Below are 70117 nucleotides of genomic sequence, written 5' to 3'. Positions count from 1 at the left end.
TGTGTTTGAAGGATCTTCGTACCCACTGAACAATGCAGACACTCACTGTACTATACCTTTGCAAATGTGTATACTGGGCAAATGACTTGTTTCGACAATAATGGTTCTTTTGCAGAATGGAATGAATGGGCGGAACTTGTTGCACAGTATAAAACCATGGTGTTATAAAGGGTGACCAATGACTCATGATGGCTGAGGGGTCAAAGAGAGGCTGGCCCACCTCACCCACAGCTAAGTAGCAAGCAATGAGCCAATAGGAGGAACCTTCAAGGGCAGCCAAGGCAGTCCCTGTGTATTGAATGCCTACAAGGTCCCAAGCAGCTTTTAGACATTGCCCTTACTGTTCTGTCTGAGACAGGTGTAGAGCTTCCTTCTGTTTGTGAAGGTAGGACACTGGAAGCCCCTGAGCTAGGCACCTGCTCTGGGCTGTGCAGCCGGCAGTGGCTTACACTTAGGGCTGTAAGTCCCCATGTCAGAGCTCCTCTAGAAATTGCTTGTTCTTGTCTTGGCTGAGCTGTGTCAGAAGCATGGACTAGAAAAGTCTGGGGGCTTTCCAGACGCATTTCTGTTTATTGGTTGTCCTCACAAAAGAATCGCCTCATCTGACAACTGCATTTTCCCTCTATCTTGGGAATTAATTTCTGTGGAAAAATTATAGATCATAACTTGAATTAGAGATCATAACATCTCATTTAGTTTCACAATTACTATTATAACTTTTAAATTTTTTTCTCTCATATATTATATTCTAATTGTGGGTTCCCCCTCCCTTCTCTCCCCCACTTATAAAATACACACACATACACACACACACACACACATACATACAGATTTTTCTACAGGAGAGATTGAAGTAAGAGACTCACAAGTTCAAGGCCAGCCTAGGCAACTTAGACCCTGTCTCTAATTAAAATTTTTAAAAAGATGTAGGGTGTAGGTAGAAGGACTGAATGCCTGCCTACTGTGTGCAAAGTCCTGAGCTCAAGCCTTAGCACCACAGAATTAGTAATAACAATAGGAAACAGGATAAACTTGGATGAACTGAAGGGTGGATGAACTGAAGGCTAGCTCTTCAGTTTGGAAGCTGCTGGGTGGGATTCAGTCAGTTCTGAAAAGACCTGCCCCTAACTGATTACAGCCACAGACAGCACTGACGAGTGCTTACTACATGTCACAAGCTTTTGGTGTGATGTCGTTTAATCTTTACAATGGTGTGAGGTAGGCACTCCTAATCTCTTAATTATGAGCCCCATAGGAGAGAGGAGGAAAAGGAAGCTCTTTGCAGGAGCCTTTCAGCAATGTGTCTGCCTTCAGTAACCTCAGTTTGTACATTACAGTAATTAGCAACTAGCCACTTTGCTGATCTCTGACCCACAAGAACTATTTAGACCCAAAGGCATCAGTGGGGAGCCTACAGGCTGATGGTGCCCAGAGTGCCTTTGTGTGATGATGAGCTTTCAATTTTATTTCTTCTTTTAATCGGAGTAGCTATGGTTGAAAACCATGTGGTTTCCAGCATGGGCTAGCTCCCAATACCAATCTATCCTCACATGGGCTAGCCCCCATCACCAATCTGGCCTCAGAATCAGGAAAAACCAATTCCTCAGCACCATAGCCTCTGAACAGAAATCCTATGGTCTCTGAGTTGGTCCCTGGCGCTGCCGGTCCATTTCTTTACCTCGTTGTTTCGAAGGCTCTGGTCTTACTAATCTGGGCTTGGACTGAGCTCTAGTTTACAGGTTCTAAAGAGTCCCTCCGCCAACAGGGGACAAAGGGCAAAGGGAAAAAGCAGGGCTTGAGGCCATGCTCTTTACTCTGCACTGACCCTTATGTTCCTGGTTGACATCACTCCTTTGATACGGGCTCTGGGCTGCCAAGGACCCTGCCTCTCAATGTGATGAACAGCAGCAGCCCAGCACCATGCTGAACTCTTCCACAGAGAAGCCAAGGATGGGTAGGTATGCCGAGGTGAGCCCCTGGCACAAGCTGCATGCCTCGAGGTTCACAGGAGTCTGAGACGTTGGTTGTTGCCAGGAACAAAAGCCGTGTTTTAATTACACAGCCCAGACAGGTCCTTGCGGGCCAGTGGAGAAGGGTGCCTCCTGGGGCTGCCTGGCTGACACCTTGATTTCTACTTCTTCAAGTGGCCACTTAGCAAAGACAGGAATCAATGGATAATCAAGCTGAAGGATGGTGGCACTTTCCAGGTGAGGGCGGTCTGCCTAGAGGAGGAGGAATTGCAGAGTTGGAGACCAGTGGGGTGGGGGCACTGGGTAGACAGCAGGGTATGGGAGTTCTTAAACTCGTGGAGCAGAAGCTGGGCTCCAATGGGGACCAAAGGAGATGGAGCAGATAAGAGTTTTACGGCCTGGGGTTGGGTTTGGGACCTGCATGTTCTCCTGCCCTCTGACCATGCATGAAATGCTTAAACTTCAGTTTCACTAGCAGCAACATGGAGGGGACAGTTCCCCATCCCTGTTAAAAGTACGAGAGAGGTGTTATCTGTCCTCAGCACCAAAAAACGATTTCAAGTAAATCAGGGATGAACTCTTCTGGGACCTGTCCCATCCTAGGTCCGTGTGTCACCACTTACCATAACGCTGGTGACAGCTGGTGTTTTGCTGAAGAGAAATCACAGCTTGCCACGGCCGCTTGGCTCCAGTTCTTCAGTGCGCCATTCCCACGCTGCCTCGCTCTGCTTGCTCTGCTCGCTGACTCAAGGCTCCCACGTTTCCAAGTCTGAATGAGCAACTGGGGAATCCTCCTCCACACAGCACGTTCTGCCAACATTTGGAGTCACATGGAATGAGCACAGCACTGTGTTTGTAATGGGGATAATATTTTGAAAATAATAACTGCATATGTTTTTTTTTTTTTTAACTCCTCTCCAGGAAACAGCACACCTCGGTCTATTCACTGGATGGTGGGGGCAGGAGGAGGCCGGTCTGTGAAGCAAGTTCTAGTCAGATAGGATGAGAAAACAGTGCCCACCTCTTCTGGACCCTAGTAGAATGCTCGTCAAAAGAAGGAGAGAAGAAAATAGGGAGGGATGGGAGGCCAGGGGATGTATTTGTATCTTTCCTCAAGAAGTTACATAGTTGCAGAATGAGGCATGCCTCTGGGGAGTCCTGGAAGCATCTACATCCCTTCTTTAGCCCACGGGCCTGATCAGAGGCCAGAATCCCCAAGGGTCAGGGACTAAGAAAATAAGATAGATCAGGAGGACATTTCTAGCACAAGTGCCGGGCGGGCAGCTAGTGACTCCAGGAGCTAGAAGAGTCAGGTCAGCCCAAGGAAGCAGCCAAGCCAGTTCTTCTGCAGCAGAGACTGGAGACCCCTGGAAAAAAGTCATCGGGTCTAAGGCCAACTGCTACCTATCAGTGACTGCACTGCCTGCCGTTGTCAGTCCGCTAGCCCAGGTTGGTGCCTTCTGGAGGCAAGTGGCCCTTGAAATGACATCACAGTGTCTGGCCACAGGAAACCAAGCTGATTGAAAGACACTAGTGAAATAAAAAGGGTAAAATATCACCATGTGTATATTGAGGTTTGACAACACCCAACTGTGTGCTGAAGGCATTTATAGGAAATAAAATGGTTTCTTCTTTTTGCTCCTGGATACTGTGTTGAGTTTGTAAACCACTCAGAACCAGTTAATTCAACAAACATCTCTAACGTCAGGCACGTTAGGGTGTTAGGAAGGCTGGAGATTTGGTGAGGAGTAAGACCTGAACCCATACATCCTGTCTTCTAACAGGGATAGGGCAGGAAGCTTGTGCACAAACCAGCAATGATTCACCGGACAGCATTGCTATATTGCAATATTGCAGCTAGATGAAGGTGATAGACCAGAGAGAAACCAGGAGTACTCACAGGCAGGAGGGAAGGACAGGAGGGAGAACCTGCCAGGCCTTATTCTCCCCCACAGAGAGAAAGCTGAGGCTCTGAAACTACAGCGCCTGCCAGAGGTCACCTGTGGAGCAACTTTTGTTAGAGCTAGCTTCTAGAGGCTGGGGTGGCTTCAGGCCCTGCCCCTTTGCTGAGCTTTGGAGAAGTAACTCTTGATTGTTTGCACGTGGTGGGGGAGAGGGGAGGTATGAGTCATTTGAAATCTGTGAGCCCATCTGAGTCAGAAGAATTAGAACTTGTGGCCTTGCAGAATTGTATCTTAACGGCAGCTCTGCTCTCTGGAGCCCTGACAGCTTCTTAACATTTCCAAAACTTAGTTTACCCTCTATAAAAGAGGGGTGTCTCCTAGGCTTAAGGGGAGGGTTCAGGCCAAGGTAAGATGTTCTGGAAAGCTGATGGGGTGTCCCTTGTCTCTATATGCTCATGTGTTGCTACGTGCACGTTGCAGAACCGTTGCTACCACCAGCTTGCTCCTGAAGGATGGGAGCCTGCTGGGTCCCCAGGACACAGCATGGGGGTGGTGGTGGTCAAAATTCTCAAGGAGCTTACAGGATCACATGGCAGGGGATCATGGGAGGAATCACACCCATGGGGAAGGACAGAAAGGCAGAGCTACACTGGACTAAAGGGACTCTGTTCAGGGTGCATGGGTGCTCTGTGGTGCAGAGAGGAGGTAGCTTCCAGATGGGACTTGAATGGCAGATTAGATGGCAGAGAGAGGCAAGCCAAGTAAGAATCAAGGATGACAAGGGCCGGTCAGGGAGCGGGGGTGTTGCACATTAGAGACATGCAGTATATCCAGTTATGGGTGGGAGTGAGTGGGGGGGGGGTGTGGAGTAGGATAGCAGGACCCAGGGCAGCAAGACTGAAGACCAAGGCCAGGGAAGGAGGCACAGTAGCCAATGGATGGACTGGATGAAAAGCAGGTGGACAGACAGCAGATCAAGGAAAAATTACAGTCAGATAGAAAGAGGACCTGAAGTGGAATGGTTGGCTAAAAGAGAGGTGCCAGAAGGATAGATGTTGGTTTGTAGGGCAGCATGAAAGGCTGAGGCCTATTTCAGTAGCCAAGGACCTCTGAGGTGTCCAGCTGGGACCTCAGGAGGGGAAAGCTGGATCTGTGTTCAGCATGGCTCCTGGAGGTAGAGTTCTTTTTGGGGCGTGGGGGGCCATGAAGAAAGAAGGAACTGGATGATGTGTTCAGGAGATCCCAGAAGTGTTCAGAGGATGGGTCTTGGCCAGTACCCCACCTTAATATGAAAGAGAAGAAGTGGGGCCTGGCTGACTGTGATGGCATAGACCCAGGACTGCAGGTGACCAGGTAAGAGAATTGTCAGATGCCCTCCAAGCTGATATTTGGATGGGCATGTGGTGAGGCACTAGGTGGGTGGGTGGCCTATAGTAAGGCCATGACCAGCACGAACAGGACTGACTTCCAGGTGCCTCGTGGTATGTTTATGCCACACTTTATGGAAGGGTAGAGAAAGTGGTCTGCTTCCACCAACCTCAATGGGCCCAGAAATGGTTTTCTCCCTCTTCTCCAGCTGGCCAGATACCACAGTGGCAGGGTACCACTGTGTATCATGCCTGCTGGTGGCAGACATGTTGCTATCAGACTGGTCAGAGTGATGTGCCATGCTGGTCATTGGAGTTGAAACAAGCAACAGAGACCTCAGCAAGGAGCGCTGGTGGGGACATGACACCTATGAGGGGTCTGGTCCCACTGCTCTGCCCCATTGTGGGGCAAAGATGAACAAAGCCTTACACACAGGCTGGCTGCTCTCTGTCTTGTCCTTGTCTGGTCCCAGGCTTGCTGCTGTGGAACACTGGCTGGGGTGGACAGGAGTGTGTATGAGGCTCAAGGTATTCCATCCTCAACAGCATCAGGATAGAGGAGCCAGGTCAAAATCCTGAGTGGTATGGGTGCTTTTATTGACAGCTCTATTGACAGTAATTGTGATGATGGCTCTTCCACTCTGTGCCTGACTGAATGGGGAATTCCCATAGCTGGCAGCTCATCAGGTGCGTAGATACTGGGAAAGAGCTGAGAAAAACATTTCCGGCTCAGCAAGGATCTCCCCAATTCCTCCCATTTCCCTGGTGCCTACAATACAGATTCTCGCTCAAGTCCCTGTCTTGAGGAGACAACCTCCTCAGCAGGGGGTCAGCTGGGAGACTTGTACCCCTAGTTCAGGATATTGGGGGGAGGCTCTTTAGCCCCTCCCCCTCACTGATGTCACTGTCAGATTGGAGACCTAAAGGAAGTTGGGAAAAGCAGTTGTACCTCAATTATGGGGAAACAGTTGATGTTGGGGGGTCCCTTCAGTGCTTAGCAGAGGCCAGTGATGAAGGTTTAGGTTCAGGTTCCAGCTCTATCCTTGTTGGCTGGTCTCTTTGTGACCTTGGTCATCAGAGTCCCCTCTCTGATCCATCTTTTTACCCTAAAGATGAGGATGGCATTCTCTCTCCCAACCTCCCTTCCGGCACAAGTGCAGGGACCCCCACTGGCTCACAGAAAGATGGAAGCTTGGTGAAGTTTTCCTGGTGGGGTCTGGATCTTTGCACAGGCCTCAGTGGTTTCTGCCCTACTTCGTTCAGGCTCAGGACAGACTAGAGTGGACATGCTCTTCCTAAGGCCCCTCTGCTGGAGCACATTTCAGACCAAGGGAAGTGAGTATTGATGTCCAGGATGGACGGATGTTCTAGGATAGTGGCCACGGGCCCAACCCCACTCGTCCAGCATGACCAGAAAATGCCTGGATACACACAGAAAGGTCAGACCATTCTCCTGGAACCTTCTTAGTGAGGGCCATGGGAGTCCTGGGTCTGAACTAGTTCCACACAGGCAAAATAGAAAGGCTTGTGGTTCTAGCCTCAGTTTAGACAGAGGCAGTTGGTGAGAGGATGACAGACAAGATTGGGCTTAGAAAGATCAGCCCTCGGGCTGCAGAGATGGTATTTCACTAACAACACTTGCTGCTCTTAAAGAGGACACAGGTCTGGTCTCAGTACCCACACCAGGCAGCTTACAACTGTCTATAACCCCAGCTCCAGGGGATTTGATACCTGCTTCAGGCCCCCAAGGGCACCAGGCACACACATGGTGTACACACACACACACACACACACACACAGTCTTCATGTATATATACATATTGTATATATATTGTCTTCATGTATACACACACACACACACATATATATATATATGTACACACACATGAAGACAAAACATTCATGCACACAAAAATGAAAAAAAATCTTCAAAAAACAAAATGAATAAAAACACATCCCTGTAACTTTAGGATAAATCAAAAGACATAAAGCACCTTCAAAGTGCCCAGCCTGCCCTGGGCTCACAGCTGCTTGCCTGCTCTTTCTCATCCATGTGCAGGGTCAGTCACCCATTTCAGACAACAGTGACAGCCATCTTTATAAGTATATTTTTATTGACAGTAAAAAAAAAAATCTTGATGCTTCCTTCCTTGTAAGGAAGGTGCTGCTGAGTCTTGAAGCGTGTACCTGCCCACCAAGGACGAGTGCTGACGGGACGGTCGCCTCCCATACACACGCACTGCTAAGAAGGCAGAGTTCACAGTATTTACATTCATGCACTGCAGGTCACACACTGCCTGGACTGTTAAGTCATATTTGTACAGATCAGAATACAATTATTTATATATATATATATATTTGTATAGATAGATATCTCTTTAAATATATATAACTATATAGAATATGCCTGTTTTTACATCTACTCTTTTTTCATTCGAAATGTCCTCTAGAAGGCTTGTAGAAACACCTGGTAACCGGGAGGTCCTACACGCTGATGAGTTCTGAAACAACTTAACCCCAGTGAGAGACATTGGAGGAAACGCATGGATGGGGGCATTTCTTTTGACCCCTGCGCTCAGGCTGTACTGAGAACAGGTCTTAGTGGAGCTGGTGCAGGGCCCTTTGAAATGAAGGTCTAAGTTCACACTCTTGGCTGACAAGGGTTCATTTTATGTATGTTACAGCCATGTGGGCTTAAAAAAAAAAGTGCCTTCTATTGTGATGTGAGATGTGCCCTCTTAGTGGCCAGTCTTGGGCTTCGGAGGCTGTTCTCTGGGGAACCTTTCTAAAACCTAGGCCCTTCCCTTGGTTTCCTCTAATTGTGGGATGGGGTAACGCAAGCCCACTAAAAAGAATTTACATTCACACTAGCCAAGCACAGTGCAACCTCAGCCGTGGTCCCTGCTGGCTAATAGCACACACACATACACACACACACACACACTGTGTGCTTCCTGGGTTTAAGCCAAGGTCTGGACATAGATACACGGAGATCTTAGGCTCTGCCCAGCCCTCAGGCCCCCTAGTAGGGAGCTCCCCTCCAGCTAGGGGTGTCCCTTCCTCACTCCTGGGTCTTGATAACTGGAGGTGGGAGTGGGAGGGTGTTACTCTCTCCTGTGAGGCTCCACGGTGTGTATGTTTACAACTAGGACCAGGCCTCCTATGTTCTCAGTGTCTGCTGCCGGCACAGGCACCAGGAGACTGGCCCTTGTCTCACTTTAGAACAAGGTGGCAATGGTGTGAGAGACAAGGCACTAGGGTGGAGCCCGAAAGGCTTCTCACCCTTGTCTTGCCTGTCCCTGATCTACCTCCTCTGGCTTCTTCATCATTTGGAATCACATCCAAAGAGGACGGCCAGATGCTCCCCTGGGTGGAGGCAGGGGGGGGGGGCAGCCCTAGAGAAGGATTTTGGCAACCCTGTGCTAGAGCACAAGGCTATAAAGGGGAAATTCAAAACTAACCCCAAACCATGCCCTCAAGCAAAGGAGGGCAAATGTCACTTACAGGAGGTGTGTCGTGCCTCCGACCGCCCCTTAACCTGTACCTATTGACTCGGGAGCAGAGCGGTGGCAGCTTCAGGGTATCCAGCCTCATAGGACTGATTTTCCTGTCAGTTTTACCTGGCTTTGAAATTCTCCTGTAGCACAAACACCCACCAGACATCTCCGGTGGTTGAGGAGGAGGCTAGTGTATCCAGCTAAATCTCTACGCTGTAGGGGTGTTACACTCGCTCTAGTAGGCTTGCTTCCTTCTAGTCAAGTATGCGTGGCTGGTGAGGGGAGTGGGGGGGAGGGGACACAAAATCACAAGGGTCAAGGGATGCACCTCACTGTGTGGGTGGCCTCCAGGGAAACAAGCCTGTGGGTTGGTGGGGGGTGGTATCAAGGTTAGACAATTCTTCTCCACTTTCCCTTCTGCTCACACTGAGGAGGCTCTGGTACCTTAAGAGTTCAGGGCCACAGAGAAAGCCACAGGGACACACAGAAGGCCACCTTCTCCTGGGAGCTTCCTGGGTACCAAATTTAGGTTTCAGGGACCTTTGGGTGTATGTGGGTCACAGAGCACCAGACCAGCATCAGCCTGGCACAGAGTGCCCATATGGGTTTGGCACAAGTTGTGACCTCTGTCCAGTGAGGCAGGGTCTGGATCACACTGATGCTTCCTGAAGAGCCAGAGTGGGCAAAGGGAACCTCTGACTTTCTGGAGACACCCTCTGCCTGGGCATCTGGGAGACAGAGTTCACGCCCTGGGGATTATGTAGGCTGAGCGACTGCTTCCCGAGGCAGGCGTGCAGTAAGGAGTCACAGGCTAGGCTGTGGGTGGGCAGCGGAGGGTGACACAGGCTCTGGAGACGGAAGACCATGGCGGACACAGCGATGGACAGATGCATGGGAAGCACCTTTGGAAGGGGACATTTGTCTCATGGCTGTGTGATGGCTTTTGTAAGAATGTCCACAGAGGAGCATGTGGGTTTCCTGCAGGAGAGGAAGCTTCCAGAATGGGAGCAGTCCCTGGATCACCTTTCTTCTGGCTAAAGTGGGGCATCTCTCTGCCCCAGGCAGACAGACAGACCCTCTGCTTTCATTGGAATACATGCTTTCGGTAGCAACTGGGTGACAATCGGTGCGCCCAATATGAGACAAGGAGGAGAGTATGGAGATCCCTGGGCGGTGACGCTGCTCAGGGGCCACATGCAGGGGAGCCTGGCTCAAGCCTGGTGTCAGTGCTGCACCCCTTGGGAGTGACCAGGGCTAGCCTGGGAAGACCTCGGGGGTGACCAGGGCTAGCCTGGGAAGAGGATGCTTTCTCTTTCAGGAGGCTCGAGGCCTGCGAAGCGCGAAGTCCTGGACAGACCCAGGGTCAGCTCATGTCCACCTGTCCTCCATGTCCACCAGTGTCACCACGGTGCCCTTCTGGCCAGTGGGTCCCAGGGCCTGCAGGTTCATACTACCGCAGCGTTCACATCCACCCCTTTGTTGCTCTGTGAGGAGCTCATGGGGTACTCAGCAACACTGGTGCCATTTTCCTCTTTTCTCAGTGGTTTCCTAGAAAGGATGGGGGGGGGGGGACAAGGACATCGTCAGTTTCAAGCAACTGTGACAGTGTAACCTCCGAGCCAGAGTCCAGGTTAGCACCTCTGTGGGGTCAGAAGCTACAAAGACCCTTAACTAGGGTGACCCTATAATTTAGTATGCAAGCCAGGGCCTACCGAGAAAGGAAAGGGAAGGCAACAACAATCTGAATCAGAACTGTTCTGGAGAACCCATGTACAGCCAGCCTAGTATGATCAAGCTCTGACTGGTTCACAAGGAGCAGCATTAGTGATCGGAGTTTGTATCTTGCCTCTGCGCCAATCAAAATCATGGTACTCGTAGTGAGTGAATGGTGAGGGTGGTGGAGGTGTTAGTCACACCGGTTGGGCTGGCGGTGGCGGTGGCGATGACAGTGATGGTACCCAGGATGCTACTGGTGGTGGTTATAGTGATAAGTGTGGTGGAGAAGGGGTTAGTGATGGTGGAGGAGGAGATGGTGGTGGTAGATGGGACGATAGCTGTAGTATTTGTGGTAGTAATGATGGCGGAAGGAGAGATGATGGCAGGAGGGGAGATGGCGGGATTTAATAGCTGTGGTCACGGTTGGGTTGATGGTGGTTGGGACAGGGATTGCGGTGACGGTTATGGCAGGGGTAATGATGACAACAAATTCCCAAGCTGAGCTAGCACAACACCAGTGGATCTTTGTCAGTTTCTTCAAACCATCGAAAGCTCATTTCAGAAGCCACTGAACCCAAGATCCGTTCCTTTTCCCCATACAAGAGACCAGGAAGGCTAAGAGGGAGCTCTAAAATGGGTCTCGCCCCCTTGCTGTGGGCATGACATCACAGCGCTGCTTCTCGGCCTGGCTGAAGCCCTTGTTCCTCCTCTGAGCCATTCAGGAGGTCTCTGGCCTCCACCTTGAGTATCTACAACCTCCTGGGCTGCGCTGAACAATCTGTGCTTCAAACCACCATGCTGCTGCCTCTTAGGGGGAGAGGACTCCAGCTGAGCATAGCCCAGGCACCTCCAGGTCCCCAGAGGTACACAGGATGAATGGCTCTTGCCAGGTATTATCTAAACTAGACATTTACAATCATCTCCAAAAACTCAGGGATCGATTGCTTCTGTCTTCTCAAGCATCCTCAGAGCCTGACTGGTCCAAAGACCTCAGAATGGACTCTGCTTGCAAAAATCTTGGCAAAGCGGGGAGGCAGTGAGATGGTCGGTAGAGTCGCGAGACTATCAGGACACCTCACAGGGCACACAAAGGTCAAGTTTATTCACACTCATCTCTTTTTTGTATCAGAAGTTTCTCACAGAAGAAATCACTCTAGTTGGCTGAGCCTAGCCACTGCGGCTTTAAGAAAGGCAAGATCTAACCCACGTGTCCTCCCCTGGTGTGTCATGCTGTGAAGAGTGGGTAGAGATCCTTGTCCCTCTTCAGCCCCTCCAGAAGAAGCTAGGCTGGAATTTAGAGTCATTCCATGGTGAGAAATTGAGGCAGAGTGAAAACTGACTTCCAAGGGTCCCAGCTGCATTGCAGTGGGACCCAGACTATCATTCTTGCCTGTCCCCTTAGGTCACCATCCCCAGCAGGCCTTCTCCTAAGAACAGGCTCTTCTGTCTGGTCCCTTGGGAAAGCATCCCTACATATCCTCTCAGAGATCCCTCAAAGTCTTATTGAACCTTCCAAAAAGTCTGTCTCACCTAGCTTCACTCACGGGGCAGGGAAGCTCCCAGACGCCAGCTCATGGTGACGGTTGCATAAAAGGCTCTCATGATAACGTAGATTTGGCCCACCCACCTCCTTGCACCAGAGCCAAGACCTCCTCTGTTCTGTTCCCCATACTTTGGTCATAGCTGTTTGCAAAGCCTTCTGGGATTCACTGGTGCCATTGAAAGCTGAATTGTCCCCAAAGCAGAAGATAGCTCTGTGACTCCATTCTCTCACCAAACATAGCACTCATGGGTGACACTACCCACTTAAACAGGCAGAGGCCACAGCTTCTAGAACCTCAGCTTTACACCACTCTCTACCTGTGTGAACTCAGGCAACCTATGCAACTTCTCTGAGCCTCAGTTTTCTTATCTATAAAATGGGTACAGCAGTGTCCTCATAGGTTTGTTGGAAGGATTAAACACATTAGTGCACATCAAGCATGTGGATGAGTGTCTACTATACAGTAAGTGCTCTGTAAGTATCTGTTAGCTCATAGCACTCCTGTCAGAGAGGCATCATGGGAACTAATTGGCCAGCAGTGACCATCATACCGTCCTCCAGTTTGCCCAGACTTCCTACTTAGCATGCACCTTCTGAGGCTCTGGAAGACCTAGCAGACATTGCTAGGACTCCTTTCAATCCTCCAATCTGTGGGCCAATCTGGGCTGGTCTCACCAAGCAAGGCAGAGGCCACAGAGAACGCCTTTAAATGGCCTGGTTCCTAAAACCAAAAGAAAGGAGAGTGAGCGTCTCCATGTGTCCTGGCTTCTGGGCAGAAGGGATGGGGGGACAGTAGCCTTGTCATTTGGAGACTTTCTGTCCTGACCCACTAGGAGCTCTAGCTCTCTCCTGCAGGAACATCATGCACAGGGCTCCAGCCACAGAGCCCCAAAGGGCCTTTGCAGGAACTTTCTCCACCAGGCCTGGGCTCTAGGGTTCTGCTGGCACCCACGCTGCTGTTCTGCTGAGGAGGAGGCAGTTGAAGTGTGGCTCTGAGCAGCCCACAGTTGGGGAAAAGAGACATCCATCATATATACACAGACACACAGACACAGACACACACACACACAGACACAGGCACACAGACACACACACGCAGACACACACACACAGACAGACACACACGAGCCTCCTTTATAGAGCACAGACTTCCCCAGTCTTGAATTCAAAGCTAGAAAAAGAAAAGCTTTCCCCGACCACCAAGGTGTCCCTGGGAGAAGCAGATGGTACATGGTGAATGTGAACCATAGGTGTGACCTGTAGGCACCCTCACTTCATTCTCCAGCTCTCTGGATTGGCTCTGGGAGCAGCAGAGGGCGTGGCAGGCAGGGGGAGATCCTTTCCAGGCTGTGACTCCTCTCTTCAGAGCTTTGCAGTCATGAATCTGTACTAGATAGAGCCCTTCCCAGAACAGACGCTGGAGAAAGTGCTGCCAGGCCTCATATGGAGCTCTAGACAGGGATCTTCTGGGATATCTCAGGCTCTCTAAGTGTTCTGTAAACCCCCAAGATGCCACATGGTCATGAGGGGTGAGTATCATTTGTGAGAGGAGCTGTGAACAGAGTTTGCCCACATGGCACCTGACCCACTGAGGGTCTAGACATCTGCTCTTCTGAGGCTTCAAACAGGAGAATAGACAACTACAAAGCAAAACTTTAACTGTGTCCTTGGAGACAGCCTCTACCTATGTCACTTTGGCAATGGGCACATTGGGCCCCTGCTCTTGGGACTGGTTCCCAAGGTGACCTTGGCAGCCCAGGAAGGCTTGTCCTGGGTTTCCAGGAGTCCTTCCTGGCCTGGGCTCCCTGTGTCCACTGGAGGCTGAGGCAGCAGGATAAAGGGTTTGCTTGAGGCCAGCCTGGGCTACATCATGAGAAAAAATATATATATATGTGTGTGTGTGTATATATATATATATATATATATATATATATATATATATGAAGGAACTGGACTGACAAGATGTCAAATAGGGGAAGTCAGTTGAATAAGGCAAGGTCTGAGCTCAAAAGCTTTGTATGAGACTAGATAGCCTGCAGCCCACTGGGACAGAAGGACAAGACAAACTTGACCATATTGAACAGTGGCCTTGTTCGCTCCAGGAAGAGTCACCTCTATGACTCAGTCAACGGTGGCATCTGCAGTATCACCTTAAGGTACACAATGAACAGCCCATGCTACAATTCCGAAAGTCCCAGAGGCTCAGGGCTTAACTAATGTCAACTGGGATTGGAGTTCATCATGGTCCCTCTGAGCACCCACAGCAGGCAGCTGTCCCTAGGCCTACATCAGCCCTCCTGCCTGGGGTCAGGTGAATAGTTTATGGATAAATAATCTTTTATCATTTGTAAACACGCCATGTCTTTGTTAGTGGAGCCAGCACATAGTAGGTAGTCACAGAACACTTTAGCAGTGGAAGACTCCATCCAAAGCCAGGTCTGTGCCCAGAGTTACTGGGTCTCAGGGCCTTTGAGCCTGTCTGTCTGTCTGTCTGTCTGACCTTCTGACCTCGGCAGGACACAGACATCAAATCCCTCAAATCCCCACATTCCCTCCTCCTTGGTCCCCAGGAAGGGCAGACATGATCACGGAGGCCCATCATCGACTTTGACTGAGCACTCCAACATGGTGAGAGATGGACTTTGGCACCACACAATTCAGGACTCAAATTCTGATAGGATGGCAGCTTCCTAGCTCCTTGGAGACTCCGTTTCCTAATCTGAAAAATACAGTGCCACTGGGGGAAAGGTTGGGAGATGGACTAAGGACATAGAACAGAGAGATGAACCCCACAGTGTAGCCTGAAAATTCCAAGGGTCTAGTCAGTTCCTGAGTATCCCCTGTTGGCATTGTTTGTGAAGGTCATCCTGTGATCTAAGCCCTAGAAGTAAACTCCCCGCCACCTGGGGATGGGCATGCCCAGGTCTGTGTGTGCCCCGGTCTGGGTCTGCAGCAGCTCAAGTCCTCCCTCTCCTGCCCAGGGACAGAGCTTGAGACCTGGAAGCCCAACCACACCCTCATTCTAAGATTTCTTTTGTCATTCTTTTTTGGTTTTGAATTGTTAAAGTGATATTACACAGGCGAGTGGACTCAGGGGAGAAAATTAAATATCTGAGATGCTAACAATTATTCTAATAATAATTAGAAGTAACTTTTGGAGCTCGGGGATTAGGGAAGGAAAACCTTCCCTAATCATATTTCTCAGAATATTATTAATGAGTGCTGCCCTTTGGTGCTTGGAGGTGCTTTATGCCTGAATTTGTATTTGCAGAAGCAGATGGATAACTTGCAGAATCAAACGTTCTAACACTTGGGAAGGTATGTCTGTGATCAACTGTGAAATATTAAAAGTACAAGAACAAAGAAAAAATAGCTGTAGCCATTACAGCAAATTCATGGCAAGCGTTAAACAGGTTAGGGACAGAGAGGGTCCTCTGCTCATTCTTCCCGCTCCTTAACTGGATGTCAATCATTATCGGTTACAAAAGTTGTGGCAGCCCTGCTGGGCTCCAGAGGGGCTCCCAGGGCTCGGTGGCTGGCACTCACCTCTTTATGGCTTTGTAGCAAATGATCACCAGGACAGTCAGAAACACCAGAGAGGCACAGACCACCGCGACGATGATCACCAGACCAGACCACCAGCTGTCCTCCGCAGGGCAGGAGGTAGAGTTGGGAACTGAAAGAGACCAACGTCTGAGTGTCTCTGAGGGAGAGAGGTGGATCTGTGTGACACTGGCGAGGGAGTGGCACTCACAGCTATCCATCACCCCAAGGAAGGCCCTCTGACCTTTCCTGCCTTCCCTACCCCCACCTCAGCAGGTGACATCATGCTTGGCCCCCAGCCAGCCCCTCCCCCACTCAGTGCCTCCACCCCGCCTTGGCAAGCTCAGAGCAGGGGTTGAGCGCCTGGCTAAGCAGGCCTCCATCCTCCCAGGCATGAGCTAACTGACAGCAGGGTCGGGCTTAATTTCCCATGAAAAATAACAGAACATCTCATTCTCTCGGCCAAGGCATTAAATCCGGTGCCTCTGTGGTTGGGGGTGGGGTGGCAGGCTCGCAGGGGACTTAGGAAGAGCAAGGAGGAAGGCTGGCCCCTCCATGTGTTTCTGAACTGAGTTTCTTGTGAGAGGTTCTTGCTCTTCATGTCTGGATTTGGCCCAGGTGATGCCACCCTCTCAGTCTGCAAGGAAGCAGGTAACCATGTAACATGACAGCTTCTCACACCCAATTCCACAGGGACTTCCTGTCCTCACCCTACCCATGATGAGTCCTTAGGGTAAACCTGTTCCCTGGTTGGATTGGGCGGTGTTGATGCTCACCTGGAGAACAGGTCTCAAGAGACTATTTACTACTTCCATCCCCCTAGTAAGGCAAAGAGAGAGCCCAGCCCCATCCCAGAGGCCTGGGTATTACAAAAGGACTGGGGATGGTGGAGGGGGGTAGGGCAGAGGGAAGGTGAAGAAAGAGAGGAGTGGACAGACCACACAGACAGACAGTGCTAGACAAGTCATCAGTATACATGAAGATCTGCACAAGAATCACAACTGTGTCCCCAGCTCTGTACTAGGCACCCTGAAGGAGGCTACAACATGTACGGGCCAGTGAAAAGATACCTAAGAACCCAGGGGTGTGTCCAGGGGGATTCCTGTCTGTCAAAACATCTTCTGACAGATGTCTAGACCAGCAGAAGCCACATTCATGGTCCCCAAGACTTTCAAAATATCCTCGAGTCTCTTCCTCAACAATCCTTAACCTGGGACAGTCATCCTAATGATGGTAAAATAATAGATAAGATTGGCTTGTTCCTGGTGTTCACGTAAATCAAATCATGTGAAAGGCATTCTGGTTTTTTTTGTTTGTTTTTACATCTGCGTTTTTCTCTCTCTCTCTCTCTCTCTCTCTCTCTCTCTCTCTCTCTCTCTCTCTCTGTGTGTGTGTGTGTTAGTGTGTATGTGAGTGTGTGTGAGCGTGTGTGTGAGTGTGTGTGTGTGTGAGCATGTGTGTGAGCGTGTGTGTGTGTGTGTGAGAGCGTGTGTCAACTTTGATCCATTTACCTGCTGATGGACTCTCAGGCTGTTTGCAGATTTTTGGTAAGAAAGGCTGCAACAAGCATCTTTGAGGGAGTTTTTTGTATAGACAGAAATGTTTCATATTCCTCTTGGGCAAACACATTTTTAGTATGGTTCTGTGGTGTGTGTTGTGCGTGCGTGTGTGCATGTGTGTGTGTGTGTATCTGAAGGGGAGGAGAGATGTGATCAATATCATAAGCAAACACCTAGGTGTCTTTCCCAGATCTTCCCACCCCCAGTCAGAACCAAGAACAAGCAGATTAGAGACTCTGAACGGTGCCGGAGAGCCAGCAGGATGCTTAGGGTTCACGTTCCTGTCCATGAGCTTGATCAATGATTTTGTTGATAAAAAGATAAAACTTCAAATCTCCCTCCCTCTTTGAGAGCATCCTTGACTTGGCAGAGTCTTCCCAGGGTAAAATGATGGAGTTTTAGTTCCTTGCCCACAGCTGCAGAGTCTAGACCGTTCCAGCACCTGCAAAGGACTGCACCTTCTTTTCATGGACCAGAAAGTTCTTCTGTGAGTCTGTCCCAGGCTCTCACCTGTTTGGGGGCATGTTCCCAGGTCATTCCACCCAGCGTGTTGCAGCTGCCGTCTTCCTGTGTGTAGTCTCAGTGAGTGGCTACACCTCTGTCTAGTGTCCCAGAGCGTTAGTGATCCCAGGAAGGGGAAGGTGCTCTTTTTGGTCACTACAGGGAATGATTCCATCAGCTAGGGACGATCACAATGAGCTAAATGGACCTAGTCAGAACTGTCCCTCAAAGGTGCCAGCGGGGCCCTCCTTAGTGATTCCATCCACATGTCGGGTTTTAAGCGGAAGTCTGGAATTTGGCAGAGCCGAATCTCCTTACACTTTGCTGGTGAGGTAGGGATTTTCTTTTGAGGGTTCTTTTTCAAAGCATTGCTACTAGAAGCAGCTAGCTCTTGTGTGCCCTTCTGTCTGAGACCAGTGGAACCCAGCAGGTGCAGACGAACACTGCCTGTGCAGAAGGAGACAGCCCATCTGTGGAGAGGAGTCTTTCTGGAGACCTAGTTGAGGCATAAATGATGGATTCTGTTCACAAAGCCAGAGAGTCGAAGACGGCATCTGCATTTCTCCTTTCTTGAGAGAATGCCGGAGCTGGAGGAAGCCTGGGTGTTGTCACTTCAGGACAGAGAATGAACCTTGAAGCAACTTATGTGAGGACTGCACTGGGGCCCTGCGGCTGTCGGAGCTTCCCACTCACTGGCCTTGTCACTGCCTCAGTTTCCCTCAGTACCCCTGCAAAGATGATCAAAGCTCACCAGGTGGGCAGGCTGGAAGCTGGTAATTGGAGGCAGACTCCTGATGGTGCTCATTCATGCGTGCATGCATGCATTCCCTTGGACATGAACTGAGCATGCTCAGTGTTTACTGCTAAGAGATGGGGGTGGGGGGGAAGGGTGGGCAGAGATGAATCAGACACAAGCTGTCTTCTGCCAGACCTGGCGCCAGCTGCCCAGGGGTGATTATGAAGCTGACTAAGACCTGATCCTCTTGCAATGAGGAACCAGCAATCTCCAAAAGAAGCGACATGCACAGACTGCCAGTAAGCAAGGAAAGGGCAGCCTGCACTTTGAGATGGCAATCCTGGGTGACAGGCAGGTGGCCTGACTGGGGAGTGCCAATCTCCAGGAAAAAGCTGCCTCAGCTGCATCTCTGCTGTTTCTGTCACTCCCTTTAAACATGACAGAAAGGCAGGAGCTGTCCTGAAACCTCAGGGGTCATGTCACCCTTTCCTGAGCCCCAGAGAAGTTGACCTATCAGTCAGCTCTCCTGACTCTGTGCAGATGATGGTCAGGTAGCCAGGAGGGCACTGGGGAAGGGCCCAGGCTCCAGTTTGTTGTGTCAAGGGAGTCTCGTTCTTTTTAGTCAGTTCATGCCAAATAAATGGCTAGAAATACTCAACCTGGACCAGGCCCTGGACGCCATGGTTAAAAGCATTTAGACTTCTGCTTCTAGGTAACACAGGGTGTTGGGGTAGATTTAGCTGACTCTCCTAAAACATCCAGAACATTCCAAATATATGAAACAAGGGGCAACAAGACAGTGGTCCACAGATAACTTAGCTTAAGACCTAGAGCTCTGAAACCATTGAAGAAAATGTGTCAAGATGTAGGCACAGGCTGGGAGTTTCTGAAAAGGACTCAGGGCCCAGGGAATAATCTCAAGAACCACCCGTGGAGATTGTAGGCCACTAAGAATCTTTTGCACAGCAAAGAAAACCATCGTCAGAGCGAAGAGACGGCCTGCTAAAAATCTTTGCCAACCACACATCAGATGGGATTATCCAGACTATATAAAGAGCTGAAGAAAATAGGCAAACCACCCAATCAATAAGTGGGCCAGTGAGCTAAACAGAGAGTTCTTGAAAGAAGTGGAAGTGGTCCATAAGTCCTTGGCGTCCAGCCAAGGAAATGCAAATGAAAACAACTTTGAGATTCCTTCTCACACCTGTCTGAATGGCTACCACCGAGAAAACAATTCAGTAATTCAAGTGCGGGTGGGGGAAAGAGGAGCCTGGGTCCTGTAGATGGGTGCAGATGGGTGCAGACATCACTGAGAGTACCTGCGTCGCAGAAACCTAAGTCCAGAAACAACACACAGCTCCGCTGATCACTGGCTACACGCCTGAAGGAATCTAACTCCTGACACAGACCGGCTTGCACATCCATGTTCATTAGCTAAGGCAGGAACCAAGCTAGATGTTCATCAGCAGATGAACAGACAAAGAATGTGTGGTCCATACAATAGGAGTTATTTCAGCTGTAAAGAAAGATGAAGCCTTTATATCTGAAAACAAAACAAAACAAACAACAACAACAAAAAAAACCAAGGATGAAACCATAGATTATTAAATGAAACAAACCAGATTCGGAAAGATGAAGACTGTTTTCTCTTAGGTGCACAATTAAGATTTAAGTGTGTGCAGGCATGTATGTGCACCATTGTGTGCATGTGTGTGTGTGCATGCTTGTGCATGCTTGTGTGTGTGTGTGTGTGTGTATGTGTGTGTTGCACACTTGTATGAATGTAGTCTGTGAAAGTAGAAAGAGGAACATGAGGAGAGGAAGAGATCTTTCATACAGGAAGAATGGGGAAAGGGAGAGGACAGAGAAATCGTGTAATGTCAAAGCAGAAGATTCTTTGTGGGGCAGGAAAGGAATGGGAAGAGCAAAGGGTGGGAGAAGGGGATGAACAAGAACAGTGGACAATGGTACAGATGTATGAAAATGCCACAACAAAGCCCATTACTTTCTATATCAATTTAAAATGACAACGATTCTGTGATGGTGGTGATGATGGTGATGATGATGGTGATGGTGATGATGATGGTGATGGTGATGATGATGATGGACAGTGACCCCAGCTTTCTGCCTCAAGGAATGGCTAGAGCAGTGTGGGAGGGAGGACTCTAGGCAGTGACCAGGAGAGAGGTGGTGGCTGCCCTGGGGTGTTCTGAGAAGAGTAGAAGAAGCCAATGAAAAGCAGAGATGCCACGAGGACATCAGCCATACATGTGGGGAGTGCTAGGATGGGAAGAGAGATCAGCAGATCAGAATTCACAGGAACCCAGAAAGAAAGCAGGTAGACGTGGCTCATCAGATGCCCCTGTGGGTGGGCATTTAAGGGGACAGAGGAAACCAGAAACCCTCCCCGAGGGGCTCATAGACTTCATGACACACAACCACCCACTGTGGTTCCCTGGCTGATTTACTCCCTGTTAGCTGTGGGGAAACTGAGGCCACAGAGCCAGGGACCTGGTGGAGCCGAATCAGCACATACTAATGGGTAGCCTGAGAGAGCCAGCTCTGCCTGGACCTAACGGGAGGGAGCTGGATGAGGCAGGAATGAATTAAAGTGGCTGTCTTAGTTTTGTTTCCTGTTGCCATGTTAAAATACCCAGACGGAAGCAACTTAAAGGGGCAAAAGTTTATTTCAGCTCACAGTTCTATGTACAGTCCATCACAGTGGGGGAAGCCTCACGCTCGCTCATCCACAGTGGAGAGGCAGCTGGGGTGCACACCAGTGCTCAGCTCACTCTCACCACTTTATCCAGGATCCCTGGCTCAGGGGAATGGTCCTGCTCACAATTAGGACAGGCAATCAAGACAACCCCTCACAGACACTCTCAGAGGCTAACCTCAGTGTAGACAGCCTCTCACAAGCTTGCCCAGAGACCTTCCTCCTAGGTGTTGAGATGACAGTTGATCCTATCACAGGGGTTCTGAGGGGTCTGGAAGCAATTCTGTCTTTAAACACCACTGAGAACCAGTTTATAAGAGAATGGAATGATTGCTCCACTGTCTAAGAGTCACTTCTCAGGGGCTTCAGAGGTGGATTGGTTTGCAAGATGCTTGCTGCATAAGAACAAGGACCTCCATCCAGAGACTGTCCCACCTGGGGATCCATCCCATATACAATCGCCAAACCCAGACACTATTGCGGACAGGAGCCTGATATGGCTGTCTCCTGAGAGGCTCTGCAAGAGACTGACAAATACTGAGGCGGATGCTCCCGGCCAACCATTGGACTGAGAGAGGGGTCTTCAATGGAGGAGTTGGAGAAGAGACTGAAGGAGCTGAGGGAGTTTGCAGCCCCATGGGGAAAGCAACAGTGTCAACTGGCCAGACCCCTGGAGCTCCCAGGGACTGGACCACCAACCAAAGAGTACACATGGAGGGACCCCTGTCTCCAGCCGCATATGTGGCAGAGGATGGCCTTGTTGGACATCAATGGGGAGGAGCGGCCCTTGGTCCTGTGGGGGGGTCAATGCCCCGGTGTAGGGGAATGCCAGGGCAGGGAAGCAGGAGTGGGTTGGTCTGTGGGGGACCACCCTCATAGTGGCAGTGGGAGGGGCATGAGATTGGGAGTTTCCGGAGGGGAGACCTGAAAAGGGGAAAACATTTGAAATGTAAATAAAGGAAATATCCAATAAAAGGAAAAGAAAAAGGAAAAAAAAAAAAGAAAACTACAAAAAAAGAAAGAGAGAGAGAGAGAAGAACCTGAGCTTGGTCCCGTTAAGAGCCATTGTGGTGGGGCACACCTGTAACTCCAGAGCTGGGAGCAGTGACAGCACGGGCAGATGGCTGAAGATTATTATAAAAGAAATCCAAAGTTGACCTTAGGCACCTACACACACGCACACGCACACGCACACGCGCACGCGCACACGCATGCACACATACACACTCACAATCACACACATGATCACTCACAAATATGCTTACAGACACTCTCACACTCACACACACATGCACTCACATGCACATGTGCTCACACACACTCACAAGCACACAAATTCATATTCACTCACACATTCACACACACACTCATACTCACACACACTCATACACATGCACACACGCATATGTGCTCACACACACTCACACACATGTACACACACATGTGCTCACTCACACAAACTCATCCTCACACACATACATTGTACACACACATGTGCTCACTCACACACACTCACAGGCACACAAACTCTCATTCACACACACTCACACACACACTTTCACACACACACTCACACTCACTTTCACACACACACACACACACACACACACACACACACACACGGTTGGGAGGGACAGTAATTTTCCACCTTGAGCCATGGCTTTATCTGGTACTCTGTCTCTCAACCCTATATGTGGCCCTCTCCAGAGGCACCCGGCGCTTAGGCCCAGCCTGAATGCCAAGCACTGCTGGGATACCACAGGCCTCGGGGACATCATTAGACATCTCTCCTGGGTTTCAAAGTCATTGGTGACTCATGCGCAGGCTGCCCTAGTGATTTGTGGCTGGCTCCCTGGGAACTGGAAGGGTTGTAGGTCTGATTAGCCTTCATTAACCTGGCTATGCTCAGGTGAAGAGGGCCTCCCACCCTGGGTCTCCTGCTTCCCACTTCCAGAACAGCCCAGGTCTATAAGCAGTGAGGAATCAGGCCAGCACTGGCTTGTCCTTGTCCTTCAGAAGTCAATCCCCTGCTCCTTCCAGGGCTAAGGACCCTGAATCTGCTTCCTGAACATTGAGGTACCTCAGGCAAAGGTTATAAAACACTACGTTTACATGGGCTTGGCAGTGCCATCAGGTAGAGATGACAAGAGTTACACAGCCTTGTTTCAAGGGACAATTGTAAGGAACCAGCTGGTAGTTGGGATGTGTGTCCTCTCTACTCTCTCCTGTCACCACAAGGCTGTCAAGGAAGCTTTCCTGCCCCTCTAAGAAAGGTTTGAAGACACAGGACACAGAGCAAATCGACTTCTGTCCCTGTCCCAGACAGTGTCCTAGGACATGCCCTGGTTCTGTGTGGTTTTCAAGGGAACCGAGGAGCTATGTTAAAGATTTGAGTTGCTCTTCCTATGGGGTTGCAATCCCCCTCAGCTCCTCCAATCTTTCTGCCAGCTCCCCCACCAGGGTCCCTGAGCTCAGTCTGATGGTTGGCTTCAAGCACCCACATCTGCATTGGTCAGTTGCGGGCGGAACCTCCCAAGGAGCAGCCACACCAGGTTGCTGTCAGCAAGTGCCTCTTGGAGCGACAACAACTTTAACACTGTCTGGGTCTGGTGTCTGCAGACAGGATGGATCCCCAGGTGGGGCAGTCCTCAGATGGCCCCTCCTTCAGTCTCTGTTTCATTTTTTTCCTGTTCTTCCTTTGGACAGGAACATTTCTGGGTTAAAAATGTGATGGGTGTCCAGAGACATAGGTAGAGAAATTGTCTGACATCAATGGAGGGGAGACCCTTGGTCCTGTGGAGGTTTGATGTCCCAGCATAAGGGGATGCTGGAGGGGTGGGGCAGGAGTGGGTGATTGGGTGGGGGAGCACCCTCATAGAGACAAAGGGGAGGGAGGAGAGGGAGGTTGTGGGATCGGGGGTTGGTGGAGGGGTAACCGGGAAGTGAATTATCATTTGAGATGTAAACAAATGGAATGATTAATAAAAATTTTTTTGAGTTGTTCCAGGACCTGTTTCATGGCCCCTTAGGGGCCAAGGAGGACACTGAGGCTTGGAGAGGTGAGGGGACTTTTCTTGGGGCTGCACGGCAACCTCACATCACAGCCTGAGCCCAACTTTCGGATCTGGCCCCAAAGCAAAGAGCATCCTTGCTCAGTTACTTCTCAAGTCCCCAGCTCTTCCCCTGCCTCTGTGCCTGAAGCCCTGGCACTGCTGGGCAATTTGACATGGACCCAATGTCCACTAAGGAAAGGGGTGTGGGGGAGGGCCACCACTCCCTCTCGTGGCCTGCCCCACATAGAGACCCATTGTCTGTGGACACAAGGAACCGACTCTCAGCAGCTGCTAGCCATTCACAGGCACTGGGCATCCATGGGGAGGCTTGTGCCAGGGTGTCCACCACCCATGGGGGGCCTCGGGGTCAGTGTGGGGGTGAAGCTGTTCTGCATTTCTCACTGGTGACCATGGGTTGGGCTAGACTTGAAACCACAGATAAACTACAAGTGAGACAGGAAGGCAGCCATACTATGATAGGAGTAAAGCCTTTCTCAGGTTCTGAAGGGGGTAGGGTAGGGTCAGTGTGCCACCTGGACTATATTCGGCTGCGAAACACAGGGGATGACAAGCCAGTCCCTGGCTGGGATGCTTAGAATCTTGGCCCTATACTCGGTGAAGCCCTAAAAGCCTACTCTCTGCCCCCAGCTTCTTCTCGTTCTTTCCTGTGCATGCAGCATCTCCCAGATGTGCACCACTGGTCTGGCCAGTCCCAGACTGTAGATAGCCAACAGTGAGGAGTCCTCCTCAGTCTGACCGGGAGCTGTCTTCACCCAGATCCCGCCCCACACTGGACATTCCCCCTTCCGGGCTTCTGTCTCTGAGTCTCACTGCCAGCAACCGACCACCACTGCTTGTCTTTCCCTTCCTCTGTTTTGCTCTGCTCCCTCACCCCAGAGGCTCCTCCTCCCTGGGTGGCCGTAGCTCAGTTTCGTGTACTGATTATCCACACTGGCTTTGAATCAGGGGCTGGAGCACGCAGTTTGGTACATTTAATTTTATCTGTTTGAGCCACTGTAACCTGAAAGAAGCCACAGACCATCCTCCAAGGAGGACCAGGACTAGATAAGATCCACAGCAGAGAGCTAGTGCAAACACCTTCCTCCTTCCCACCTCCCTAGCAGAATCCTAGTGCTCCTCCCATAGCCATCCTTCCCTGAGCCTAGCAGAGATGGGATTTCAATGGGATTTCACTGGTCTCAGGTCCAGTCTCTCCAGTCCTGCGCCTCTAGTTTAGGTGGCTTCTGGGTCCTGCAGGTCTAGCCAAAGGCAGGAGAGGAAATGTCATCTGGGGGCTTCTGGGAATGGTCTCCTTGCTCTTGAGGAAGAGAAACAGGAAGAGGTGAATCTCACCTCCGAGGTGCCCCGTGTCCTCTTTTCTTTAAGTAAGAGCATCTTAGGGGAAAAGGATGCGGATAAATGGGTCTCAGTGTTAGGATGCCCAAGGGCAGTCCTGAGGGTGGCTCTTGAACAAAGACTGGAGTTTGGCAATGGAGTTTGTCCTGAAGGTGTCTGAGGACAGGAGTCAAGCAGAGGATCTGCAGTGAGCTCGTGCCCAGCATGTGTGAAGATCAAGGATGGAGAGACCAGATGAGACTGTGGGAGGTGTGGAGGCTGTGAGGGGATATAGGAAGTGAGGTGGTGTTAGAGAGTCCTGAGAAAGGGAGGTGAGGTCTGGCACTGTGTGTTTGTGTGTGTGTGTTTGTGTGTGCGTGTGTATGTGCCTGTGTAAATGCCTATGTGTGTGTGCATTCCTGAGTGTTTGTGTGCATGTGTATGTGCCTGTGTGTGCACCTCTGTGTGTGTGCCTCTGTGTGTGTGCCTCTGTGTGTGTGTGTGTGTGTGTGTGTGTGTGTGTGTGTGTGTTTAGGATGAGGTGCTGCAAGGGAACCTGTGACTGAGGAGAATGGTTACTGTGGTTCAGACTGGAGGTCAGCAGCACAGCTACTGAGAAGAGGTCGGATTCAGGAAATGGTCTGTGAACACGCATGCCTAAGAGACAGGAGTGTCTGTTCCAGGAGAGAAGAAGACTAAGGACCCTGAGCCAGCAAGAGAAAGACCCCCAACTCCTAGCTCAGGAACCCCTGCCTAGGAGCCCTGCTGTGTAGGAAAGGTAGGCTGGAAGCTTGCACTGCATGACGTGGGTGTCTGTAGTGACTGGATTGCCTTTTTCTGGATGTGTCAATCATTTCCTGGAACAGGTGTGAAGCCAGGGCAAGTACTGAGTGTACCAGGGACAAGTAGCTGTTGTAATCCGGTTGTCTAGAAGAGTGACTTACTAATATCTGGTAAGGGGAGGACCCCAAGAGCCTTGAGGTCATGAACCCAAAGTTCAAGGTCACATGTCTTGGTCTGGACACCTTCTCCTGTATAGGACAGGAGGGAACGCAGAGAAGCCAAGGCTGGCTGTGTCGGGTGGGTGTGAAGAAATGAGAGCTGAGGGCACTTCTAGGGAGCAAGGACAAGGAGAGACAGCTGAGGAGACTGTGGCCCCAAACCCGATGACATCATCTCAGCATTTGAACCCAGACAGGTTTGAACCTGTGACCCGATAATTAGACAGAACACAAGCGTGCGAACCTACAGGTTCAAAGACAACTGAGATAGTGAGGCAGGGAGACAGGAGGAGCCAACACAGTGTGGAAAGGGAAGCTGTTATCACCGTGAGAATCAGGGTCTCTTCTCTCAGGAGACATCGAAGCTTAGTCCTACATGGAAGGGTCAAGGAGGTATCCCTAAATAAAGGTCCTATCTGGATGATCCTAGGGTGGCAAAGACACACACACACACACACACACACACACACACACACACACACACTGTGAGAGCAACTGGGCTCTAGACTTTTCCATCTGTGACTCTAGCCAGCAGCCCATGCACCACGGACCCTTTCTCCTCTGATGTCTTTCTTTCTGCCCTGTGTCTGGGCACAGCGCCCAGTGTGGTGGCCGTGTGGCTGTTTATCATCAAAAGCACCATTTCTCGAGGCTCGGCTCCTGTGGGGCACTTAAAAACCCGGATACATTATTAATAATCGCCTCCTTCATTCCTGTGCCTAATTAGAAGAGGCAAATTATGAATCAGGTTCATGTCTCTCTGGTGGGGGCCAGCGACAGCTTTTCCTGGGTGAGGAAAAGATCACAGGGAGGTCTGGGCAAGAGCCGGGAACAGCAGGTCACAAGCGGGTGTAATTAATTTTGATTCTGTGGGGACTGAGAAACACAATCTCCTTATTTCTCACCCAAATAGCCTTCTTTGTTAGGTTCCCTAAAAGTAAAGATTTGTTACTCTGGAAGCCTGGCCCAACCTTTTCCTGTCTACATTGGTCCCCTTCTCAAATCTGGCATGCCTGCTGGTCCTGCCAGGGCTGCAGATGCAACAAAGCACAGAAGGTCCACATTTGGCAGCTCTGGGACAGCACAGCCCTGTCCAGAAGTGACAAGGAGGTGCCATATCTAGAAAGCTCTGGGTGACCACTGAGCTGACCTCCTTGTCCCGGCCCTGTTGATCCAGTGGGAGACCATTATCCACTCCTGCACTACGTAGTGCACTGGGCTAGATGCTGGGAACCCCATGGACCTGGTCCTCATGACACCTGTGACCTGCAGGAGGATGGGGGTTAATTAAATAATCATCAAGAAAATGCAGGCTGGGATTCCAACCTCATCCAGACATATATTGGTGCAGGTGTCGAAGAGAAACACCATAAAGTAGACAAAGAGCAATGGCCTGGCATGGGGAAGCGGAGGGAGCTGACTGAAGATGGTGAACTCAGTTCTGCTTGAGAGAAGCTTGTGGCCTGAGGATGGGAAGATGCTTTTGCCATCTATAGTAAATGCCCAGCAGAGAGCATCTATGTTCTCCAGCATCCATAGATATTATATAGCTTTCTCCTCCTCAGGAAGGCCCTTAACCCATGATGGAGGCGTTGCGAACACCCAGGTAAAAGATGTCCTGTCTAAACAGGACAAAAGATGATAAAAGAGGTCCTGTCTAAACAGTTAATTTAAAAGAAATAATTAGCCAGGGTCAGCTTGGACCAGTGGGTGACAAACTCTGGTCTGAAGACTGACTCTGGCCACTGACTGTTTTATAAATACGGTTTTACTGGAACACAGACTCATACATTTACTGAGTTGAACAGTTGTGCCAGGGACTGTTGCCTGCAAGGACTGGAATACCTACTGTTTGGCTGTGACGATTTGTATATATGCTCAGCCCAGGGAGTGGCACTGTTAGAGAGTGTGGTCCTGTTGGAGTAGGTGTGACCCTGTTGGAGTAGGTGTGTCACTATGGGTGTGGGCTTTAAGACCCTCGTCCTAGCTGCCTGGAAGTCACTATTCTGCTAGCAGCCTTCAGATGAAGATGTAGAACTCTCAGCTCCTCCTGCACCATGCCTGCCTGGATGCCACCATGCTCCAGCCTTGATGATAATGAACTGAACCTCTGAACCTGTAAACCAGCCCCAATTAAATGTTCTTTTAAGAGTTGCCTTGGTCATGGTGTCTGTTCACAGCAGTAAAACCCTAAGATAGTGGCCTCTGACAAAAGTCTGTTTACTTCCAAGGGATAACATTTTTACCTAAAATTCTTCAGCAATCATAGCAGAGTTTTGGTCTGCACTGAAATTTGATCTCATGTGTATTGTGGAGGTGAACATTCTGGCCTTTCAGTTTTATTTATTTATTTAACCAGATATCACACCAGTTCCATAGTGCAATCTCTAAGGTTTGTGACACTGGGCCTTGTCTTTTCTAGGGTTAAGGTTGGCAGAGTGATAATCAGTTAAACACAGCGAACAATGGGTCTAAGTTTGCATCTTGACTTGATAAACCATAGCGTCTAAGTCAGACCCCTCCTCCACAGCCAGAGCACTTACATTTCAAGGCCCCTAAGTTCTCATCCACAGAAGCACTGACCACGTCCCCTGGGAGGCTTGAGGAAACTGCCTTCTGGTGTGAGCAAGACTGTCGGGGCTCTGCTTTAGTTGCCACTAGACTAGCCCTGCAGCCCTTCTTTGGGGCACTCTGCTGAGCTGACTGCTACGGAGACTAGGCACAAAGCTGGGGGAATCTCCTCAGTCTCAAATGGCATCCTCAACCAGTGCCTGGCAAGTGTCACCAGCTGGGGACATGCAGCGGGGTTAGGTGCTCTCAGCCTCTTCCCATGCTTCTCACCTCCTCTGTGGTGGGTCCCACAGACTCCCCTCGAAACACCTGTTTCTAAAATCCTCACGGCAAGTCCTGAGGACAACAAGTTCCACGTCAAGACACCGAGACATGAGGTCACTAACGGCTGACAGTCCCTGACAGCCTTGCAGGATGAAATTCTATCCCAAGGAGGTTCATATGAACTCTATGTTCTGGACGACTCTCTCCCTGAACCTCTTAACCTTTCCTGGTTTTCTGGCCAGGACCTATGTCTTGTCTAAAGGTCTTTAGTAGGTGACACTAGGGTCAGTTCTGTTCTAGCTGAGGCCACTAAAGAACCACATGCTGAGAAAGTCCCTCTGCTCATCAGACCTTGTTTATCAAAAGAAAGACAACTTACATGTATGTGGTTGGGGACAAAAGTATACTTAAAAGTACAAGTATTCGTGCTAGTTACCCAGGGGCACTCTGCCCAGTGGCGTAGTTATCAACCACATGTGACTACTTAAGCTTGATTTAAACAATCAATAAGGGCTGCCTGGATGGGTCAATAAAGAGCCTTCTGTGCAAGCATGAAGCCCCAAGTCTGATGCTCAGTATCTGCCTAAAAAATCTGGAGGAACAAGCTTGTAATCTCAGCCCTAAGTGAGCAGAGACAGGCAGGTCTCTGGGGCTCATAGCCAGCCTGTCTAGATTACAGTTAGAGTTTCTATCTCAAACAAACAAATAACCACCGCCACCCCAAAATGAAACAGTGGATGGTGCCTGAGGAATGTCACCCTAAACCAACCTCTGGCCTACACACACACACACACACACACACACACACAGAGAGAGAGAGAGAGAGAGAGAGAGAGAGAGAGAGAGAGAGAGAGAGAGAGAGAGAGGAGACAGAGAGAGAGAGAGACAGAGACAGAGACAGAGACAGAGACAGAGACAGAGACAGAGACAGACAGAGTAAAACCCAGCATTCAGTTCCTCGGTGGCACTTGCCCTTTGTCAAGTGCTCAGTATCCACAGAGGGAAATGACAACCATGCTACACAGACACAATCACGACCATTATCATGGAAGGTTGTTGGATGGCTGGATGGCACTGGGTAGGACTTATGAGGCCAGGAGTCCCCTTTGCAAATGACATCATAGCAACTTTACTTACCCTACCCAAAGCAAAACGAAACGAGATGGTTCTCTTATTTCACAGTGGTATTCACTGTTAAAGTGTGTGTTTCTTTCATTTTTCTTCCATTCTCAGATTCCTCTCGTCAGAAGAGCCAACACAGCGGCAATCAGAGAGGCAAAGTCCCAGAGCCACGGGGGCAGTGACAATCAGTGCCTCTAAGTGGGAAGGCTTCTGCTATTTCCACTGGGCAGACCATAATAGTAGTAGTGTGAGCTACCCTCCTAACACTTCAGCTCTGACTATCCAGGTAAGACCTGTGGACTTTCCAACCCCACATGGAGCTCACACATGCAGGCTGAGTGGAATGCCAGGGCCTAAAAGGCAGTCATTATTTTGTTGAGACAATAGTGAAGCCTTCCATGATTGGCAGACAGGCCACTGGCCAGGCCCAAGCCCATGAAGATCCTGTTACTGTAACACCCATGGATAATTCCTCTACCCTCAGCTTGTCCAAAGCATGATAATGCTGAGACTGTAGAAGGTCTCCCTAGCAACAAGCTTCACCTAGGCCTTTCCTCCATCTAGACATGCAGATTCTTCTAAAGATGAAGGTCACACCACCAGGCCACCTGAACTCTGGTATTGCCATAAAAAGCCTCTGAACTTTTGTAAGTCACTGCATCTCCCTGGATTTCAAAGGCTAAGTCAGTGCCCCCAACTTTATCACAATTGGCATCTCGGACTGCCCTGTGGCATCTCAGTGTTTAGGGGTTTCTCTGGCCTCTGTTCACTCCATGATAAACAACTGTCCACTTCTGGGAATCCTCTTCTGACTCCTGCGTTCAGTGCAGGAGCTGGGGCATCCAATAGCCAGCAGCAGTCAAGAAAGCCAGATTCCTGCTCCTGGTATGCATTGCACAGATCTGGCCAATCCAAGAAGGCCTACTTAATAGCCTTCTCATGGGATAGTCTGAGTGTCCAAGTCCATTGCCTTCAAAATGACCCCCAGCTACTGAGAGACTGCACAGAGGAACTGTCTATAACTGGGTTAGGAAAGAGACCCAGGGATTTTTTTTTCACAATACCCATAATTCTCTCTGCAAAAGGCGGGGGTGTGGGGGTGTATGCTTCTGCTACCCATGGTCCAATTCATTCTAAATGTGAGAACAAGAAACTCATTCACTCTGAGCCAGGGTGCTTAGGGGTAGGGGGTAGGAAATCGTGGCCTCTAGCTTCTTGTGATTGATGACAAGGGTCACACAGAAACTTGGGAGCAGAGAACAGACTCTAGTCACATTGCCTTGACAGAAGGTGGAGTGAGGACATTAACCAAGACATGTTTTTCTTTGACCCACCCATGACCTCTCCATTTTCCCCAGGCAGAAAATCCAAGAGCAGAGTCATTATAAAGGCTCTTGAGATCTGGCCTCACCTAACTGGAGAGGTAACACCACCTCCTACCAACCAGGACCCCTTTGATAACTATAAGCCATAGAGGAGCAGAGATACTCGGACTCCTTCCAGACAATTCTAGGGCAATTCTAAATTGAATCACACCAGCCAACCTCCGGGATAATTCAGCTCTATAATGCGAACCAGATTCTCTCCCATTGTATAAAGAAATAAAGATGACAGTCATGAACACCACTGCCTATGTTCAGTTGATAGCCTTGGAGTGCCACCACAGGGATGTGTCAGGCTGTCTCTGTGCTGTCACAGGTATTTGTTGGGTTTTCCTGCCATGTTCTGAAAAGCAAGCAAATTCCAAAAGCTTCAGAAAATGTTATAGAAGAACTCTGAATGGTTCAACTGGCCAAATAAAGATAAAACGGCAGGGAGCTGGGAAGGTGGTTCATCTGGAAAAGTGCCGTGCTGTGAAAACAAGGACCTGAGTTCCATCCTAGCACCCATGTGAAAAAGCCAGGCATGGTGGTGGCAGAGACCGGAGGATGCCTGGGACCTGTTTGTCAGCCGGCCTAGTCTACTTGCAAGCTCTAGGTCAGTGAGAGACTCTCTTAAAAAATAAGGTGAACTGTACCTGAAGAACAACACTTGAAGTGACTTTTTGTCACACACACACACACACACACACACACGTATGCACACACATACGCATGTGTACATACACACATTATAAAAGTAGCTGCTGTGCCTCTGGCAGTTGGGTGTCACCCACAACTGCAGAGACATCACCTGATAAGTCTCCTGATCCTACAGGAGAAGTTCTGACCATTGTTCCCATTTGCAGAGGTGAGAGCAAGCTGATGGGGAGAGTCAACGGCAGAGCTAAGAATCTAGACAACCTGGCCCCGACATCCCTGCTCCCTCCCACACACTACTGAAAACCAGACAACACCACGGGTACCAGACTTTAGTAAAGGTGTCTTGCCCCAGCTTGAGGAATACAGAAGGGTTGGAGAGTTGGCTCCGTAGTTAGCACTAGCTGATCTTGCAGAGGACATTAGTTCGGTTCCTAGCGCTAAGTCAGGTGACTTCCAGTTGCTGGTAATTCTAACTGCAGGTTATCTGAAGCTCTCTCTTGGCCTCTGTGAGCACCAAGAACAGCAGAACTCTAGGAGGACAAAGTTTGCTCCGTTCATACTTTGGACCTCAGGTGTGACAACGAAGAGAAATAAAATGCTCATCCAAGAGGGAAAGGGAGAAATGAGTTTTTACAGACTCTCATGTTGCCCAGGATAGCCTCCAACTCATTATGTAGCCAAGGATGGCCTTGAACTGCTGAACCTCCTGCCCCAGCCTCCCAAGTGCTGGGGTTTCAGGTATTTGCCATCACACTCTGCTCAAAACTTAACTTTTCCTTTCTGGTAGTGGGTATTGAACTCATGGTCCTGTGCATGCTCCGAATTCTCCCACTAAGCTATACTGCCAGCCCTGAGGGAGGATACTTCCCCATAATATCTCCACAGGAATTCTTCTGCTTTTAATTCAGTGTCATCTCAACCTTCTCCAAGCACCTCAGTCTAAAATCCAAATGACATTCAGCCCCTGACCAACCCAGTCCTGCCATCAGCTCTTTATTTTTCCTGACAGCTGGCCTCACAGGTCACCATAATCACCTGCTCCATCATTTTCTTTTGACAGGGACATTAATGAGGACTTGGAGGTGAAGACCGTCTTTCGCAGACAGGGTGATGTTTCAGAGACCAGCCATGTCCACCAACTCCAGAAATCCAGTTTCTGCACTGCCCAGGGTCCTGTAAATAACTGTATCCCCCACCCACGCTCCTGCAAGGAGCCCATTGGGTCACCCAAACAAAAAGTCATGAAAGCAGGAGAGGGGGTGTTAGCAGAAGTGGGGCCTCAGAGGGAGTGAGGGGGCAATAAGAAGGATACAGGGAATAAGCATGATTAAAATTATTATAGGTGCATATCAAGTTCCCAAAGAATACATTTTTTCCTTTAATTTAAGGAACAGAAAACCAGTTACCAGGTATAAGCAAGGCATTGTCCCACTCAGCAGCTTCCCTTTACTGGCTAGCTTCTGGATGTTTCTAGAACTTTTAGTTCAGAACAGTCACCCCTTTCCTATGACTCCGTACAGATTCACATATTTATAGCCACTTCAAGTGAGAGCACGCCCAACGGCCACACCAGGAATACTGGTGCTGGTGGGTTACAATACCCATTCTGCAGAAATACTTCTGAACCAATATCAGTGGAGCTCCTTTTTGTTGTCTTTTCGTAAGAGCTGAATAGAGTGCCACGGGATACACCACAATGCATCGAAGTCCTTCTTCTGAGGCTGTTTGCAGATGTAGGGCACCTCAGCCAGTTACCTGTAGTTTCCAAACCCAAAAGGTCATTTGGTACCCACAGTCAAGCAGGAGTTGTGTTCTGGGTTCTTGACTCTCCTCTCCTCCCATGGAAATCCACAGGTCTTGTAACAGGAAGAACACTGCATGCTGGATAGCTCGGCACTGCCATTTCACTTATGGTATTGCAGATGCTATCGCTTCTTCTAAAATCCACATCCTGGTGAAGTGACCAGAGAACAGAAGCTGCCTTCCACCCTGCTATGCCTTCCTTTCCTCCCAACCCCCACCACTTCCTGACCCTACACTGCCTCGAACTTCCTTAGTCATCTCTGTTCTAGGCCTCAGCTCAGCCTTGCTATGGGTTAGTGTCTTGAGCCGCTGCCCTTGTCCAGAGAATAGAGGATCAGGATTTTTAAATGTAAAGTATCTCTTACTGATCAAGGCTTTCTTTTCTGTTTTGAAACGTTGAATGTGGCTGGCTAGGCATTTTGTGTTGTTTCTTATATGGTAGCCAAATGGCACTTCTTAGGGACCAATACATTTTTAATTCATCCCTTGAGGAATAAAGGAGGGGCACTGTTGTCCTGGAAGATGGAGAGGACAGAGCTGTCTCCTCGGGTCTTGGGGCCGTCGTTCACTGGTCTTAGCTTCCATGTTGAGCCTGCTCCTATTCATTCTCCCTTAAAGAACAATCCAGCCCCATCGTCTCAACTCTGGCAGGATGACACCTCCACACTTACAGCTCCAGACCCAACCTATGCCCAGCTCCTGGCCTGTGTTCAACTGTGACTTGGCATCTCTACTCAGATGGTTCACGGAAGGCTCAGAGTTCACAAGGGACGATGAATTCACCATCTTCTCAATCCAGGAAGGACGGTCCTTCCTGACGAGGCACATGATCCTGCAGTAAGCCATACACTTCTTCCTAAGGTTAACTCAGCAGCCTCCCACCGGCTTCCTGTTTCCCCATGTCTCCCTTCAATGTCTCTTCCTCATACAGCAGCCTAAAGAAGGCGTACCTCACCTCCGTTCCACATCCTCCAGCGGCTTCTTGTCAATGATGGCTTGAACCTTAATCTTTTCATCATGGCTTTGCTAAATATGGCTTCCATTTCAGTCACTTCCCTTGTAGAGAACAATCTAGAAACTTCTTGAAGGGTAACAGAACTCCTAGAGCTAGTACGAAGTGTGAGAACTTCGTAGGGGAAGATGGATGGGTTACGGGATGTGTGTTAGGAGGGAAGGGAGGGGAGTCAGCTCTGTTACCTAACAGCTGCACCTCAGAAACAGTGTCATTAATTCCCATAAGCCCTGGCATCTCTCACGCCCTCACTCCCACCAGAGAACGATGAGCAGTGGGGTGGAAACGTCAGAGCTGGTTAATCCCACAGGGCTTACAGGCGCAGAAAGCATCTTAGAGTTGAATAGGAAGATAAACTGCTTTGCTGCTATACGGCCCAGAATGTTCTCAGAGATGAGATGAAAATCCTTTGTGTATTTCTGACTGTGAAGGAATCCAGGTCCTGGCTTCAGGGAGGAAGGAAGGATTAGACTTCACTCGGTGAACGGTGACGGTGATTTGTTTGTGTTTAAAGCCCCATGTGGAGTTATCTTGCCTCTTGTGAAGATACTGACGGGTGGGCATTTAGGAGTAATGAACTCCAATAAGGTCAAAGCAGAAGCATGGAGAGAAAGGAATGAACAGGGGTGGGGGGGCATGGGGGACTTCTTTTATATCTCAAAAATAGTGAAAGAATTCGGCAGGTCTCTGTGTCACAGGTTCATGCCATGACTGAGCCAAGAACTGGAAAAAGACACTGTACTTTGTAGAGGTCTTTGCTCTTAGAAGATTGTGGGGTACATGCTATGGGGCTCCAGTTCTCTGCTCTGAGGTAGCTAATAACATTACTTCCTGTGTGTTCCCCATCACCACTGAATGGACTTCCTGTGGGCTCCCTTGAAGTGTCCTGCAGAAACCACACCCTGATTCCACAGGTTCCATCTCTGCTCAGGCCCATTTCTCTTACTTCCTTCTGCTTCCTCGTGGGGACACTGCCTTTGTCCTCACATACTCCTGAACCATCTCAGCTCAGTTCTACCTCTAGAATGAACCAGGCAGGATGACTAATGAAAAACATAAAAACACTGTGGGCCACATAGACTGTGTGGGTCTAGTGTGGGGCAGTGCCATGGACACAGAACAGGACAGGAAGCCCGCTAAACAGTTTCCTGTCCTCTAGCCCAGCTAAAGTCAATGACATGGCTGCCCTGTGCAAAGCAACACGTGATAAGCCCTGTGGTCTGTATTCATGAATAGACAGACCCACTACATACCTTCCTTCAGGCCAGTGGAGCAGCAGCCCCTCAGAGATGCTAAACTCTGGCTCTCTGGACCAGGCCTTGCATATTTGTTTTGACAAGTAGTAGGGGTGTGTGTATGTAAATAGTTCATAAATCAATCCAGATTAGCCCCGGGGCTAGCATACAGAATCATACAACAGTGTGGAACTGAATCATCAAAAGACATAGTCAAGACCTTCCCCAGCAGACAACAAAGTGGGTAACCAGAGAGTATTCCCCTGAAAGGAAAGATTTGACTCCGTGGAGCACCAGGTGAGGTTGTGAAATATGGCTACCTGGAAGGGAGGCTTGATGGGTAGGAGACTCACATTTTGTGATGAATGACACTTACCATAGCTCTGGCTGCTGCCCACTCTGTGCCAGGGGCACTCACCCTCCAGCCCAAATGCCAGGAAATAGCCATCCCCACGGTTTCACACACACCCAGAGAGCACTTGTCATCGTGGTGAAGAAGTACTATAGCAAAATCAGCTCAAGTGAGAGGGAGGAGGGTGAAGGAGGAAGGCCCTGCTCCCAGGGCTGGCGGTTCAGGTGAACCCTTGTTCCCTGAATAAGGAGAAAATGAGGAAATAACTAATAATAGGTGCACGGAGGGAAGAAGCACGGAGGGGAGGGAGCACAGAGGAGAGGACCTGCCAGGAGGGGAGGACCTGCCAGGAACAGCAACAATTCCACAGCCTTGCCCAGAAGTCCAGTAAGACATTTCTAACTGGTCAACCTAGTATTTCCACTGCACACTTCCCAAGATGGGGAGTGGGAGGTGCCCCGGCAGAGAAGTATCCAGAAAGGACTGTGTCCTTTCTCTGCACCTGGTAGACTACAGCTTGGGTACCATGGGCCAAGAGCTTTCCAAATAGTCTAGCCCAAGACATATGAGCCTTCACTGAGATCCTCTGAAAGGGACAGGGGAGGACACAGATGCCACTGCCAGGCCATCACAACTGGTTCTGGTAAGCTCCAGAAAGGCCCTAGGGTCTAGCAGATGACATCCCCTCATGCAGCTTGACCATATTTCGAGAGAACAGAGGGCAGTGTTAATCAAGTCTCTAGAAACACGGCTGCAAACCAGGCCAACAGCTTATGGGATTCGCTTCTCTTCTCTCCATCCTTCTCCATATCTTCTTGCCTCAGAGCATCCAGAGCCTGAGCGCCCCGCACTGCTGTCTTTTTTCCTGCCTTGTTATTGTTTTCTTTCTTATCTTCTTTCTAACAAACCCTTGGCTATGATGCTTACAGACTGTGGTGGTCCATCCTCACTGCCAACCTGATGGGACTTAGAATCACCATGGAAACATACCTCTGGGTGTGTCTCCCTAAAAGGAGGCAGCACCATGCTATGGACTGGGATCCAGAACTTCAGGAAAGATGAGCCAAGTACTGACACTTATGTCTCTCTGTTTCTTGACACCTGTTTTACGGTCCTGACCCTACATCACTGCCACGATGAGCTGTATCCCTTCAAGCTCCAAGTCCACATAAGGCCCTTTCTCTTTTCTTGTAGGGTGTTTGGAGAGAAAAGTAACTGGTGCACAAGCATTCTTGAAATCTCTTCTGTGTCTTCAGAAACTACTACCCTCTGAGGTGACATGGGACCCTGCCCTGGGCCAGGCAGCTCCGAGGATTCTGGTCCCTGGTTCCTAGGGATGCAGTTGGAGACAATCCAGTCTGTGCTACCTGATCTCAGCATTTAACAGTGGTGACAGATTCTCAGCCTCACTTGGGGTCCCTGATGTCCCCACCTAGAAGGTGTGGAAGCCACTCCCCCTCTTTTGACTGTGCCACCACCAGATCACACACAGGCTGCTAAGTTCAAGTCAGGATAGAATTGGCCTGTTTTAGCAGGAGGGTCTGACTTAGCTCCACTGTCTTGGACCACCATGACATGCCCTCTAATTGATTGCAGCTGTTCTCTCTGCTCCCTGCCTTGTCCCTGTCCTTCCCCAGAGTATGTCTCATCAGCACCTGACTTGCTCAAGTACATACAACAGGTTCCCAGCTAGAATCCAAACCCTCCCAGTGCCATTTGGTTCCAGGGCCATCTCCTCTCCCCTGGATCAATGCAACAGCTCCTGACTTGTCTCCCTGTGTCTGCTCATCCTCCCCACAGCAGAACAGTGAGAGAGATCCCACTGGGAGCAGGTAAGACAGAGGTCCCTTTGGGCACCATCTCCACACCCTTATAGTAGGTCCACGGACCCCGCTTTCTCTGTCTCTCTCCAGCCCCCATTTCCCATGCACGTAGACACTCTGGGTCTTAGGCTACTGTTTAGACACTCTGGTGAGTCTACAAGCTCAGGCCTCAGCCCTGGCTGCTCTCCTCAGTCCCTCTCCAAGCTTTCCTTCTCTCAGATGCTATCCTCTCTTCCAAGTGACCCGGCCTGCCCTACGCAGCTCCCCCTCACCCCACAGACCTGCTCTCTGTAGGACACCTGCGGCAGTCTGGCTCATAGGCTTAGCACATTGATTGCTTCTGGTGTTTATCCCCTGCCAGAATGTCAGTTCTGCATCCATTTTGTCCTAGAGCATATTTCAAGTTCTGAAGACATGTTTAATAAAATGTTTGAATGAGTGAAAGTTGGCTTGTCCCCAAATGTCCTCCCTCAGGCTCCTCAGGGCCTAACCTTAGAATGTCTATTAGCGTGTGCCTGTAACAATGCTGACCAGAACATCTGGGGGCCTTAAGTGGTCCTGACCACACCCCTGCTCGCTCTCTTCCCATTGGCTAATGCTGTCCCCAGTCTAGGTTAGTATATCTCCCTAGGGCCCAAATATCTCCCCAAAGCCAAGTACATCCCTCCCCGTCTTCTACGCCCTCAGGAGCTCTGCCTTCTCCTTGAAGTCTCTGGGTTCTGCCAACTCCCATCACTGACTTCCATGGCTGGCCCCTGAGTGGAAAGATCCACTTGTTTGGCCCCAAATGCCACCCCCCTCCCTTGTTTCTCTCCACACACACGATATTCAGGATCTCTGACTTCAGATGCCTGAGGGTGAATCACGGGAGGCAGTATATGCTCACCTTGTGGCTGCTCTAGCAAGAACTTCCACCCTCAGCTCCTGCCTGCCTTCTGGTTCCTGTCCACATGCTTGGTGCATCCCTCAGACTCATGCCCCGACTCCTAATCCTCGTGAACCTCAAGCCCTGTCTTCACTTCTCCTCCCTCCAGTCCTCTCCTCAGTCATCTCTGTGGCTCTCGTCCCATTATGAATGGCTCCCACACCCTCCTCCTGAGTGACAGTTGAGGCATCTGCCTCAGTGTTAGACTCATGGCCTCTTCAAGGCTCTGTGACAAACCTGGAGTTAGACCACTGTTGTCTCCCTGCTCCTGTCCAAGAGGCACTTGATCCCACTGGGAGTTCTTCGCTCTCCCTACCATGGCTATTCAGACAGCCCCAAACCCTGGCCCACTACCTCCTCTCTGAGTTTTGCCTTCAGGCCCTGCCACCCAGCTTGTGTTCACTGTACTTCCTGTCCCATCCCTGTTAGGGCACCTCTGCCCTCTTCCATGGCCAGACTTTATTTGAAACTTGTTTTCCTATCTCTGTCTGTTTGGTGACTCCTCCAGGTGACCTGCTCCAGTCAGGAGCCTTCCTTCGGGCTACCTCTGGATACAGGCGTGCACTCTGAGTAAGTAGCCTGCCATTCCTTCGTGTGTAGCCTGCCTCTGCTGTCATAGACATCTCAAACTCCATCTGAGACAAAGTATAATCCCACGAACCTTCCCTGTGGGGTACTCAGAGACTCCCCACTGTGCCATCTTCAACCAGTGCCCACAGATGAGACACTTAGTAGGCTAAACTAGTGGCTTCATCCTGGACACAAGTGGGGCATCCTAGGTGAAATTTGTAATAACATTAATGAGCTGACACACTGATGGGACCCCTCCTTTATCCCCTATGACGGGTGTTATCCTAAGCATTGTCTTGACTCTCCCAACTGCCCATGGGTACAAATGAGGTCCTTGCGGCTGTGATGTGTCAGCTGGTTCTAAATCACTGATGCTGGGCAGCAGAATGCGGATCCTGGGCATGGCTTGAAGTTTGTAAGCAGATCTGTTCTTGCTTTAAGCGTGGTGCTTCACACATATCCTCTCCTAATTATCTATTGTTTTGGGGAAACCAAGTCATCACCCAAGTTTCCAACTCCAGCACCCCTTGCTTCCTAGCACCCCTTGCTGCATCTGGGCCACCTGTGAATGTCAGCTCACACCTCCTTTCCAGCAAGCGCTCTCCTTAAGCAACGTGTTCTTTTGGTTTCGATCCTAATTGATTATTTCCTCTTCTAATGGATTGGTTTCCAATTTGCCTTCATTCGTAACTTAAAATGAGGATACGGACAGAAAAACAGAACACAGACTGAAGCAGATAAAACAAGACGCAAGTCATCTGCATCTAGGAGTGTGTGTCTTGCTTCACACTTCCCAGTAGTGTGTAAAGAGGGAACCGGGCCATTTTCATGGCCACATTTGCTACAGATTCTGAGAGATCGGTTTGCCATGCCCGTTCTCTGTGCTAAGCTGTGAAGGCAATGGGCTTGAAAACTGGATGAAAGCAAGACACAGCCTCAGTGCCAGCATCCGATGTCTACTGTCCTTGGGAACGTTCCAGACTTGTGAGACCTGGGGTCTGGTCCTAGATACCTCATTGACGGCAACTTTGAGAGGGTCGCTTGATCCCTCTGAGCATGTATCTTCTTGGGGTCAGGCTTGCTCAGAAAAGAGGGACCAACATGTTTTGGTGATATGATGCGTTAGCCTCTCCCCACCGGGGTGTCAGGAACAAGTGATACCTAACTGCCACTTCAGAGTCAAGGCCACATCTCCCTCTCCATCCAGCAAACACACCTGGATTCCAGCCTTGGCACAGGTTTGACCCTTCAGACACTGCAGAGTGTGGTGCGGGAGCGTGCTGCATGGAATTCAGCAGATGTTTAACGAACAATTTGTAGGGAGGCCTCAGGTCTCAAGGAAAATAAATTCATCTACACCCAGAGGGAACCCTGGCAGAAATCTCAAAGTCTGTTTTCCCCATTGAGAGCTAAACAAAAGAAACCAGTCTGCTGGCCTCGATACAGACAATTTATCAAGCTCCGGGACCCACGAGGAAACAAAGGAGACATAAGGAACAACTGATTAATTTGAAGGATCACGCTGGCCTGTGCTTGTCACTGCCCAGTGCCTGGACCTCAGCAGGTAGGGTCAAGGAAAAACAAAAGAAGAAATGATGGAGTCAAGTTTTTCAGCCCACTGATGGGCATCGAGGAATGAGCCTTGACGATCTTAGAAACTTATCTGGGTGTAGCACCATGCCTGGGATGCCCTGGGCTGAATGTAGACCAAAATGTGAGAGTTGGCCCACTTTACAGATGGAAAAATAGTGTCTAAATCATACAACAAATTTGCTAAAGTAAGATTTATACTTAGAAAAAATCCTACTTATGGAGAGTGGGCGGCTCACTAAGGAGGCAGAGCCAGGCCCTCATTCTTGTTTTGTTTTGTTTTCTCCCACAACTACCTTTAGATGTAGAAAATAGGAACCCAGAGAGGCAGGGTGACCAAGATACTGCTAGAGCAACCCAGAGCCCAGCTGGCCTCCAGGTCCCACTTCAAAAAACAGGAATTTGGATCAGTGACAAGAGGAAAGCAGTATCTTCAGCAAAAGAAGAAAAAAAAACCAGGAATCTAACTATAGACTAAATAATAATAATAATAATAATAATAATAATAATAATAATAATAATAATAATAATAAAAAATAATCTAAGTATAGACTAAAATGTGAGAGTTGGCCCACTTTACAGATGGAAGAATAGAGTCTGAACCTGGGAAGACCAACTCTGTGTCAATACAGAGTAGGAAGCAAGATGCTTTCCAAGTCACACAGCCCTTGGGTGTTTGATACCCACACTCCATCAGGTGATCACTCCTCGTCCAGCCAAGGCTGAGGTAGGTGGCATCTATGGACCTCCGTGGGGGACCTTGCATCCCTCACAGAAGGCAAGGTGATAGGGAATGAGTTTATCTGCTGTGCCCATCAGCTTTGTGACCCAAGGGCAAGCAGACGACGTTCCCCTCACATTTGTGACCCAGGAGGACTCTAGTTTGCTTGTGAGGAAAACTTTTGCCGTTCAGAGGTTCAGTGGCGCTAACCTTGTGTTGATGCTGAGGAATTCAGAGCTTAAGATGAAAGCAGCTAAAACACAGGAGGAAAAAAATGGTCCCTGCTTCTTCTTGGACCCACCTGATCTTCAGCACCATCTTACTTTGAAATTACAAACAAGAAGAGGGTGCAGTAAGTGGCATCCTCCACCCAGTGACCACTCAGAGCCCAGCAGCATCCCTGCATCCTCTACCCAGTGACCACTCAGAGCCAGCAGCATCCCTGCATCCTCCACCCAGTGACCACTCAGAGCCAGCAGCATCCCTGCATCCCTGTCTCCTAGCTCAGGCACAACATTGGTCTTCTAGAATGGTCTCAGATCTGACTAAGTTAGCTCAGCACTGCTCACCTGCCCCTAGCCCAGTCCAGCTACCATCACTACCATCGCTATCTTGACACAGTATCAGCCTTGTCCCTAAGCCCTGAGCTCTACTCTACCCTTTTCCCTCACTTCCGTCCACAGCAGAGGTGAGACCTTACCCTCTACATCAGTGGTTCTCAACCTTCCTGATGCCATGAGTGACCCTTTCATACAGTTCCTCATACTGTGGTGAACCCCATCCATAAGATTATTTTTGTTGCTACTTCGTAACTGTATCTTTGCAACCGTTATGAATTGTAATGCAAATGTCTGTGTTTTCATATGGTCCTTGGCAAACCCTTGAAAGGATCATTCTCCAGCAACCTGGGGGTCGTGACCCACAGGTTGAGAACCTCTGCTCTTGAGGCTCCCTGCTTCTTCTAGATGCAGTCCAAGCTCCCTCCTGATGCTCTGTGTAGCCTGCCACTGCCTCTGCAGATCACCCCTTTCCCCCATGACTATAAGGCCCCTCCTGTTTGCCACACTCTGCAGTCAGCCGCCACAATGGCTTCTCTCACAGCCCAGGCGCTCCCCACACGACGACCTTGCACAGACTGCTCCCTCTGATAAGAATGTCTTTCCTCCCATCTCAGCTTCCTCCTGTCCTTTAGTGGGCATTCAGCTTACCTGTGATCTCAGGTTCTCTAGTGTCGGTGGCCATCTGCCATCCCTTCAGAGCACAGCACACACACACACACACACACACACACACACACACACACACACACCATCTTCCTTTTCCTGCGCCCAGCCTCTTACATCTCTCTCTGTTCCTCTTCCCATCCCATGCACAGACACAGTAAACCATAAGCTCTGTGGCTGCGGGAACCCTTTTGTCCTGGTCACTGCATTCTCAGAGCCCATCCTATGCCTGACGCACAGAAGGTCCCCAAATGTATCTGAGAAATAAACTGCTCAGGACCACAGTGTGTCCAACATGGGCTAAAGAGCTGGAGCTGCCACTAAGGACCCAGCAATTGTGCATGTCCAGGCAAGAATCCAAGCACTTAGCGAGTCAAATACACACTTAAAATCCGGGATGGTTGCTGCAAAGGAAAAGGAATGACCAAAGAACACGTGCCTATCGGACAGCATGGCCACTAAACACACCACGATGTCATATGCCTGTAATGCCAGCACCGAGGAGGCAGAGGCAGGAAAAGCATGGTTCAAACCTAGCCTGGGCTATGGGCAGAGGCTAGCCTGAGCCTATCTAAAAAAAGGGGGGAGGGCTTGGGATGTAGCTGGGTGAAGGTATTTGTCTGATATGTGCAAGGCCTGGACTCCATCTCCAGCACTGCAAATGCAAAAGTTGTGTACCCACGCACGTGTGGGCACGAAGAAAAGGGGGAAAGTTGAATTATCTGACCTTATCTGACCCTCCTCAGGGAGAGGCAAGATCTAATCCTTGCTCCTTGATGAGTCAGTGCTGGCCACTTGGTTCCACGGAACAGAACACAATAGTCATACTGTTATAGCTGTTCTCAGCCACACTGTCAAAAAGAGCACAGCTTCTGCCTGCCTTGCAACCCTGCAACCTAGCCTCCATGTTGTGAGGAAGCCCAGACCGTGTGGTGACATTGTGTGCAGGTGCTCCAGAGCATGGCCCAGCTGAGGGCCCTGCCAACAAGTGACCAAAGCCAATATCAACTGGCATACCCAAGAGGGGATGTCTTTGAATGACCCAGCCGCAGGCAGTTCACTACAACTTCATAAAAGACACATGGGGAGAGCTTCCTGGCAGGATTCAGTTCACCCTGTAATTGGGGACGGGGAATGAACAACCCTTCTGTGGGTCATCTATTGAGGCAGCTTGTTCTGTAGCCATGTGAAAGCAGAATAGGGCAGGGTGAGGTGAGATCTGTTTGAATTAATGTGAACTCCTCAGAGGTGGGCAGGCCCTTCCATCTAGGCAGCATGGAACATGTAACTTGCCCTTTCTGAAGCTCTGGTCTTTGTAGAGAAACTAAGGATACTGTCACTTATTACAAAGGAGTGTCTGAGGGTTCGCCGAGCTCCTGAGGACCGTTCAGAGGGAGCACTCCAGCTGAGCATGGTGGTGCCTGTCTGCAAACTCATTACTGGGAAGACTGGGAGGAGCTACAGTTCTAGGCCAAACTTTACTACAATGGGAGACCCTGCCTCAAAAATAAAATATTCTATAATATTCGCAGCTTAATTAAATCTTTTTTTTTTTTTTTTAAATAATGCATGGCTCTTGGTGCATAGGGGCCAAGTGACCCTATCCCCAGCTGTACCACTGACGTGTGGCCTTTAGGGGAGTCACTTAACCTCTCTTCTGATTTTTGTAAGAATTAAACAAAGGCAGAAGTAAAATCCATCCCACTGCTTTGAAGTCCTTGGGCTCTGTTGGCACACCGGCTCATGCCTCTGCTCTGCCATAGCTATTTCTGGCTTGTCTGCCTTGAAGCTGGTCTCAAAGTGTCCTTCCTTGAGGGCTGGTATACAGTTCTTCCCATGGCCTGAGAAGCAAGCTCAGGTCCTCTATTCTGGTGGCTGTCATGGGCTTTGCCTGTGTACTGTCCCCAATACCTTCTAGAAATGCCATCATAGAGGTGGAGTGGGGACCCCGTGGGGACCCCGCTTTACTCTGAGGACTGTCCTAGAAGGGATGTGAATGAATGGAATTCTCAGAGCCCCCTTTTTTTGTGGGCCCCGTTTTTTGTGGAATCTACCCAGCTGGTAAGAGCCCACTCCATCCCAAGTTTATTCTCAGCCAGATTCCAGAATCTACCAGCGGCCTGTTTAGGCCACTGTTGGTCTAATGGTTAGTGGCCTAAGATTACTACAACTAACAGTCTTAATAATTCCTTTTTGAGTCAGGGTCTCATGCCTCCTCGGGGCTAAAATTACGGGGAAAAATCATCACTCCTGCTATAACCTAAATAAAAGTTTTATTATATTTATTTCTCTCTCCCTTTCTCTCTCTCTCTCTCTCTCTCTCTCTCTCTCTCTCTCTCTCTCCTTCTCTCTCTTCTTCCCTCTTTCTCTCCCTCCCTCCCTCCCTCCCTCCCTCCCTCCCTCTTTCTCTCCCTCCCTCCCTCTCTCTTCCTCCCTCTCTCCCTCCCTCCCTTTCTCCCTCCCTCCCTTCTTCCCTCCCTCTCCCTCCCTCCCTTTCTCCCTCCCTCCCTTCTTCCCTCCCTCTCCCTCCCTCCCTTTTTCCCTCCCTCCCTTCTTCCCTCCCTCTCTCTGTCTCTCTCTGTCTCTCTCTCTCCTTCTCTCTCCCTCCCTCCCTTTTTCTCTCCCTCCCTCCCTCTCTCTCTCCCTCCCTTTCTCCCTCCCTCCCTTCTTCCCTCCCTCTCCCTCCTCCCTTTCTCCCTCCCTCCCTTCTTCCCTCCCTCTCTCTGTCTCTCTCTGTGTCTCTCTGTCTCTCTGTCTCTCTCTCTCTCATTCTCTCTCAGTATGTGTGTGATGATTGGTCATGGTGATGTAATATTGTGGAGGTCAGAGGACAACATGCAGGGGCCATTTTCTCTTTCTGCCTCGTGGACCCTGGGGATCAAACTCAGGATATCAGGTTTGGCAACAAGCACCTTTCCCATCCCACCAGCCTAGCCTTCATGTTTCTTATAATCTGCCACTGAGTGGGAACTGGGTCCCAGGCTCTCCACAAGTTCACTTGACATAGAGACCATGTCATCCACATGTGGCAGGGACAGCTACTTGTCCTGGCTTACAGCAGCCCAGGAGCCTGTGTCACTCAAGTGGCTAACGAGCAAAGGCTAGAGGGCAGGAAAGCCAGGCTCTGAGTCACAGCTCTGTGACACCACCTTTGGGCTGCACAGAGTTCACCTAGGGTGGCCTGCAATATCTCCCGTCTCCACAGCAGTTCCTTCCCAGGTGAGAAAGCTGAGGCCCGGAGAGAGCTACAGTTGGCCTGGTATCACGGAGCTGAGGGAAAGGGCCTCCTGCTTCTCGAGTGGCCTTTGATTTAACTGTCATCATCTTGGACCTCGCTTTTCACAGTTCCCCTGTGACTAAGAATCAGCCTCATTTGAGAGTGAGGGATGAGTTCAGGTTGTTTGACCCCATAATGGGCTATTGAGTGAGGAATCCTGGGAATGAGGCCTAGCATATTCTTAAGACAGCTTCCCAGAGGCTTCTGAGGACCCTGCTTTGGGGACCCCTGTGGTACAGCTCACACATATGCCCAAAGAGTGATTCCCCCAGGCAGGTGCCCTTCGTCCTATGAGCAGAGGGTGGAGCAGGTTGGCAGCAAATGAACATGTTGTTCAAGAACCTTCCATGGTGTGCCAGGCATGGTGTTACATGTCTGTAATCCCAGCACATAGAAGGTTGAGGTGAAGGATCTCAAGTTGGAGGCTAGCCTAGACTACATACTGTTTCAATAAACTAACTCGTTCACTTATTCATCCACTTGCTCATGAGCTCGCTCTCTCACACATAAAGTTTGGTTTCACAAGAACTACGGCTATACGCCTTCCTCGCAGTGGGAAGGATGAGGGATGTTGGGACAGGGGCACAGAGCTGAGCCCTATCCTACAGAACACAAGGCACCTGTCCCCCGCATATGCAAATAAACACACCCTGAATGAGCACAACAGAAAACCATTTTTAAAATCACCTTGCCTTTGCCAAGGACCCAAGGCTGAACATTTTCCCCACCAAGAGACTTTGAGAGCTAAAGCCAGGAGAATCCTGGGGACACTGAGATGCACTGGTCACCCTGAGCAAAAGGAAGTGGCTGAATGCTGGTTGCACGGTGAGGGAGAGCTGTTCAGTCATGTGGAGACCACAAGGATCCAGAAAAGGTTTCTGATGATTGCTTCCACGGAGTCTGTGCCAACGGATGTCAGTCTCCCTAAGCAGTTTACTCCAGGCATATGTCCCCCTCCCTTGGGCCTTTGGGACATTTGCTCCCTGTCCTGTCAGCCTCTCACAGCCCCATGCTTTCCTGACTTCCTCCTCATATCCTGCCTCCTTCACTGACCATCTGGTGAAAGATGGAGACACAATCACAGACATTTCACATCTGAAATTAGAGTCATCCATGGCCGGCGCATAATCTCCTTCAGGGATCTTGTCAACCTTCAGCTGTAAGGCAGGAGCCCTCCTGTGCTGTGGTCAGGGATGAGGACCCTTCTGACCAAATAAAGTTTTCTGGACTTGGATGACCAGAGAATCCCCTTTGGAGATTGCCTGTCCCTTCCTCAGTAGCATCCCTTCAACCTCCGAGTCTAGCTGGCATCCTCAGACTGCTTCTTTCAAAAGTGATTTCCATTGGATGTGCAGCAAACACAGTGGCCTGGCCAGGATTCTGGAATATTTCTTTCCTGTGGGATGGCTCAGATTGTGTGTGTGTGTGTGTGTGTGTGTGTGTGTGTGTGTGTGTGTGTGTATGTCAGTGTCAGTGGTGACATGGTCAATCCATAAGCATATTTTCTAGATGAAAGACCTGTAATGTTGAGGGAATCCTGGAACTTTAGCCACAGGAACAACGAAGGGTTAAGAGAGAGACCAAGACTGAAAGGCAGACACAGAGAAAGAATCCCAGACCATCATCCTCTGAATCCATTAATCTCAGATCTGATGCTACAGTGTTCTGATTCATGAGCTTAAAGACTCCTTCTCTCTAACTTTTGCATTGTGTAAGTTACTTCCAGAAGTGTGTCTAGAAAGAAAGGGAAGAGAGAAGGCAGTGGTGGTGGGGAGATGATAAGGGCAACATGAAAACACACACACACACACACACACAGACACAGACACACACATATATGAAAATGCCATAATAAAAACTGTGACTTTGCTGTAAAAGGATCGTCATCAAACCCTTACTCTGTGATGGACCCTCCATGTTGTACTCGTGACCTGCCAAGTTAGCTATTCTCACTGATATGACAGCTGCATGGCCGTTATGGGGGTAACCAACCAGAAGGAAACTGGGTTTGGTACTTATAAAAGTGGTCAAAAGCTCATACTGTAGACCATGAGGAAGTGACCACTGTCATTTTGCTAAATGGATATTATCTATCAGCACAAGTGTCTTCGAAATATTTATGTATATGGTGAGGGAGAATTTTATTTGTTTGTTTGTTTGTTTGTTTTTGTTGTTATTGCATTGAGAATAAGTGTTGAAAGTCTGGCCCACAGTGAACTTGATTGCTTTCTCCAAGGATCAGAAAGAAGGTAAGAGCCAAAGGAAGGTATGCGGTGTTGTGGGATGCTGTGTTCCGGGCATGACATGCCTGCGGCACTCCTGGGAACTATAATTAATTGCATAAGACTGGGTTTGGCAATATTCTGTCAAGGACAAGGGAAGGGTCTCACAAAGTCCCACTCTTCTCTGAGGATCCATAGCCAGTTAGATTTGCTGATGGAGAAAGAGACATTTTCTTCAGTGGTGTAACCACTGGCAAGCTGCCCACACTCCTAGAAATAACCTCTCACCTATGCTTCTAGGAGTAACTATACGGAAGCTCACTGGGGCACCAACAAATAAGAGTAAAGGGTGTGAAAGGAGGAGGGTGAGAAGCCAGGTAGTGGGTCGGTGCAGACTGAGTGGAACGGGAGAAGGTGATAGAGGGTGATTAAGATCACAATCCATCACAGACAGAAGAGTCATTTCTGCGGCTTACAGCTAAGATACTGTTTTGAACTTACATCTATTCTCATCCAGAATCACCTTCCTGCCCACAGCTCAGCTCTGTCCCCTGTACCACACAGCACCCTCAACACCCCCCCCTCTATAGCACCCAGCCTGGCTTCATGTGTCAGAGAGGTCTGGACATCAAATAATCTCAAGACTCACCCCCCACACACACACACACACAATCTTGCCTGGCAGTTCAACCCTAACACACACTCCAAGTTTTTAAAAGAAGTTATTGTCTCTGAAGCAGGAGGTGCGATCGTACGCCATCTGCCTGCCTGACATCTCTGTAGGCTCATCACTGTCCCAAAAGACGGGCCTGTGTCCCTGCAGTACCATAGACCTTAGGCAGCACACAAACACACTGAAACTCTTACAGTTTGGATTCTGAATGTCCCCCAAGAGCCATGTGTTGACAGTTTGGTGCCCAATCTGTGGTGCAACTGAGAAGAGATGGGACCTTTAGGAGGCAGGGCCAAGTAAGAAGTTAGGTCATTAGGGCTCTGACCTTGAAGGATATATACTGTGACCCCAAACCTTTTCTTACTTCCTTCACTTCTTGGCTGCCAGATTACGAACAGGCTTCCCCCGTCATCCTCTTCCACCATAACAGGCTGTGTACTGATGCACATATCTGAAGCCCAGGGTCAAATAGCCATAACTGAATCCTCTGAGATGGAGTCTAAAGGAACCTTTCCTGTTAGTAAGGTGATTATGTCAGGTGTTTTGTTGCAGTGACAGAAGCTAAAACAAAATCTGTAACAGCAACGCTACCAACAACATGGCAGGCTCCTTTGGATTCCCTCATAAGCCTTATGATTAATATCTTAAAGGGCCAGCTTGTTTTCATCTGTTTGATTCTAGGGGCCCCTTCTATCTTAGCAAATGGTCCTGGTTTCTTGTCTATGTAGCAAAGAATCCTATGGAAACCAGGATGGACATACACAGAAAAGCGAAGGCAAATGAAAGGTAGTGCTTGGATACGGGGACCTCGGTGAGCCATCGTGGTCCATGAGATGGGATGCAGCTTGCTCACCCAGGCCTTGGAGACCCACAGGGCTGGAAGATCTGCCCCATTTTGACCCTGCTGTGATTTGGATGTCATTTGCCCCAGCAAAACTCCTGTTAAAACTTGGTTGGCTGCCAACACAGTGACACGTGGAGGTGGCATCTTAAAGAGGGATTAATGTCTTTCTCGTGACACCGGATGTGTTCTCTTGGGAACAGAAATGCTACAGAACAATCAGCTCTGGACAGCTTTGTTTCTGACACCTATGCATCTGCCTGCCCACCCTTTGACCCACTGTGGCATGAAACCGTGGGGGCTCTTACCAGATGCTTCCCCCTAGTCTTAGGTATTCCAGCCAACATAAAGCTTTTTTCTTTATAAGCTACCCAGTCTCTGGTATTGTCTTATAGCGACAGAAAATGGATCAAGACAACCCCACTGAAGACTGTGATACCCAAGATGTGCCTCATACAGTCCTATGTATGTCCTACGTATGTCGTAAAGTCCTACAGCCTTTGCCAGCCTTTGTTCATGCTAGTCTTTCTACTTGGATGTCTTTTTTGCACAACCTCCATATCAACCCAGGACAGTCCCATTTATCTTACAGACCAGGTTCTGCATGAATAGTGGGTCACGTGGCAATAATCCATCCATCCCCCCAGCCACTGCTTTCAAGAAACAGCTTCCACCCCAGGTTGAAGACAGCAGGAGGGCTAATTTGACATTTAGGGGTAGAATCTGGTCTAAGCACTGGGGGAATTTCCGGTGTCCTTGCCAAAGATTTCCATGTCTTTACAGGCCACACTGTGGGTCACTGATATGATGCCCTCTGTGGAGCTAGTGATCACAGAAGGACAGATTATGCCTCCTAGTCCAGGTGTGTGGCAACTCACGAGGAATTGAAGACTGTAACTGAATGCGGGGAGTTATCAGATCTCAGCACACGGACCTAGGGGCTAGTCGATGGGGTGAGAGGATGTCTCAGGAGGCGACATCTCCATGGACAGATGACAGTTCTTAGCCCAGGCAGATGGGGTTTTTTGGGATAAGCAAGCCAGAGAGCACCCAGGGATTGAAGATACTGAAGGATACCATCATGGTCCACGAGATGCTTGGTGGATTTTGGTTCTCACTTAAAACCTGCATCTGAGTGATCTCAGGCAATTCTAAGCTTTGCCCCAAGGGCTCTGGCTCATATAGATTTAAAGTAAGCAAGGAGACTGTAAGTAAGGTTATTTGGAGCTACACTCCCAGAAGCATAGGGTCACATGGAGCTGATAAAAAGGAAAGAGCCCACACAAACTTCAAAGATGGCCCTGCCCTCTGTATTTCCCACTGGGTGCCAAGAGGTTAGACACAGCCTGGCGGAAATTGAGTTTCATCAAGGTTATTTAAAACACACCCACACTTGATTCAGTGGAGACATGATCGTTGGTATGCTACAGGTCATACCAGGAGAGACTTATTTACAGCTAAGCCTCTCCTCGAAAGACCCCCAGGACCCACCACTTGTAGGCAGAGAACTTAACTATGCAGAAGTCAGGATTGAGGCCATTTCTGGGTTAAAAAAAAAAAAAAAAAGGTTTTTTTTTTTTTGTTTTCATGATTAGGCAACTAAATGGTTCAGAAATGCAGTCACCCAGGGAGGAGACAAGCCCAAGAGCTTCAGCAGGTTGGGTACAAATGATCAAAATGCAAGAGTGAATCTCGGCTCCCAGACCTTTGCCTTCGGCTCTACCCTAACTGCCTTCTTAAACAGGCATCGGAATTGAAAATTAAACTGCGTGGGTGGGGTATTTAAGATCATACAGAGCAGCTGCCCCCTTTAAAGATCTGGCCCTCGGAACGTTCCAGGCTGGGTCACTTATCAAATGGAGATTGACTTTTATCCGATTAACCGATGGAGAAGCATTCTTCTCCATTTTGCAGGAGCATTCTGGGGGAATAGCGTTCTGCAGACTGCAGGGGAAAGTTGGGTCTTGGCTTCTCTCCCGCTCGGCCAGTGGAAAATTACAAAGAAGGCAGAGCTGTCCTCCGTCTCCTCTCGTTCATCAGCTGTTCCTGGGCCCAGGGAAATATATAGAGTAACATGCCCCCCCCCCCAAACAAGCAAGCCAACAAACAATGAATGAGTCTTCACTTACCTGGGGCGGAGAGTAGTCTGGGAGGTGGCGGAGGTGGGGGTGGAGGGGGTAGAGGCGGTGGGGGCCGGCACTGGCAGATGTGTTGGCAGCTGTCAGTCACCTTAGAGCAAGACTTCTGGGGTTCAGCGTGTGTCACCTGCAGATATGGACACAGCCAAGAGATGTAAGAGGCCACAAGGCAGCTAGAAGCCAAGCTGAGCCTGCCCCCAGGTCCCTTCCAGGCCACAACCTGGGATTCTGGGTCACTGAGACCAAAGCAGGCAGAATAGATAGGAGTCTAAGGAGTTATTCCAAGAGAGTGGCAGCTGCTCCATCATCTAAGTCCCCAGACCCAAGTCTGTCTTCCTGAGACCACACGGGCTGAGTCTTTACCTTTCTAGTCACAAGTCCTTCAGCCTTTCTTTGTCTGTCTGGGGTACAGTCCTCCCATCTTGGAGAGGAGACCTACCTGACTGACCCTTTGTCTGCATCCCACGTGACCAATGGACAGAGTAACTAATCTCCTGGCGCTCTCTGTATAGCAGCTGAGTGCTTTGTGGGAAAAATATCTAACCCATCACCTCAATCCTTCCACTGACCCCCAAGTGTTTCCTTACTACTCAGAGGACCCCATGGCCCCACAAGCCATGGCTTAAGCAGCCCTTGGCAAGCTCTGTGTATCGTCCTGTCCCTTCCCTACCCTCCTGTCATCTTTGGCCATTGCGTATGTTATCCTGGTGGCTGTTCTGGTTTCCACCTCGCCCCTTGGTACCCCTCAGCTCTGCTTTCATTTCCACAAGCAGGGCGAATCTCCTTCTCAAAGGTTCCCTGGTACCATGGCTCACTTCTGCTGCTTAGTTCCAACCTGTCCTTACCTCAGGACTGTAAGCTATGCCAGGACAGGCCTTTCTATGCCTTGGCTTCCCTCTCATTATTAAAACCTGACACCCAAGGGAAGGGCCCAGCATTCACAGAGAGCTGGCTAATGAATGAACAAACATCAAAGACTGGACCAGAACCCATGCCTTGTCAGTCTGAGCCTGAGGTCTTCCCAGGGTGGGTCTCTGGTTCCTTATGTCAGCTAGAGACTATTGTGCTCAACAATACTTCCTCACTCCAGCTGTGTCCTGGAAACCCCTCTGGAAACTCTGACACATTCCTGCCTTTGCCTTTCCTACGACCAGTAAACGGAGACTTTTGCAGGGGAGCTGGGCCTGCAGTGTTTTGCTTTAGTCTCCCAGTCAAACAAAGATAAAGCCAGTCTGAGAACCATGGGTTAGATAGTTACCAGTGTCCCTCTATATGCAGAGGATTGTTAAGCCAGGAGCCCAAAGTTGGCTTCAAGACAAGAAGGAAAGAGTTGGGGACATGTTGCCTCAGTGAGAGGCATGATCAACTATTGTGGCTTCATGTAAGCATTTAGAAACACAGAATTCCAGTGTCCCTGCAACTTATTCCAGCCTGCCATTACAGTTGGGGACCCTAGAGTTCCTCTACTGTGTGAGGGAGGCTTCCAATGTGCTTGGTGGCACAACAGCTGCATAGTGGATGTCAGGGTGGCAATAAGAGGCTGGACCACTTTATAGCCCCAACTTAATATCTAAGAGGCCAACACAGGCTCTTTTGGAGCACCTCTTAGCATTTTTAAAGGGCCACTGACTATGTTTCTGACCCTGGAAACAGTCCTGTTTCCCAAGGTAAGGCTACACTGCTCACAGCATAAACTTCCTTCATTCCTGTAGCGACATGATTCGATTGTCAGAATCAGGGTAAACAGGCCAGATACTCTACCATATGTCTGAGCCCATACCCCAGTCTGGCCTGACTCCTGCCCTGTTCTGGGTCATCACTGTCTAAGACTCTGGGCTCAAGCATGCCCAGCCAAAGCAATTCCTTCCCCAGTCTCCCAGGCACACTGAATGGAACAGAGTTCAGGAGCGGCACACTGCTTTGACCTGGCCTGACACAATGACCTATTTTTTTTTTCAAGAGGGCACAAGAATGAAAACATATAAGAGTGTTTTTTAATATGATCAAATGACAGACAAGAAGATTGGGGACCAAGTTTCAGGGATGAAGAAGGAAGAAATGAGGATGTTCATTGCATCTTAGAAATCAATGGATCCTAGTCTCTCTCATGTGAAGGCTCCACTGAGACCCAAGGGAACACGGCTCAAGAACCTGTCCTCACAGAAGGACCAAGAAGGGGCTGTCTTTCTTGCCCAGGGGTGGGCTCTAGCTGGGGAGTTCTTATAGGCTGGTTGCACATGAGCCTATGATTGATAAGCCTCCCTCTATTGACCCCTTTATCCACCAGCAGGCTTCTCTTCACCCCTCAAAGCCCTTTCTTCCACAATCATCTGTGATAAGCTGTCCCTACAGCCAGACTTGGGCCTCTCTGCTCATTGTTGCCTCATCACCTTGGAAATATTCCTCTTTGAGGCAAGCACCCTGCTGTTTTATATTGTCTGTCCCTTCACACAAACTGTAAGTGTCTTGGGGCAGACAAGTAGATGGTGAGTGTTGTATTTGTCCTGAGCAGGTGAACATGTTAAGCCCTGCTAGGGACACGCTGTCATCCCTTTATGAGGTCGACAGATATAGGGCGCTTATTAGCCATACCACAGGCCAGACATGGGGTCAACAAGCTTGAAGGACACAGCCAGCATCCAATCCAACATTGTCCAGACTCAGTGACCACCTGACGCTTGTCTTGGTTGCTTTTTCTCATTTGTGGGACTTAAGGAAGGAGGACTTTAGTTTGACTCACAGCTCCAGGGAGAGCCCTTCATGTTGGGAGAGCCCCACCATCAGGAGGCAGATGTAGCTGATCAGAGTGTCCACAGTTAGGAAGCAGAGGGACATAAACATGGACAAGGAAAAACAGGGCTTTATTGAGAAGGGGCTGGAGGTCATTTGTGGGATGTCCTGGCAGAGAGTTTGGTTGCGTTTTGCCTACATCCTGAGGATATGAGTGAAGCTGGATTCGAGGTCACTTTGTGCTCTCACATCCAGTGTGGACGGTTCCTCCTAAACATACTCAGGATTTACCTCTGTCTCCACATTCTCTCTGTTACTGCCTTCCGCTGGCAGTAACCCAGTGTCTACTGGGTAGCACCTGCCTCTTACCTAGTATTGCCAGGGAAATTGCCTTGTTAAATTGAATTATGGGTAAACAGTATATCTTACAAATATCCCCAGGACGGTACAGAATAGACTTACACTAAAAGTGAACCCAGACTTGGCATATGTGCAATATGGCAGCCCTGCCCCTCTCCGTGTGCCTCTTTGCCATCTTGTCTTGTGCTTTGGAATCAGAATCTACCCTCCCTGCCGACCTAGGCTAAGATGTCTAAAGTGACAATCTGTGAAGGTGTCATATCTGACTTTGAACTCTCCATGTGCCTAGGAGTCCCAGAATCAAATCTCAACTTCAAGACAGTTAGGAGCTTGCCTCTCCTTCCCTCTCCAGGTCTTTCCATGCCTCATCCTTGCCCTTGGCTTCAGGCTGTTCCCTCTGTCAAATGTTTCACTGTCTGGCGTATCCAGAACTCTGTCACATCTCAGTGGTGGCACCTCTGTGGGAGGTTTTCTCCAAGCTCCAGGTCTGAGCCATTTGCTCCTCCCGAGAGCTTTTGCCTGGAATCATTTGTTCAATGACATCACCGGCACAGCCTGTCAGCGCCACAATGACTGGGACCACTAAGCCACTGGCTCTTGACACACAGCCTGTCATCTGGAAGTGCCCAGTAAAGGCTGCTGCTGGAAAGCGCAAGCCAAGGGAGCTGAGCTTCTACTAGGTCTGGGATAGCTTCCTGCCAGAGCACAGACACGCATAAGGCCAGATCCAAGACTGTCTCCCTAGCACTTGCTTTAGATAAGTGCCCACAAGCCATGATGGCTTCTGGCATCTTTTAAGCGAGCTAGGCCAGCACCACAGTGACTTGAGGAGACACACTCCTGTCACACCTAATAAATCTGCCAGCCTGTTATCCTCTTCCCTTACAAGAAAAGAAAATCAACCGAAGTGAACTTAGAAGAACCCTAAATCACAACAGACAGAGGAGAGGGGGTTAAGGAATGGCCCCTCCCACCCTTGGCAATTTAAATGACATTGGGCTTAAGCAACTCTTATCACCTTGCCACAGCCAGAGGCTTTCACCGATTTCAAGGGAAAAACTTGCCACATGAGGGACCCAGGTTTCTGGCCTCATCTAGTGGTCCATTAATCACACAGGATGGTTGCATCAGACCTATCCTTTACTCTCTGGGGGATTCTTAGGCAATGATGGCTCTGAGATATTTTTCTGTGTTTGGGAAACTCCAAGGGTCTGATGGATTTATTCTCTCCACTTAAAAGAAACACGTGACCTTATGAGCATGTGTGCTTCCTTCTCCTTCTGTGTCCCTCCCTGGATCCAGCTCTCCTGCTAAAAAAAAAAAAAAAAAAAAAAAAAAAAAAAAAAAAAAAAACCCAGACCCATGCACTGCCAAGCCCCCTTCCTTTCCTCCGGCTTCTCTACCCCTATCATCGGTAGATGAATTTTCCAGAGCTTCAAGCCAAGATCTGGCCCGTTCTATTTTACTCAAGGATTCTTTTCTAATTGATTTTCATGAGAATTGATTTGTATTGAGTCTGAGAATCTGAAACATGCATGCACAAAGGCTTCTGTAAACACTGCCTGGCTGTAGGACAGCGACATGGGGCTTTGCTTTGTTTTTTGTTAGTCCTCTGACGGGCAGGGCAGGTGATGGTGGCTCTTCTCTTTAGAGCCCTCTAAGGTACGTGGCTACTCCGTTGTCCCTGTCATCCCTCCTCTCTCCGTCCTAGCTGAAAGGTTTTGGGAAGACAGAGATCTAAGCACCTGAGTATACAGACAGGTGAACGCTGCAATGGGGCTCAACTGGAAGCTGAACAAAGGGACCTAGTCTCAATGGTGCAAGTGTTGAGAAGTGACAACCCTGACTCCTGACACAATGCACATTTAAACAAAGCAATCATAAGCCAGAGGCAGGCATGGCTACTAACCACGCTTCCTGTGGTCCAGGTGATGTACTAAGCAAACAAGAACTGACCCCATAACAAGCAGGAAGGCGAAACCCAGGATCAGAGCTTAAGTATGTTCCGTCACTCTGCTGGTAAAGGACCAAGCTGGGCATGGGGGTTCTGGGCAGGTCTAGGGGACATTCCATCCAATCACCTCTCTGCCTTGAGTAACTGGAGTTTGTGGGTACTTGGTCTCTGCCCTGAAGACTGGGATGCCAAAGGTGAGGGTTTGTCCTCAAAGCAGTCTTCACAGACTACGTTCTGCAGGAATGGTGTGTCACCATCCACCTCCCCTGCCACACTACTGACAAGAACCACAGCCCTTACCCCAGGTTGAAGACAGTTGGAAGGCTAATTTAAAGTTTAGGGGTTAAATCTGATAGGAAGACATCACTGTGGGATCATTCGGGTTTTTTTTTTTTCCTTTGTTATTGCTGTTGTTTGTTTGTTTATAAGTTCTGTTTTTTTCCCCCAAAAGCTGCAGTAGTGCTCAATCTGACATCTTAGTGCCTTCTAAGTGCCTTCCTATATTCAGTCCTGCAGGCCGCAGGCCACAACTGAGGCTCTTTATAAAGTTTCTTTCTTTCTTTCTTTCTTTCTTTCTTTCTTTCTTTCTTTTTTTTTTTTTTTAGGGTCAGTGCATGTTAGACTTGACCAGTTTTTCTTTCTCCTCAAATCTCCCCAAGGACCACTCAGTGGGTGGCTGTAGGGCGAGCTCTGAAGTGACCGACCCCCTTCCCAGGAGGCCTCTACCCGCTTCTCACCTGAACTAAACCCCAGAGTGGGTGCAGCGCACAGTGCAGCAGAAGTGAGGGCCAGCAGCAGCCATGGCGCAGCACCAGGTCCCGGAGTAGCATCTCGGCCCGCGGCGCCCACTGGTGAGCTAACTGCCAAGGGAGCAAGGCTTGAGTCAGGTGGACACTGCACAGGCACGGTAGCATCAATTCAAGAACCAACGCGGTGAGGACTCACTTGCCCTGCACTTTGGGGCACCTGCGCAAAGCAAGTCTTCATCTTCCTTCCAGCGCGCACACACTCGCTGACTCTCGGTGCTTCCCAGAACTCACACCCTACGTATCCTGGTGCACACCCCCTCCCCTTCAGAATGCTGCATGCACACCTTGATCCCATGCACACCTCCAGAAACATCCAAACACACTTACTGAACCTCGTACAACCCCAGAAACGGCCATGCACAACTCTGACTGGGAGTACGCTTCAAACCCATCGAGAATCACTCACTCGGCGCGCGCACGCACTGTGACCCCCATGCACCTCCACCGACTCCCGCCCGCACGCTCCTTGACTCTGCTTGCACAGTACCACCAAATCACTCGCTGCGTGTAGTCTCTCTGCCCCAGGGACTTCACTGCGCACACTGCCACATAGGTACCTCCGTGCGTGCCCCCATTTGCCGCCCAAACCCCAGCTCCTGTTCCCGGGCAGGCGTAGGTTTTCCTGCACTCCCCCATAACCGCCCGCAACCCTCCGATGCCTCACGCCACCTTGCCTGGTGGCGACCCCCACCGATCGTCGACACAGAGAAGGGAGGTCAGGGTTCCCCCCACAGCAGCTCTGTTCTCAGCGGCCGGACGGCCCCCATTTAAAGCCAGCCGCCTCCCCAGTCCCCCGCCCTCTAGGCGGGGCCTCCAAGCTCACCCTGGCGGCTGCGCGCGCGCTCGGGGGCTTCACTTGCAGAGGACGAGCGCGGGGCGCTGGAGCAAAAGTTTGCGCGCTGCCTGGGCCTCCAGGGCAGCTGATCTGGGGACCCGGGGCGCGGCGCGCTCGCACGGGGCTCCAGGCTCCACTTGGCCGCGCGCGGGCCGGGAAAGGCGGCCACCTCCGAGCCCGTTGTCCCGGTCGGGCTGCCCAGGCAGAGGGCGGGGAAAGTGTCCTCGGGTCCTCCGCGAGCCGGTCGCACGCGTCCTCCTTCAGCCCCGCCACGGGTCCCTGCGCCGCCCCGGTCCCCGCCCTTCCCGGTGGCGCCTAGCGGCTGCCCAGGGCGCAGGGTGCCCGGGGCCCGCGGGAGGCAGCGGGCGAGAGGCGCCGGCCCGGAGCACCCGCTCCAGCAGCAGGGCCGCGGGCGGAGGCGAAATAAATAATGCACGAAAAAGGAAAACAGACGTGAGCGGAGCCAGAGCCTCGCCCGCCTCCCTCCCGGGTGCGCTCCCGCCGCCCGCGCTCCCCGCTGCCGCGGCCGCCAGCGCCGCTGCAATGATTCCTCGTCTCCATCTAGCGAGGCTATTGTGTATTGGGCGCTTAATAATTTATTTATTCACCCTAGAGGCCGAGGACTCCCAGTGACAGTGGCAACCTGCTTCTGCTTGCCCTTCCCTCAAGTTCATCCCCAGGTTGCGGGGAGGTTGTAGTAAGGTCTGACTAGTGGGGACCGGGTCTGCACGCCATCTTCGTGGACGTCCCCTTTCCCCTCAGATTCTGCGTGTGCGGAGCTGGGATGGTTTTGGCCGGCCTTCCGAAGCAATGTGCCTGACCTCCCTCCATTTGGCAGTCATGACCTCGAGACTTCTGTGTTACTCAGCTGCTTCTTAGGGGGAGTTGACATTTCAGGGAAAGCCTTTTCCCCCAGGGCATTTCCTTCACCACACGAAAACTCCGGTTTGATGCAAATTATCAACAAGTCGGTTCTTCAAGAAGAAGCTGGTTGCATCTCCTTCAAACAAGCTGCTTGCTGCTCCTACCCTACAAAAACCTTCCCAGGCGCCACGCAGGCGCCCTGCTATGTGGTGATAGCGTTTTATTAAGAGCTCTGACTGATGTTCCCGGGAGGTGGGGGTGTGACAATTCCAGTCAAAATCCCAAAGAGCCAGGCAATCCTGTCTGGGGTTGGATAAGAGAACCAGAGGCTTATAGTGGAAAGTAGATACCAAGGCTCATTGGTTAAGAAAGTTACTTAATTCCCCTTGCCTGTCCCCAAGGGCACCCTTGAGTCACTCCAGATAAACTCACACTAAGTACAAAGTGCTTCACAAAGCAGGTTTCAGACCAGTTCTCCAGCAGGCCCCTTCATCAGAGCACAGCTGCAAGGCCTCTCCTTGGTGCATGCCTAGGTGATGAGCTTGTGAGCCCCACATGCCCAGTTCTACCAGAGATCCTGTACAGGAGATGTGAATGAGGCCTTCCCTTATCAAGATCCCCTGGGGGTGGGGGAGATCAGGGAACCCTGTTAACACTAACATTGGGGTATCCCACTGTCATTGAGACAGGGGTCCGGCTTACACTGATTAAGAGAACAGACAAATGGAGACTAGCTGAAAGGGCAAAATGGCCTGGGGCTGTGGGAACATACCAGCAGGTCTGGTCTTGTGCAAAACTATGGAGACATTTGACCCTTTGTTAATTCAGTCATTGGTTTCGTACAGTATTCACAGGCGCCTAGTAGGAGCCAGCAGAGTGCTGGGTACCGGGCACAGGAAAACAATAGCAAATCATATACACTTAGTCAGGGAGAAGGGATGGAGAAGGGTTTGATGAGGGTGGAGTTTCCTAGTACAGTAACCAGGACAGTCTGGAAAAGGGCAATGAAGCATAGAACTGAGGCCTGTTCATCAGCTGCAATTAAACGTCTTTTCCTGTCTTTGTAGCCTAGGCCAATCAAACTGTTTTGCCCAGGACAGGACTCCAGTCTTTAGCTAAGACAACAGCACCTGATATCTGGACCTCTTTGCTACATGAAAAAGCTACTTGCGTTACATTTTTAATTCAGTCTCATAGTCCTCACTAAATCCTGCAATTGTTCCAGTTGGGGAGTCCAGAGATGTCACCTAGTCAGAATCACACAGCTATTTCTCTATGATTCATAAATACTAACTTCCAATTGAAGGGTTGGTTAAGGCATTCCAGGCTGAGGAGGTAGCTTGGTTGTGAGAGTGTTTGTTTATCATATACACAGCCCTGGGTCAGATCCCAAGTCCAGCATAAACTGGGCATGGTGGGCCTACCTCAAGTCCCAGTACTCGGGAGGTATAGCTGGGGACAGGAAGAAGAGAAAGAAGCTCAAGGTCATCCTTACCTACGTAGCACATCGGGGGCAACCCTGTTGGTTTTGTATGTTGGTATTCAGTTTTCTGTTCTGGATTTAACCGGTGTACCTCTGGAGAGTCATCTGGTCCCCCCACTTCCTAGCCCATGAAACTGGGGAGTCTGACACTAGGGACCTCACAACCTCATTTAGAATAAAGACCATCTTCTGTAATAGGTCCCTCATGACACTGAAAGACCTAGATAGGTCCTATCTTCTGTCAGCTTGGGATGTCTAATGACAAGAATCACCAAGTGACTTTACTAGGAGAGAATCCCCCCCCCCACCCCTTGGGAAAACATGGACCAGCTAAAGAGAGTAGATGAGGAATGGAGGGAGGCCTGGCTGTGGAGTCTAGCAGTTCCATTTGGCCTATTAGGGGGTGTCCAGTAGGTGTGACAGAGCACTGGACAGCACTCTCAGCTCTGGGCAGCTTGACAACACCTAATCTTGTGTTTGCCTCTGTCCTTCCCTTTCCACGGCATCCCCACTCACCACCACCACCACCACCTTATTGTTGATCTAGGATTTTATTCCTCACCGAAGTGTATCTGACAGGTTTCTCCAGAGGAATGAAACAAACAGAATGGACTGGTAAGAGGTGATTTATTAGACAGGTGTACACAATCAGAGGACACATAGTCTCACAGGATCTGGTTGCAGGCTTCAGAATCGGGGAATAAATTACTAAGTGCACAAAACTGGGAGCCTCAGGACAAGAGAGAACAACAAACCAGCCCCAGATGAAGGCAGGCGTCTTGGAAGCTCAGAACATCACTGATGCAAATCTGCAGTCAAATAGTAGAAAATCCAGAGGGTCTTATGTCGTCTGCAAGTGATGGTAACAGCCCACCCTCCAAACAATCTCCTCTCAACAGAAGTAGCTTGTGCCCACTGAACTGAAAACCCTCCTTCAGCTTTTTCTCCAGTATAGGCACACAGCCCATCAGATGGCGCTTCTCACATTCAGGAAGTGTCTTTGCCAATCCGTTGGTTCTCTGATCTGTCAATTATCTCTGGAGAAACTGTCACAAACACACCCGGAGTGTGCTTTACCAGTCCTCTGTGCATCTCAATCTAGTCTAATAGACCTGCCAGGCATGGCCTTTCAAGATTCAAGCCAGACATGCTGTGTATAAAGTCTATTTGGTAAAACCACTTGTGGTACATGTAGGTTGTCCCTGCATGCATGGCTGATCTTGGTTGTCAACTTGACTAGATTAGTTCTTATTTCAAATATTTAATTACATGTATGTGGAGGTGGGTGAATACATGCTCAGGAGTACTTTCAGAGGCCAAAAGGAGGCATCAGATTCCCTGGAACTGGAGTTGCAAGCGATTGTAAATGACCCATGGGTGCTAAAAAGTGAACTAAGTTCTTCTGGAAGAGTGGAAAAACACAAAGCCACCTCTCCAGGCCTGACATGGGAATTGTTAAAGCTTCATCTGTGGCTAATGGGAATGAGGAACTGGTGGGAGACGGAGCCTTATGGGATCAAAGGCTTCCGAGTGAGAGCGATGTTCCTTGTAAGGATGAAGGGTTGGTCGGGGACCTTTTCTGTCATCATTGAACATTGTAAGAATAAAACAATAGGCTTAGAGCATTGGCTGTTCACTTAAGCTGTGCTTCATCATAAAGCTTAAGGAACACTCTTACCACCCACAAGACAGACTGAAAGCCAAGCCCGGACCTGATTAGAAGGGATAGCTAACAAAATGGGGGGACCAAATGCATAGCTACCCCCAGTGTCTTGCGTCCAAAGGTTCCTATAAGAAATAGGTTGAACCTTATAAACTTGCAGAGATGTTTGAATTGATAAGCCTGAAAATGTTTAACAGTCAAGGGCCCCCTGACTTATCTGGAATGTTGATGAATTACTTTTTCCATTGTTAAAATAGAATTATTATCAATATAAAGGTTGTGTGTCTTTTATTTGGGAGCTAAATGATCTAAGGTGTGGTAAAAGCCCCCCTCCCCCCGCCAACTAATGTTTATCACCGCAGACGGCTGTGCTCTGAAAGCTAGGAGCTGGATTCCATGATGGTGGAAATTCACTCGCTTGTGTCAATGCAGGTCAGTGTGGTGGCAAGGCCAGGGATATACCAAGTCAGAAGACACACCATGAACATAATTATTTCAGGGGGACCAAGTCTCTCATGGCTATGAGGATACTTGAGTTGTGAGATCCATATAACTAGGTGGGAGACAGATAGGAAGCTAACAAGAGTGTTGATTAACATATAAACATTTCTGTGTGAATGTGGTCATGTATATGTGAGGGTGTGCACGTGCAGGTGTGCACGTGGAGGTGTGTGCACATGTTTGTGTAGATCGGTCATCAACCTCAGGTGTTGTCTCTCAGGAAACTTCCACTTTGATTTTTGAGATGAGTGTGATGGTTTATATATGCTTGGCCCAGGGAGTGCCACTATTAGAAGATGTGGCCTTGATAGAATAGGTGTGTCACTGTGGGTGAGAGCTTTAAGACCCTCATCCTAGCTGCCTGAAAGCCAGTATTCTGCTAGCAGCCTTCAGATGAGGATGTAGAACCCTCAGTTCCTGCACCATACCTGCCTGGATGCTGCCATGTTCTCACCTTGATGATAATGGACTGAACCTCTGAACCTGTAAGCCAGCCCCAATTAAATGTTGTCCTTATAAGAGTTGTCTTGGTCATGGTGTCTGTTCATGAGACAATGGGCTCTCTCTCTCTCTCTCTCTCTCTCTCTCTCTCTCTCTCTCTCTCTTTTCTTTCTCTCCCCTCCCTCCCTTCCTCTCTCTCTTTCTCCTTCTTTCCTTCCCTCCCTCTCCCTCTTCCTTTCCCTGTCCCTGCCTTCTTACCTTTCTTACACTTATCTTTCACTGATTAAGCTAAGTCAGTTGCTGGCCAGCCACTGAGCCCCAGGGATCCTCCTGTTGCTGCCTTTCCAATACTGGAATATAAATGTGCACTGTTGAGCTTAGGGAACAGACATATTTTTAACTAAGATATCTTCCCAGACCCACATGGTCCTTCTTCAAAGAAACTCTGCTCACTTTTGTACTCTGAATGAACTTAGGGTTTTCCCTCGCCAGGCGGTGGTGGCGCATGCCTTTAATCCCAGCACTTGGGAGGCAGAGGCAGGTGGATTTCTGAGTTCCAGGACAGCCAGGGCTACACAGAGAAATGCTGTCTCGATAAAACCGGAAAAAAAAAGGGGGGGGGTGTCTCTCAGAGTAGCTTGTCTGTCTGCTTTTACACTTAAAAAATATACACATCTGTGGACGAGGGAGAGACTCCCCCTTCGCCCTTTGCCCCTTGTCCCTTGCCACCTGTGGCAGGTGGGAGAGTTGGCCCCAAAGTCATGAGAACAGGAGAGCTGCCCCTGCCCCTCGCTGGCTGAAATGCTTAGGAGAACAGGGGCCCTGCACCTTGAGTGGGCACCACAGTAGAGCTGTGGCCCGGGCATGAGTGACCCAACCCTGAGGACATGAGAGCAGGAGAGCTGGCTTTGCTCCTTGCCAGCTGTGGCATTGAGTGAGCTAGTTGGGGCAGTACTGAAGAGCTCCCCCTGGTGGTGTGGATACAGGAGAGCTGGTGGGCTGACCAGCTCAGCTATCAACCAGGCCCAGATCCAGGGCTTTGAGCTGGTCCACCCCAATATCTACCTATCAATGAACTGGTAGAGTGTGTAAAGGAGATGGGAGGAGATGAGTGGAATTGGGGTGAATAACATGAAATTCACTAAGAATGGATAAAAGGTTAAATAAAAATATACACATCAGGGTCTGGGGACATTTCAGTCAATAAAGTGCTTGTCTTGTAGGTATGAGAATCTCAGTTAGATACACATGTGCTTGTATGTCCACGCACGTGTTCAAACACAAATCATGAACACATACACCAAGAGGAAAAGAAGGACCACTCAACTGGGCATCCCGATGGATGGCAATAACAGCTGTCCAACAATGAGTGACTTAAGGCCACTCTTGAGTGGCTCCAGAAACAGCAGGTTAGCTGCTAGATGGTTGGCCCAGATTCTCACGTCAGGAATAGCTCTTCTTCAATTTGATGCTCTACTTCAAGCAGGAGCTTCATCTCAAGTCTAGTAGTGGGGAAGAGAAGCAGACCTTCAACTACATTCAGACTGATACAACACACTGGTGCTAGCTGGGAATAGACTATTGGTGCATGCCATGTGTGGTGGTCTAATGGCCACCATATGCTCAAAGAGAGTGTCACAATTAAGAGGTATGGCCTTGCTGGAGGAATTATGTCACTGGGGGGAGGGGCTGAGGTTTCCAAAGGTCAAGTCAGGCCTAATGGCTCACTGTCTCTTCCTGCTATCTGTAGATCCAGATGTAGGATTCTCAGCTACCATGTCTGCCTGCATGCTGCCATGCTTCCTGTCAGGATGATAATGGACTAAACTTTTGAACTGTGAGCCATTCCCAATTGAATGTTTCCTTTATAAGAGTTGCTGTGGTCACGGTGTCTGTTCACAGTGATAAAACCAAGACGCCATCTTTGTTCAAGGACAGGAAATGAAATACAGGAGAGGCAGCCTGAGGTGTAGACTTGAGCTGCTTTCTGTGAGGGAGGTAAACGATGGGGGGCAGTAGCTTAAGAACGTGCAAGTAAGGCCAGGTGGTAATGGTGCAGGCCTTTAATCCCAGCACTCAGAAGGCAGAGGCAGGCAGGTGGATCTCTGTGAGTTCAAGGTCAGCCTGGTATACAGAACAAGTTTCAGGACAGCCAGGGCACAGAGAAACCTTTTCTCAAAAAAGTGCAAATAACACAACTAAAACTCTAGTGGTGTAGGAAGCCCGCAGGCAGTGAATGGATTGATTTATGGGTGAAGTCAGGGCCATCTCTCATGTGAGGGCATCCATTGCAAATGTAGCTGTCAGAAATCAGTTAGGCAGGGTGGTAGGACCTCTCTCATTGGTTACCCAGTGCTTCCAATAGACAATAGAATGATCTATGGAAGAATAAACTGTGTCATCCAGCTTAGAGATGAGATTTCCTGGACTAGAGGGCTGTTCTCTAGGACACAGTAAGAACCAGAAGGCGTGTTTACAATAACTAAAATGTACAAGTCAAGGAATCAAGCAGAGGGAGCAGTTTGGCCCATGAATCTAGCTGCTGGCGAGAAACCTGCAAAGCTATGCCTCGGTATCCCAGCTATCTTGGACTTCAAAGAACTAATGGCCCTGGATTCCAAAGTGTGAAGCATTCGTCAGTGGGAGGGTCCCACTAAACAAGACACTGACTGTGACCTGGCATCTTGGAATTCCCATGTCAATGGAACAAGAGTAAGGACAGACTCCTGGAGGGGATGGCGGCAAGGGTTGTTATCACACAGAAGTATATGCCTGTTGCTATGATCAGATTTTGATCCTCCCCCGCCCCCCACCCCCAAATGCATACAATGAAGCTCTCTCAGAGTAGCTGTATTTGGAGATAGGGTTCTCAGGAGTAATTAAGTTCAACTAAGGCTATGGATGGGGGTGGGGCCAATCACACCTTATTTTTAAACGGTAAGAAAATCCAGAGCTTATTAGTTCTGTCTGTCACCCTAGAGAAAAGGTCATGGTACAAGCTGTTGACCTCATCAGAGACTGACCATTCTGAGTTTTGGTCTGAAACTTTCAGCCCTCAGAATGGAAAGAAAATCAGTCCCTGTTGACTGAGCTGCCCAGCCTGGATGATTTTGTTATGGCACCTGGAAGTCGGAGATCTTCACTCCAGAATCCAGACATCTTCAGGTTAAGAGCTTCAGATGGAAGCCTAGAATGGAAGAGGGGGAAAGGAAAGATAACTGGTGTCAGTCATGACCTCTGGACAGCTGCAGGGATAAAACTCCAGTCTAGCTTACTAATCTTTTCCATCATTTTTTTTTTTTTTAGGAAGTTGGAATTGACCACATCAAAGATTGGACTTTCTTAAATTTCAGATTGATGGTAATTTTGTCCTTAAATTAGATGTAAATATTATAGGAGAGGAGCTGCATCTGCCTTGGTCCATTTCCTGTCATAGAACCCTTAAGCCCAGGGAATTCATAATGGAAGAAGCTGATCTTGGCTCTTGGTTCTGGCAGCCAGAGAATATGGCACCAGTATCTTCTCAGCTTCTATGCAAAGCCATGTGACAGAGAAGGCAGCTGAGGAAAGCAAGCTTGCTTTCATGGGAAGCCACTCATGAGAACTCTGAAGCACCTCTATAGATGGAAACTTCCTAATTAGCTCTTAAAGGCCTAACTTTCTCTTGCCACTTCCATACTGGGGCAATAAGCTCCATAGTGAGTCTTAATGGGGGCAAGAGACTATGAACTAGACCATAGCAGATGGTTTGGGCACCTACAGGTCTGTTTCCTCCTACTACTGCTAAGAAGAGAGAACAGAAGTTGCTACCTTCGTCCCATCTCCAGATGCCTCCAATGGTCCCATCCTCCCTCACTTGGGCAGCTGACCTTGAACACAGCTGCTGTGGTACCCATCATGGGAGCGGCCACTGCAGGAATGCAGTCCAACCAGAGTGGGCTAGAATCACAGAATCTCTGTCTTACCAACCTCACACAATGAGCTGAAGCAGCCAGTTTCCCCCTCCAGCTGTCGATAAGGGCTGAGGAATAGACCCAGCGGTGTAGGGGAGCTAACTCTCTTGGGGATAAACTTTGATCAATGACAGGGTCCAGGAAGATCTTTGGATGATTTATCTCCCCTTCTTCATCTGCGGCTCCATATGGCTTAGTCCAGTATGTCTTGCGCAACTGAACAGCTGGCGGTTTTCCCTGGCAAGACCGTGGCTGGCTCAGCATCACCCGTAAGCTGTCCTTCTTCTTATCCCGCCTCACTTGCATTTCTCCTTCTTTCTGCCCTGGACTGCACACCCACGATGGGTTATTACAAGAATTTTCTCCTCTAGCCTCCTTGGGGCACTTCACTCCATGTATATGACCACAACCTCTGAGGCACATAAAACTAAGGGGTTTATGTGGAACCCCTTAAATGAAGTGGAACAATGTATCAGTGAGGATATTATATATCTGGACCATCTGTGTGGCTGTGTGGAATCAAATGAAATGACCTCTTAAGTATGGAGATGATGTTCTTTAGGCTCTCACGAGGCATTGCAGCACAGAGGAAGGGTCACAAGTTTGAGGCTAGCCTGGGCTACATAGCAAAAACTCTGTCTCCAAAACAAACAGAAAAACAAACAAATAGATCTGGACTCTAGAGTTAGACACCTTGATTCTCACTATATTAATCTTGGAAGAATTTTTAAAATCGTGACACCGGACTGCTCTCCCCATTATGGATTAGAATAGTATTTAAATACAATAAAGTTACAGTGTTTTTTTGGAAGAGTTAATACAGATGATTCTTGAAGCTTCTCAAGTAACAGCTGGTTGAAGGGAACCCACTGTACTGATTTTGAAGGGTAAAAGGAAGTGTGTTACAAGAATCCAGGATGCTCTCGAGCAAAACACAAAGAAATCAACGGAAGCTCATTTGACTGGGAGATGCTCACCGTGGGACTTGGAAATGAGCCAATCCCCGTTTCACTTTTAAACACTGCAAATAAACACGGTTGTCTACAAAGACAGTGACCGTATCCCAGTCATTCACCACCTCCAGCTAAGTTAACTATGTGACTCCAACTGCACAACACAGACAGCTGTGCCTCTGGAGAGAGGATGTTTCACCATTCGTGGGTCTGAGGGAGGGGCCCCCATGTTTCTCCTGGGCTTTCTGGGAGACATCACTGGGCCTTCTGTGGTCTGCTCCACCTTCTGTCAATGACCTAAAATCGAAGCAGCAATCTGTCCTCAGTGGTGTGTGGCATGAGGGTTTTCTCCACCTCAAAATGCAAGTTTGTTCTTTTCCCAACACCACATTTAGTCTAAATCTTTGAGGCTAGAAGTTTACATTCAGAAGTGGGCATAAAGAAGCCAGAAAGAAGCCCAGACTTTTAGCCTTGATTTAAAATTATCTGTATCTTTCCGAGAGAGAGAGAGAGAGAGAGAGAGAGAGAGAGAGAGAGAGAGAGAGACAAAGAGACAGAGACACAAAGAGAGAGACACAAAGACACAGAGAGACAGAGACAAACAATACATATACAGAAAGACAGACATGCACACACACAAATATATGCACACAGACACAAACACAGACATTTATACAAACACAGACAGACACATACATAAACAGAGAGACAGACCTATACACATATACACAGACAAATACGTGCACA

The 70117-nt window shown here is 49.4% G+C and overlaps 1 protein-coding gene across 4 annotated transcripts; it reads right to left on the bottom strand.

Annotated features, from left to right (window-relative positions):
• Positions 1-9692: 9692 nt before the first annotated feature.
• Positions 9693-60044, bottom strand: Prima1 (proline rich membrane anchor 1). Of its 4 annotated transcripts, XR_013106638.1 has the most exons (6): positions 59501-60044; positions 58606-58728; positions 52816-52951; positions 15544-15673; positions 12549-12718; positions 9693-10286 (listed from the first exon to the last, which is right to left on the bottom strand). XR_013106638.1 is itself a non-coding variant. In XM_076921323.1 (5 exons), the coding sequence occupies exons 2-5, from the start codon at positions 58696-58698 to the stop codon at positions 10184-10186; spliced, it is 462 nt and encodes a 153-aa protein (XP_076777438.1). In that variant the 5' UTR covers positions 58699-58728; positions 59501-60040; the 3' UTR covers positions 9693-10183. The 4 variants fall into 4 exon arrangements, 3 of the variants coding, with proteins under 3 accessions (XP_076777438.1, XP_076777439.1, XP_076777440.1); XM_076921323.1 differs by lacking the exon at positions 12549-12718 and having other exon boundaries at positions 59501-60040; XM_076921324.1 differs by lacking the exons at positions 12549-12718; positions 59501-60044 and adding an exon at positions 59347-59446.
• Positions 60045-70117: the final 10073 nt, after the last annotated feature.

This window comes from Arvicanthis niloticus, chromosome 23 (genome assembly GCF_011762505.2).
Source record: "Arvicanthis niloticus isolate mArvNil1 chromosome 23, mArvNil1.pat.X, whole genome shotgun sequence".
Lineage (NCBI taxonomy): Eukaryota > Metazoa > Chordata > Mammalia > Rodentia > Muridae > Arvicanthis > Arvicanthis niloticus.
Note: the sequence above shows the minus strand (reverse complement) of the source record. Positions and strands in the feature narration are given on the sequence as shown.

Excerpts from the sequence above, each read along its gene's own strand:
- Prima1 (XM_076921323.1), bottom strand. The coding sequence starts at position 58,698 with ATGCTACTCCGGGACCTGGTGCTGCGCCATGGCTGCTGCTGGCCCTCA. Across the intron at positions 52,952-58,605 it reads CACTCTGGGGTTTAGTTCAG|GTGACACACGCTGAACCCCA; the intron begins GTGAGAAGCGGG and ends CCATATCTGCAG. Across the intron at positions 10,287-15,543 it reads TGCTACAAAGCCATAAAGAG|GAAACCACTGAGAAAAGAGG; the intron begins GTGAGTGCCAGC and ends CATCCTTTCTAG.